Raw genomic sequence first — 69,140 nt, 5'->3', positions numbered from 1 at the left:
GGAAAAGTTTATATGATCCCCTTTCAAACAGCCCCTTAATTACCACTTGCATGCAGGTAGACCACTGTTGTACACCTGTAACTGGGAGGGGTGGAGGTTGTTGTTAAACCATGGGGGCTGGTTGCATTTCAAATTAGGGAGGTGTTAAACAATGTAAGTGTCAATGAATTTACCTGCAGAAAAGCAGAGGTCCATTCACACAGACCCATACCTGAAACTTGGTTACATGGCCTGTGAAAAAGGCAGTAATATGTTTTTTTTTTAACCTCTACCCCTTTAAGATATACAACAAAAAAGCAGGCAAAGAGAAACAGGCATGGTAAATTAGGGTGGGTTTTGGTATGTGTTTGAAAGGGATATGTTATCTGAAGCACAACAACACTGTGGCTTGCGTTGGATATTGCTCAACTGCATCTGCTACTATGCAGTGGAACTTCTCTATTTGGTCGTATGTAGTTCAGCTGGTAGAGCATTGAGTTTGATTCCTGGGACCACCCATATTTAAAATGCTCGCATGACTGTAAGTCGCTTTGGATAAAAGTGTCTGCTAAATGGCAGATATTATATTAGAAGTGTTAGGAGAGAGATTGTCTAACCACAAGGCGGTTAGTAGCTTAAAACGTTGGGGGTTGGATACTGTCGTCGTCGTCTCCCCCCCACATGTTGTTGACGGTTCAACGACACGCTATCTTGTCGGTATGTGATGGTTGCAGATGAAAGACGTGACATACACATTCCTCATCTGGGAATACCTTCAACAGAACCAGCACTTGTTGGTACGTGTGAGTGAGTCATACAGCAGCCTGGGAACCTGACAGTGTTTTGGTGCTGCAGGCTTTTAGCAGCCGTAGGCATTATCAGCCATCAGCATTCTGACATCTCATTCTTTTTTAGAGGTATTGTCTGTCATACCTTCCTTCGAGAAGGATCGTTAGGCCTAATCCCCAATAACCGTGAAATACAGTACAGTACAGTAGAGTACAGTAGAGTACAGTACAGAACCTTGCCCTCATGACACACACAGGCACCTGACAGGTCTCAGAGCAGGTATATGAGGAGTTGGCTTCCATTTGAGACATGGGTGGATTACACAGAGGCTGGTTTCCAAGGAGACAGATATGTTTTAGATAATAAGGTAAACAAACACTGAGCCTCTTTTCCATTTTTTATCCAAAATAATAATAATATCTACTATTAAAGACTGACATTAAACATGTCCATAAGCATTATACAGTACCAATGTTTCTGAAAGCGAAATGGGTAGACACTTTTCCTGAGATTTGAAGTTGTGTTTTCATTGTATGTTGATTTACTATAAGTGCAAAGTAAATACAGCCGCTAGCGAAAGACTACACACCCTTTGCACAGTCTTAACATTTTGCTGCCTTGAAGTTAAATCTAAAAAGGACTACATAATTTTCCCCACTAGTGATCTACACAACCTACCCCATATTTTCAATGTGAAAGAAAAAAAATCTACAACATTTTCCAAATGACTACAAAATAAAAAATGAGGATGTATTGATTGTGTATCTCAAGGTAATACTTGGTGGAAGCACCTTTGTCGGCCATTATAGCTGTTAATCATTTTTAATACCATATACTAACCTTGCACAATTATGGCAACAAATGTTTATTGTTTTTGTCAAAATTGCTCAAGTTCAGTACATTTGGTTGGACAACAATATTCAAACCTAATTTTTTAAACAGATTTAAGTCAAATCAAATCAAATTTATTTATATAGCCCTTCTTACATCAGCTGATATCTTAAAGTGCTGTACAGAAACCCAGCCTAAAACCCCAAACAGCAAGCAATGCAGGTGTAGAAGCACGGTGGCTAGGAAAAACTCCCTAGAAAGGCCAAAACCTAGGAAGAAACCTAGAGGGGAACCAGGCTATGAGGGGTGGCCCGTCCTCTTCTGGCTGTGCCGGGTGGAGATTATAACAGAACATGGCCAAGATGTTCAAATCTTCATAAATGACCAGCATGGTCAAATAATAATAATCACAGTAGTTGTCGAGGGTGCAACAAGTCAGCACCTCAAGAGTAAATGTCAGTTGGCTTTTCATAGCCGATCATTGAGAGTATCTCTACCGCTCCTGCTGTCTTTGGAGAGTTGAAAACAGCAGGTCTGGGACAGGTAGCACGTCCGGTGAACAGGTCAGGGTTCCATAGCCGCAGGCAGAACAGTCAGGACAGAGACTGAACCATTCAGGAACACACAACATTCAGGAACACACAACACTTTCTTGGAAAGCCATTCTGGTGTATCTTTGGGATCAACATTTGTGTAATTGTTTTAGGGTTTTTCTCTAACTTTTTACCTGGGCTTTGCTCCTTTCATATTAATTTTGATTCTGCCAAACTCCCCAGTCCCTGCCGGTGACAAACATACCCATAACATGATGCTGCCACCAAAATACTTGAAAATACAAAGGGATGAATGACACTGCATTCACTCCACATTACTGGCCTGTATGACAAAGTGAAAAGAAGGAACCCTGTGCTAAAAAAATCCACTCCAAATCATCAATTTTGTTTACAACAAGGCCGTTAAATAGTACTGCAAGACAAAAGGACGAAGAAATTCACTTTTTGGCCTAAATTAAAAACTACAGGTTTTGGTCATAGCCAATAAAACACAACAAAGAGTGAAACTCTCTGTTATCTTCAAGTATTGTGGTAGCAGCATCAAGTTATGGGTATGCTTGTCACCAGCAGGGACTGGGAGATTGTCAGAATCAAAATAAATATGAAAGGAGCAAAGCCCAGGTAAAACGTTAGAGAAAAACAGGCCTCAGTCTTCTGAAAACCTAACCCTGGGATGAGTTTTATTTTTCAGCGAGACCAAAGACACACCAGAATGATTTTTCTAAAGGTGTACGGTGTTCTTGAGTGGCCTAGGCTCAGTCCTGACTTAAATGTGCTTGAAATACAGGGACATCCTCCTGTTATATTTCTTAGTCATTTTGAAAAGTTTCTTCATTTTTTTTCTTTCAATTTGAAAATGTGGAGTAGGTTGTGTAGATCGTGAGGTAAAAAATAATGTATTCCCATTTTAGATTTCATTTTAAGGCAGCAAAATGTGAAGACTGTGCAAAGGGGTTTGTAGACTTTCACTAGGCACTGCATCAAGCCAATAACACTTGATATGAAAATGACATTTACAGTTACATGCCTTAAAACTGTAAAAACAGAAACCAAAACGTGAGTGTGGTAGACTAGGGGCGGCAGGTAGACTGGAGGCAGGTAGACTAGGAGAAGGTAAACAAGGGCAGGTAGACAAGGGGCGGTAGACTAGGGGCAGCAGGTAGACTAGGGGCAGGTAGACTAGGGGCGGTAGACTAGAGGCAGGTAGACTAGGGGCGGCAGGTAGACTAAGGGCAGGTAGACTAGGGGCGGCAGGTTGACTAGGGGCAGGTAGACTAGGGGCTGCAGGTAGACTAGGGGCAGGTAGACTAGGAGCAGGTAGACTAGGGGCGGTAGACTAGAGGCAGGTAGACTAGTGGCGGCAGGTAGACTAGGGGCAGGTAGACTAGGGGCAGGTAGACTAGTGGCGGCAGGTAGATTAGGGGCAGGTAGACTAGTGGTGGCAGGTAGACTAGGGGCAGTTAAACTAGTGGCGGCAGGTAGACTAGGGGCAGTTAGACTAGTGGCGGATGGTAGACTAGGGGCAGTTAGACTAGTGGCGGCAGGTAGACTAGGGGCAGGTAGACTAGGGCTGCAGGTAGACTAGGGGCAGGTAGACAAGGGGCAGGTAGACTAGGGGCAGGTAGACTGGGGGCAGGTAGACTGGGGGCAGGTAGACTAGTGGCGGCAGGTAGATGGGGCAGGTAGACTAGTGGCGGCAGGTAGATTAGGGGCAGTTAGACTAGTGGCGGCAGGTAGACTAGGAGCAGGTAGACTAGGGGCTGCGGGTAGACTAGTGGCGGCATGTAGACTAGGGGCAGTTAGACTAGTGGCGGCAGGTAGACTAGGGGCAGTTAGACTAGTGGCGGCAGGGAGACTAGGGGCAGGTAGACTAGGGGCGGTAGACTAGAGGCAGGTAGACTCGGGGCGGCAGGTAGACTAGAGGCAGGTAGACTAGGGGCGGCAGGTAGACTAGGGGCATGTAGACCAGGGGCAGGTAGACTAGTGGCGGCAGGTAGACTAGGGGCAGGTAGACTAGGGGCAGGTAGACTAGTGGCGGCAGGTAGATTAGGGGCAGGTAGACTAGTGGTGGCAGGTAGACTAGGGGCAGTTAAACTAGTGGCGGCAGGTAGACTAGGGGTAGTTAGACTAGTGGCGGCTGGTAGACTAGGGGCAGTTAGACAAGTGGCGGCAGGTAGACTAGGGGCAGGTAGACTAGGGGCTGCAGGTAGACTAGGGGCAGGTAGACTAGGGGCAGGAAGACTAGGGGCAGGTAGACTAGTGGCAGGTAGACTAGTGGCGGCAGGTAGATTAGGGGCAGTTAGACTAGGGGCGGCAGGTAGACTAGGAGCAGGTAGACTAGGGGCTGCAGGTAGACTAGGGGCAGGTAGACTAGGGGCTGCAGGTAGACTAGGGGCAGGTAGACTAGGGTCTGCAGGTAGACTAGGGGCAGGTAGACTAGGGGCAGGTAGACTAGGGGCAGGTAGGCTAGGGGCTGCAGGTAGACTAGGGGCAGGTAGACTAGGGGCTGCAGGTAGGCTAGGGGCAGGTAGACTAGGGGCAGGTAGACTAGGGGCAGGTAGACTAAAGGAGGCAGGTAGACTAGGGGCAGGTAGACTAGGGGCGGCAGGTAGACTAGGGGCAGGTAGACTAGGGGCTGCAGGTAGACTAGAGGCAGTTAGACTAGTTGCGGCAGGAAGACTAGGGGCAGGTAGACTAGGGGCTGCAGGTAGACTAGGGGCAGGCAGACTAAGGGAGGCAGGTAGACTAGGGGCAGGTAGACTAGGGGCTGCAGGTAGACTAGGGGCAGCAGGTAGACTAGGGGCAGCAGGTAGGCTAGGGTCAGCAGGTAGACTAGGGGCAGCAGGTAGACTAGGGGCGGCAGGTGGACTAGGGGCAGGTAGACTAGGGGCTGCAGGTAGATTAGGGGCAGTAGGTAGACTAGGGGCAGCAGGTAGACTAGGGGCAGCAGGTAGACTAGGGGCAGGTAGACTAGGGGCAGCAGGTAGACTAGGGGCAGCAGGTAGACTAGGGGCAGCAGGTAGACTAGGGGCAGGTAGACTAGGGGCAGGTAGACTAGGGGCTGCAGGTAGACTAGGGGGCGGCAGGTAGACTAGGGGGCGGCAGGTAGACTAGGGGCTGCAGGTAGACTAGGGGCGGCAGGTAGACTAGGGGCAGGTAGACTAAAGGAGGCAGGTAGACTAGGGGCAGGTAGACTAGGGGCAGGTAGACTAGGGGCTGCAGGTAGACTAGGGGGCGGCAGGTAGACTAGGGGCTGCAGGTAGACTAGGGGCTGCAGGTAGACTAGGGGCAGGTAGACTAGGGGTAGGTAGACTAAAGGAGGCAGGTAGTCTAAAGGAGGCAGGTAGTCTAAAGGAGGCAGGTAGTCTAGGGGCGGCAGGTAGACTAGGGGCAGGTAGACTAGGGGCAGGTAGACTAGGGGCTGCTGGTAGACTAGGGGGCGGCAGGTAGACTAGGGGCTGCAGGTAGACTAGGGGCAGGTAGACTAGGGGCAGGTAGACTAAGGGTAGGTAGACTAAAGGAGGCAGGTAGTCTAAAGGAGGCAGGTAGACTAGGAGCAGGTAGACTAGGGGCGGCAGGTAGACTAGGGGCAGGTAGACTAGAGTCTGCAGGTAGGCTAGGAGTAGGTAGTCTAAAGGAGGCAGGTAGACTAGGGGCAGGTAGACTAGGGGCGGCAGGTAGACTAGGAGCAGGTAGTCTAAAGGAGGCAGGTAGACTAGGGCATGTAGACTAGGGGTGGCAGGTAGACTAGAGGGGGCAGGTAGACTTGGGGCAGGTAGACTTGAGGCAGCAGGTAGACTAGGGGTAGGTCGACTAGGAGCAGGTAGACAAGAGGAGGCAGGTAGACTATGTGCAGGTAGACTAGAGGGGGCAGGTAGACTAGGAGCAGTTAGACTTGAGGCAGCAGGTAGACTAGGGGTAGGTCGACTAGGAGCAGGTAGACAAGAGGAGGCAGGTAGACTAGGAGCAGGTAGACTAGAGGATGCAGGTAGACTAGGAGCAGGTAGACTAGAGGCGGCAGGTAGACTAGGGGCAGGTAGACTAGGGGCAGGTAGACTAGAGGCAGGTAGACTAGGGGCAGGTAGACTAGGGGCTGCAGGTAGACTAGGGGGCGGCAGGTAGACTAGGGGCTGCAGGTAGACTAGGGGCTGCAGGTAGACTAGGGGCAGGTAGACTAGGGGTAGGTAGACTAAAGGAGGCAGGTAGTCTAAAGGAGGCAGGTAGTCTAGGGGCGGCAGGTAGACTAGGGGCAGGTAGACTAGGGGCAGGTAGACTAGGGGCTGCTGGTAGACTAGGGGGCGGCAGGTAGACAAGGGGCTGCAGGTATACTAGGGGCAGGTAGACTAGGGGCAGGTAGACTAGGGGTAGGTAGACTAAAGGAGGCAGGTAGTCTAAAGGAGGCAGGTAGACTAGGAGCAGGTAGACTAGGGGCGGCAGGTAGACTAGGGTCAGGTAGACTAGAGTCTGCAGGTAGGCTAGGAGTAGGTAGTCTAAAGGAGGCAGGTAGACTAGGGGCAGGTAGACTAGGGGCGGCAGGTAGACTAGGAGCAGGTAGTCTAAAGGAGGCAGGTAGACTAGGGCATGTAGACTAGGGGTGGCAGGTAGACTAGAGGGGGCAGGTAGACTTGGGGCAGGTAGACTTGAGGCAGCAGGTAGACTAGGGGTAGGTCGACTAGGAGCAGGTAGACAAGAGGAGGCAGGTAGACTATGTGCAGGTAGACTAGAGGGGGCAGGTATACTAGGAGCAGTTAGACTTGAGGCAGCAGGTAGACTAGGGGTAGGTCGACTAGGAGCAGGTAGACAAGAGGAGGCAGGTAGACTAGGAGCAGGTAGACTAGAGGATGCAGGTAGACTAGGAGCAGGTAGACTAGAGGCGGCAGGTAGACTAGGGGCAGGTAGACTAGGGGCAGGTAGACTAGAGGCAGGTAGACTAGGGGTAGGTAGACTAAAGGAGGCAGGTAGTCTAAAGGAGGCAGGTAGTCTAGGAGCAGGTAAACTAGGGGCGGCAGGTAGACTAGGGGCAGGTAGACTAGGGGCAGGTAGACTAGGGGCTGCAGGTAGACTAGGGGGCGTCAGGTAGACTAGGGGCTGCAGGTAGACTAGGGGCAGGTAGACTAGGTGCAGGTAGACTAGGGGTAGGTAGACTAAAGGAGGCAGGTAGTCTAAAGGAGGCAGGTAGACTAGGAGCAGGTAGACTAGGGGCGGCAGGTAGACTAGAGTCTGCAGGTAGGCTAGGAGTAGGTAGTCTAAAGGAGGCAGGTAGACTAGGGGCAGGTAGACTAGGGGCGGCAGGTAGACTAGGGGCGGCAGGTAGACTAGGAGCAGGTAGTCTAAAGGAGGCAGGTAGACTAGGGCATGTAGACTAGGGGTGGCAGGTAGACTAGAGGGGGCAGGTAGACTTGGGGCAGGTAGACTAGAGGATGCAGGTAGACTAGGAGCAGGTAGACTAGAGGATGCAGGTAGACTAGTTGCAGGTAGACTAGGGGCAGCAGGTAGACTAGGAGCAGGTAGACTAGAGGATGCAGGTAGACTAGGTGCAGGTAGACTAGAGGAGGGAGGTAGACTAGGTGCAGGTAGACTAGAGGGGGCAGGTAGACTAGGAGCAGTTAGACTTGAGGCAGCAGGTAGACTAGGGGTAGGTCGACTAGGAGCAGGTAGACAAGAGGAGGCAGGTAGACTAGGAGCAGGTAGACTAGAGGATGCAGGTAGACTAGGAGCAGGTAGACTAGAGGCGGCAGGTAGACTAGGGGCAGGTAGACTAGGAGCAGGTAGACTAGAGGAGGCAGGTAGACTAGGAGCGGGTAGACTAGAGGATGCAGGTAGAGTAGGAGCAGGTAGACTAGAGGAGGCAGGTAGACTAGGAGCAGGTAGACTAGAGGATGCAGGTAGACTAGGTGCAGGTAGACAAGAGGGGGCAGGTAGAATAGGAGCAGTTAGACTTGAGGCAGCAGGTAGACTAGGGGCAGGTAGACTAGAGGATGCAGGTAGACTAGGAGCAGGTAGACTAGAGGCGGCAGGTAGACTAGGGGCAGGTAGACTAGGAGCAGGTAGACTAGAGGAGGCAGGTAGACTAGGAGCAGGTAGACTAGAGGATGCAGGTAGACTAGGAGCAGGTAGACTAGGGGCAGCAGGTAGACGAGGGGCAGGTTGACTAGAGGCAGGTAGACTAGGGGCAGGTAGACTAAGGGCAGCAGGTAGACTAGGGGCAGCAGGTAGACTAGAGGCGCAGGTAGACTAGGGGCAGGTAGACTAGGGGCAGAAGGTAGACTAGGGGCAGCAGGTAGACAAGGGGCAGGTTGACTAGGGGCAGGTAGACTAGGGGCGGCAGGTAGACTAGGGGCAGCAGGTAGACTAGAGGCAGGTAGACTAGGGGCAGGTAGACTAGGGGCAGGTAGACTAGGGGCAGCAGGTAGACTAGGGGCATGTAGACTAGGGGCGGTAGACTAGAGGCAGGTAGACTAGGGGCGGTAGACTAGAGGCAGGTAGACTAGGGGCTGCAGGTAGACTAGGGGCTGCAGGTAGACTAGGGGCAAGTAGACTAGTGGCGGCAGGTAGACTAGGGGCAGGTAGACTAGTGGCGGCAGGTAGACTAGGGGCAGTTACACTAGTGGCGGCAGGTAGACTAGGGGCAGTTAGACTAGTGGCGGCAGGTAGACTAGGGGCTGCAGGTAGACTAGGAGCAGGTAGACTAGGGGCAGGTAGACTAGGGGCAGGTAGACTAGGGGCGCAGGTAGACTAGGGGGCAGGTAGACTAAGGGGCAGGTAGACTAGGGGCAGGTAGACTATGGGCAGGTAGACTAGGGGCGGCAGGTAGACTAGGGGCGGCAGGTAGACTAGGGGCGGCAGGTAGACAAGGGGCAGGTAGACTAGTGGCGGCAGTTAGACTAGGGGCTGCAGGTAGACTAGGGGCTGCAGGTAGACTAGGGTCTGCAGGTAGACTAGGGGCAGGTAGACTAGTGGCGGCAGGTAGACTAGGGGCAGTTACACTAGTGGCGGCAGGTAGACTAGGGGCAGTTAGACTAGTGGCGGCAGGTAGACTAGGGGCTGCAGGTAGACTAGGGGCAGGTAGACTAGGGGCAGGTAGACTAGGGGCAGGTAGACTAGGGGCAGGTAGACTAGGAGCAGGTAGACTAGGGGCAAGTAGACTAGGGGAAGGTAGACTAAACGAGGCAGGTAGACTAAAGGAGGCAAGTAGACTAAGGGCAGGTAGACTAGGGGCAGGTAGACAAGGGGCAGGTAGACTAGGGGCTGCAGGTAGACTAGGGGCAGGTAGACTAGGGGCAGGTAGACTAGGGGCAGGTAGACTAGGAGCAGGTAGACTAGGGGTGGCAGGTAGACTAGGGGCTGCAGGTAGACTATGGTCTGCAGGTAGACTAGGGGCAGGTAGACTAGTGGCGGCAGGTAGACTAGGGGCAGGTAGACTAGTGGCGACAGGTAGACTAGGGGCAGGTAGACTAGGGGCGGTAGACTAGAGGCAGTTAGACCAATGGCTGCAGGTAGACTAGGGGCTGCAGGTAGACTAGGGGCAAGTAGACTAGGGGCAGCAGGTAGACTAGGGGCAGGTAGACTAGGGGCGGTAGACTAGAGACAGGTAGACTAGGGGCAGGTAGACTAGAGGCAGGTAGACTAGGGGCTGCAGGTAGACTAGGGGCTGCAGGTAGACTAGGGGCGCAGGTAGACTAGGGGCAGCAGGTAGACTAGGGGCAGGTAGACTAGGGGCGGTAGACTAGAGGCAGGTAGACTAGGGGCGGTAGACTAGAGGCAGGTAGACTAGGGGCTGCAGGTAGACTAGGGGCTGCAGGTAGACTAGGGGCAGGTAGACTAGTGGCGGCAGGTAGACTAGGGGCAGGTAGACTAGTGGCGGCAGGTAGACTAGGGGCAGTTACACTAGTGGCGGCAGGTAGACTAGGGGCAGTTAGACTAGTGGCGGCAGGTAGACTAGGGGCTGCAGGTAGACTAGGGGCAGGTAGACTAGGGGCAGGTAGACTAGGGGCAGGTAGACTAGGGGCTGCAGGTAGACTAGGGGCAGGTAGACTAGGGGCAGGTAGACTAGGGGCAGGTAGACTAGGGGCGGCAGGTAGACTAGGGGCGGCAGGTAGACTAGGGGCGGCAGGTAGACAAGGGGCAGGTAGACTAGTGGCGGCAGTTAGACTAGGGGCTGCAGGTAGACTAGGGGCTGCAGGTAGACTAGGGTCTGCAGGTAGACTAGGGGCAGGTAGACTAGTGTCGGCAGGTAGACTAGGGGCAGGTAGACTAGTGGCGGCAGGTAGACTAGTGGCAGGTAGACTAGTGGCGGCAGGTAGACTAGGGGCAGTTACACTATTGGCGGCAGGTAGACTAGGGGCAGTTAGACTAGTGGCGGCAAGTAGACTAGGGGCTGCAGGTAGACTAGGGGCAGGTAGACTAGGGGCAGGTAGACTAGGGGCAGGTAGACTAGGAGCAGGTAGACTAGGGGCAAGTAGACTAGGGGAAGGTAGACTAAACGAGGCAGGTAGACTAAAGGAGGCAAGTAGACTAAGGGCAGGTAGACTAGGGGCAGGTAGACAAGGGGCAGGTAGACTAGGGGCTGCAGGTAGACTAGGGGCTGCAGGTAGACTAGGGTCTGCAGGTAGACTAGGGGCTGCAGGTAGACTAGGGTCTGCAGGTAGACTAGGGGCAGGTAGACTAGTGGCGGCAGGTAGACTAGGGGCAGGTAGACTAGTGGCGGCAGGTAGACTAGGGGCAGTTACACTAGTGGCGGCAGGTAGACTAGGGGCAGTTAGACTAGTGGCGGCAAGTAGACTAGGGGCTGCAGATAGACAAGGGGCAGGTAGACTAGGGGCAGGTAGACTAGGGGCAGGTAGACTAGGAGCAGGTAGACTAGGAGCAGGTAGACTAGGGGCAGGTAGACTAGGGGCAGGTAGACTAGGAGCAGGTAGACTAGGGGTGGCAGGTAGACTAGGGGCTGCAGGTAGACTAGGGTCTGCAGGTAGACTAGGGGCAGGTAGACTAGTGGCGGCAGGTAGACTAGGGGCAGGTAGACTAGTGGCGACAGGTAGACTAGGGGCAGGTAGACTAGGGGCGGTAGACTAGAGGCAGTTAGACCAATGGCTGCAGGTAGACTAGGGGCTGCAGGTAGACTAGGGGCAAGTAGACTAGGGGCAGCAGGTAGACTAGGGGCAGGTAGACTAGGGGCGGTAGACTAGAGACAGGTAGACTAGGGGCGGTAGACTAGAGGCAGGTAGACTAGGGGCTGCAGGTAGACTAGGGGCTGCAGGTAGACTAGGGGCAGGTAGACTAGGGGCAGCAGGTAGACTAGGGGCAGGTAGACTAGGGGCGGTAGACTAGAGGCAGGTAGACTAGGGGCGGTAGACTAGAGGCAGGTAGACTAGGGGCTGTAGGTAGACTAGGGGCTGCAGGTAGACTAGGGGCAAGTAGACTAGTGGCGGCAGGTAGACTAGGGGCAGGTAGACTAGTGGCGGCAGGTAGACTAGGGGCAGTTACACTAGTGGCGGCAGGTAGACTAGGGGCAGTTAGACTAGTGGCGGCAGGTAGACTAGGGGCTGCAGGTAGACTAGGGGCAGGTAGACTAGGGGCAGGTAGACTAGGGGCACGTAGACTAGGGGCTGCAGGTAGACTAGGGGCAGGTAGACTAGGGGCAGGTAGACTAGGGGCAGGTAGACTAGGGGCGGCAGGTAGACTAGGGGCGGCAGGTAGACTAGGGGCGGCAGGTAGACAAGGGGCAGGTAGACTAGTGGCGGCAGTTAGACTAGGGGCTGCAGGTAGACTAGGGGCTGCAGGTAGACTAGGGTCTGCAGGTAGACTAGGGTCTGCAGGTAGACTAGGGTCTGCAGGTAGACTAGGGGCAGGTAGACTAGTGGCGGCAGGTAGACTAGGGGCAGGTAGACTAGTGGCGGCAGGTAGACTAGGGGCAGTTACACTAGTGGCGGCAGGTAGACTAGGGGCAGTTAGACTAGTGGCGGCAAGTAGACTAGGGGCTGCAGGTAGACTAGGGGCAGGTAGACTAGGGGCAGGTAGACTAGGGGCAGGTAGACTAGGAGCAGGTAGACTAGGAGCAGGTAGACTAGGGGCAAGTAGACTAGGGGAAGGTAGACTAAACGAGGCAGGTAGACTAAAGGAGGCAAGTAGACTAAGGGCAGGTAGACTAGGGGCAGGTAGACAAGGGGCAGGTAGACTAGGGGCTGCAGGTAGACTAGGGGCAGGTAGACTAGGGGCAGGTAGACTAGGGGCAGGTAGACTAGGAGCAGGTAGACTAGGGGCGGCAGGTAGACTAGGGGCGGCAGGTAGACTAGTGGCGGAAGTTAGACTAGGGGCTGCAGGTAGACTAGGGGCAGGTAGACTAGGAGCAGGTAGACTAGGAGCAGGTAGACTGGGGGCAAGTAGACTAGGGGAAGGTAGACTAGAGGAGGCAGGTAGACTAAAGGAGGCAGGTAGACTAAGGGCAGGTAGACTAGGGGCAGGTAGTCTAGGGGCCGGTAGACTAGGGGCAGGTAGACTAGGGGCTGCAGGTAGACTAGGGGCAGGTAGACTTCTGGCAGGTAGACTAGGGGCAGCAGGTAGACTAGGGGCAGCAGGTAGACTAGGGGCAGCAGGTAGACCAGGGGCAGGTAGACTAGGGGCAGGTAGACTAGAGGGGCAGGTAGACTAGGGGCAGGTAGACTAAAGGAGGCAGGTAGACTAAGGGCAGGTAGACTAGGGGCAGGTAGTCTAGGGGCCGGTAGACTAGGGGCAGGTAGACTAGGGGCTGCAGGTAGACTAGGGGCAGGTAAACTTCTGGCAGGTAGACTAGTGGCGGCAGGTAGACTAGGAGCAGGTAGACTAGGGGCAGGTAGACTAGGGGCAGGTAGACTAAAGGAGGCAGGTAGACAAAGGGCAGGTAGACTAGGGGCGGCAGGTAGACTAGGGGCTGCAGGTAGACTAGGGGCAGGTAAACTAGGGGCAGGTAGACTAAAATAGGCAGGTAGACTAGGGGCAGGTAGACTAAAGGAGGCAGGTAGACTAGGGGCTGTTGGTAGACTAGAGGCGGCAGGTAGACTAGGGGCGGCAGGTAGACTAGGGGCTGCAGGTAGACTAGGGGCTGCAGGTAGACTAGGGGCTGCAGGTAGACTAGGGGCAGGTAGACTAGGGGCAGGTAGACTAGGGGTAGGTAGACTAAAGGAGGCAGGTAGTCTAAAGGAGGCAGGTAGACTAGGGGCAGGTAGGCTAGGGGCAGGTAGACTAAGGGCAGGTATACTAAGGGTGGCAGGTAGACTAGGGGCTGCAGGTAGACTAGGGGCTGCAGGTAGACTAGGGGCTGCAGGTAGACTAGGGGCGGCAGGTAGACTAGGGGCTGCAGGTAGACTAGGGGCAGGTAGACTAGGGGCAGGTAGACTAGGGGCAGGTAGACTAGGGGCAGCAGGTAGACTAGGGGCTGCAGGTAGACTAGGGGCTGCAGGTAGACTAGGGGCAGGTAGACTAGTGGCGGCAGGTAGACTAGGGGCAGGTAGACTAGTGGCGGCAGGTAGACTAGGGGCAGTTACACTAGTGGCGGCAGGTAGACTAGGGGCAGTTAGACTAGTGGCGGCAGGTAGACTAGGGGCAGGTAGACTAGGGGCAGGTAGACTAGGAGCAGGTAGACTAGGGGCAAGTAGACTAGGGGAAGGTAGACTAAACGAGGCAGGTAGACTAAAGGAGGCAAGTAGACTAAGGGCAGGTAGACTAGGGGCAGGTAGACAAGGGGCAGGTAGACTAGGGGCTGCAGGTAGACTAGGGGCTGCAGGTAGACTAGGGTCTGCAGGTAGACTAGGGGCTGCAGGTAGACTAGGGTCTGCAGGTAGACTAGGGGCAGGTAGACTAGTGGCGGCAGGTAGACTAGGGGCAGGTAGACTAGTGGCGGCAGGTAGACTAGGGGCAGTTACACTAGTGGCGGCAGGTAGACTAGGGGCAGTTAGACTAGTGGCGGCAAGTAGACTAGGGGCTGCAGGTAGACTAGGGGCAGGTAGACTAGGGGCAGGTAGACTAGGGGCAGGTAGACTAGGAGCAGGTAGACTAGGAGCAGGTAGACTAGGGGCAAGTAGACTAGGGGAAGGTAGACTAAACGAGGCAGGTAGACTAAAGGAGGCAAGTAGACTAAGGGCAGGTAGACTAGGGGCAGGTAGACAAGGGGCAGGTAGACTAGGGGCTGCAGGTAGACTAGGGGCAGGACAGGAGCAGGTAGACTAGGGGCAGGTAGACTAGGAGCAGGTAGACTAGGGGCGGCAGGTAGACTAGGGGCGGCAGGTAGACTAGTGGCGGAAGTTAGACTAGGGGCTGCAGGTAGACTAGGGGCAGGTAGACTAGGAGCAGGTAGACTAGGAGCAGGTAGACTGGGGGCAAGTAGACTAGGGGAAGGTAGACTAGAGGAGGCAGGTAGACTAAAGGAGGCAGGTAGACTAAGGGCAGGTAGACTAGGGGCAGGTAGTCTAGGGGCCGGTAGACTAGGGGCAGGTAGACTAGGGGCTGCAGGTAGACTAGGGGCAGGTAGACTTCTGGCAGGTAGACTAGGGGCAGCAGGTAGACTAGGGGCAGCAGGTAGACTAGGGGCAGGTAGACTAGGGGCAGGTAGACTAGAGGAGGCAGGTAGACTAGGGGCAGGTAGACTAGTGGCGGCAGGTAGACTAGGGGCAGTTAGACTAGTGGCGGCAGGTAGACTAGGAGCAGGTAGACTAGGGGCAGGTAGACTAGGGGCAGGTAGACTAAAGGAGGCAGGTAGACAAAGGGCAGGTAGACTAGGGGCGGCAGGTAGACTAGGGGCTGCAGGTAGACTAGGGGCAGGTAAACTAGGGGCAGGTAGACTAAAGGAGGCAGGTAGACTAGGGGCAGGTAGACTAAAGGAGGCAGGTAGACTAGGGGCTGCAGGTAGACTAGAGGCGGCAGGTAGACTAGGGGCGGCAGGTAGACTAGGGGCTGCAGGTAGACTAGGGGCAGGTAGACTAGGGGCAGGTAGACTAGGGGCAGGTAGACTAGGGGGCAGGTAGACTAGGGGCTGCAGGTAGACTAGGGTCTGCAGGTAGACTAGGGGCAGGTAGACTAGTGGCGGCAGGTAGACTAGGGGCAGGTAGACTAGTGGCGGCAGGTAGACTAGGGGCAGTTACACTAGTGGCGGCAGGTAGACTAGGGGCAGTTAGACTAGTGGCGGCAGGTAGACTAGGGGCAGGTAGACTAGGGGCAGGTAGACTAGGGGCAGGTAGACTAGGAGCAGGTAGACTAGGAGCAGGTAGACTAGGGGCAAGTAGACTAGGGGAAGGTAGACTAAACGATGCAGGTAGACTAAAGGAGGCAAGTAGACTAAGGGCAGGTAGACTAGGGGCAGGTAGACAAGGGGCAGGTAGACTAGGGGCTGCAGGTAGACTAGGGGCAGGTAGACTAGGGGCAGGTAGACTAGGGGCAGGTAGACTAGGAGCAGGTAGACTAGGGGCGGCAGGTAGACTAGGGGCGGCAGGTAGACAAGGGGCAGGTAGACTAGTGGCGGCAGTTAGACTAGGGGCTGCAGGTAGACTAGGGGCAGGTAGACTAGGAGCAGGTAGACTGGGGGCAAGTAGACTAGGGGAAGGTAGACTAGAGGAGGCAGGTAGACTAAAGGAGGCAGGTAGACTAAGGGCAGGTAGACTAGGGGCAGGTAGTCTAGGGGCCGGTAGACTAGGGGCAGGTAGACTAGAGGGCAGGTAGACTAAAGGGAGGCAGGTAGACTAAGGGGCAGGTAGACTAGGGGCAGGCAGGCAGACTAGGGGCGCAGGTAGACTAGGGGCTGCAGGTAGACTAGGGGCAGGTAGACTTCGGCAGGTAGACTAGGGGCAGCAGGTAGACTAGGGGCAGCAGGTAGACCAGGGGCAGGTAGACTAGGGGCAGGTAGACTAGAGGAGGCAGGTAGACTAGGGGCAGGTAGACTAGTGGCGGCAGGTAGACTAGGGGCAGTTAGACTAGTGGCGGCAGGTAGACTAGGAGCAGGTAGACTAGGGGCAGGTAGACTAGGGGCAGGTAGACTAAAGGAGGCAGGTAGACAAAGGGCAGGTAGACTAGGGGCGGCAGGTAGACTAGGGGCTGCAGGTAGACTAGGGGCAGGTAAACTAGGGGCAGGTAGACTAAAATAGGCAGGTAGACTAGGGGCAGGTAGACTAAAGGAGGCAGGTAGACTAGGGGCTGCAGGTAGACTAGAGGCGGCAGGTAGACTAGGGGCGGCAGGTAGACTAGGGGCTGCAGGTAGACTAGGGGCGGCAGGTAGACTAGGGGCAGGTAGACTAGGGGCCAGGTAGACTAGGGGCAGCAGGTAGACTAGGGGCTGCAGGTAGACTAGGGGCTGCAGGTAGACTAGGGGCAGGTAGACTAGGGGCGGCAGGTAGACTAGGGGCAGGTAGACTAGGGCGGCAGGTAGACTAGGGGCAGGTACACTAGGGGCGGCAGGTAGACTAGGGGCAGGTAGACTAGTGGCGGCAGGTAGACTAGGGCAGGTAGACTAGGGGCAGGTAGACTAGGGGCAGGTAGACTAGAGCAGGGGCTGAGCAGGTAGACTAGGGGGCAGTAGACTAGGGGCAGGTAGACTAAACGATGCAGGTAGACTAAAGGAGGCAGGTAGACTAAGGGGCAGGTAGACTAGGGGCAGGTAGACTAAGGGGCAGGTAGACTAGGGGCAGGCAGGTAGACTAGGGGCAGGTAGACTAGGGGCAGGTAGACTAGGGGCAGGTAGACTAGGGGCGGCAGGTAGACTAGGGGCGCAGGTAGACTAGGGGCAGGTAGACTAGGGGCGGCAGGTAGACTAGGGGCGCAGGTAGACTAGGGGCAGGTAGACTAGGGGCAGGTAGACTAGGGGCAGGTAGACTAGGGGCAGGTAGACTAGGGGAGGCAGGTAGACTAAAGGAGGCAGGTAGACTAGGGGCAGGTAGACTAGGGGCAGGTAGACTAGGGGCCGGTAGACTAGGGGCAGGTAGACTAGGGGCTGCAGGTAGACTAGGGGCAGGTAGACTAGGGGCAGGTAGACTAGGGGCAGCAGGTAGACTAGGGGCAGCAGGTAGACTAGGGGCAGCAGGTAGACTAGGGGCAGGTAGACTAGGGGCAGGTAGACTAGAGGAGGCAGGTAGACTAGGGGCAGGTAGACTAGTGGCGGCAGGTAGACTAGGGGCAGTTAGACTAGGGCGGCAGGTAGACTAGGGGCAGGTAGACTAGGGGCAGGTAGACTAGGGGCAGGTAGACTAATGGAGGCAGGTAGACTAGGGGCAGGTAGACTAGGGGCGGCAGGTAGACTAGGGGCTGCAGGTAGACTAGGGGCAGGTAGACTAGGGGCAGGTAGACTAAAGGAGGCAGGTAGACTAGGGGCAGGTAGACTAAAGGAGGCAGGTAGACTAGGGGCAGGTAGACTAGGGGCAGGTAGACTAGGGGGCAGGTAGACTAGGGGCTGCAGGTAGACTAGGGGCTGCAGGTAGACTAGGGGCAGGTAGACTAGGGGCAGGTAGACTAGGGGCAGGTAGACTAGGGGCAGGTAGACTAAAGGAGGCAGGTAGTCTAAAGGAGGCAGGTAGACTAGGGGCAGGTAGACTAGGGGCAGGTAGACTAAGGGCAGGTAGACTAGGGGGCAGGTAGACTAGGGGCTGCAGGTAGACTAGGGCCAGGTAGACTAGGGGCGCAGGTAGACTAGGGGCGGCAGGTAGACTAGGGGCTGCAGGTAGACTAGGGGCAGGTAGACTAGGGGCAGGTAGACTAGGGGCAGGTAGACTAGGGGCAGCAGGTAGACTAGGGGCGCAGGTAGACTAGAGCGCAGGTAGACTAGGGGCAGGTAGACTAGGGGCGGCAGGTAGACTAGGGGCAGGTAGACTAGGGCGGCAGGTAGACTAGGGGCAGGTAGACTAGAGGGGCAGGTAGACTAGGGGCAGGTAGACTAGGGGCAGCAGGTAGACTAGGGGAGGCAGACAGGGCAGGTAGACTAGGGGCAGGTAGACTAGGGGCAGGTAGACTAGGGGGCAGGTAGACTAGGGGCAGGTAGACTAGGGGCAGGTAGACTAAAGGGGCAGGTAGACTAAGGGGGCAGGTAGACTAGGGGCAGGTAGACTAAGGGGGCAGGTAGACTAGGGGCAGGCAGGTAGACTAGGGGCAGGTAGACTAGGGGCTGCAGGTAGACTAGGGGCTGCAGGTAGACTAGGGGCAGGTAGACTAGGGGGCAGGTAGACTAGGGGCAGGTAGACTAGAGGCAGGCAGGCAGACTAGGGCGCAGGTAGACTAGGGGCAGGTAGACTAGGGCGGCAGGTAGACTAGGGGCAGGTAGACTAGTGGGGCAGGTAGACTAGGGGCTGCAGGTAGACTAGGGGCAGGTAGACTAGGGGCAGGTAGACTAGGGGCAGGTAGACTAGGGGCAGGTAGACTAGGGGCGCAGGTAGACTAGGGGCAGGTAGACTAGGGGCCAGGTAGACTAGGGGCAGGTAGACTAAAGGAGGCAGGTAGACTAAGGGGCAGGTAGACTAGGGGCAGGTAGACTAGGGGCAGGTAGACTAGGGGCGCAGGTAGACTAGGGCGCAGGTAGACTAGGGGGCAGGTAGACTAGGGGCAGGTAGACTAGGGCGGCAGGTAGACTAGGGGCGGCAGGTAGACTAGGGGCGGCAGGTAGACTAGGGGCAGGTAGACTAGGGGGCAGGTAGACTAGAGGGCGGCAGGTAGACTAGGGGCAGGTAGACTAGGGGCAGGTAGACTAGGAGCAGGTAGACTAGGGGCAGGTAGACTAGGGGGCAGGTAGACTAGAGGAGGCAGGTAGACTAGAGGCGGCAGGTAGACTAAGGGGCAGGTAGACTAGGGGCAGGTAGACTAGGGGCAGGTAGACTAGGGGCAGGTAGACTAGAGGCGGCAGGTAGACTAGGGGCAGGTAGACTAGGGGGCAGGTAGACTAGGGGCAGCAGGTAGACTAGGGGCAGGTAGACTAGGGGGCAGGTAGACTAAAGGAGGCAGGTAGACTAGGGGCAGGTAGACTAGGGGCTGCAGGTAGACTAGGGGCAGGTAGACTAGGGCGGCAGGTAGACTAGGGGCAGGTAGACTAGGGCGGCAGGTAGACTAGGGGCAGGTAGACTAGGGGCAGGTAGACTAAGGGGCAGGTAGACTAAAGGAGGCAGGTAGACTAAGGGGCAGGTAGACTAGGGGCAGGTAGACTAGGGGCCGCAGGTAGACTAGGGCGGCAGGTAGACTAGGGGCCGCAGGTAGACTAGGGGCAGGTAGACTAGGGGGCAGGTAGACTAGGGGCAGGTAGACTAGGGGCAGGTAGACTAGAGGAGCAGGTAGACTAGGGGCAGGTAGACTAGGGGGCAGGTAGACTAGGGGCAGGTAGACTAGGGCAGGTAGACTAGGGGCAGGTAGACTAGGGCAGGTAGACTAGGGGCAGGTAGACTAGGGCAGCAGGTAGACTAGGGGCAGCAGGTAGACTAGGGCGCAGGTAGACTAGGGGCAGGTAGACTAGGGGCGGCAGGTAGACTAGGGAGCAGGTAGACTAGGGCGGCAGGTAGACTAGGGGCAGGTAGACTAGAGGGCGGCAGGTAGACTAGGGGCAGGTAGACTAGGGGCAGGTAGACTAGGGGCAGGTAGACTAGGGGCAGGTAGACTAGAGGGCAGGTAGACTAGGGGGCAGGTAGACTAGGGGCGCAGGTAGACTAGGGCGCAGGTAGACTAGGGGCAGGTAGACTAGGGAGCAGGTAGACTAGAGGAGGCAGGTAGACTAGGGGCAGGTAGACTAGGGCGGCAGGTAGACTAGGGGCAGGTAGACTAGAGGCGCAGGTAGACTAGGGGCGCAGGTAGACTAGGGAGCAGGTAGACTAGGGGCAGGTAGACTAGGGGCAGGTAGACTAGGGGCAGGTAGACTAGGGAGCAGGTAGACTAGAGGAGGCAGGTAGACTAGAGGCAGGTAGACTAGGGGCAGGTAGACTAGGGGCAGGTAGACTAAGGGCGGCAGGTAGACTAGGGGCAGGTAGACTAGGGAGGCAGGTAGACTAGGGGCAGGTAGACTAGGGGCGCAGGTAGACTAGGGCGCAGGTAGACTAGGGGCAGCAGGTAGACTAGGGGCAGGTAGACTAGGGGCAGGTAGACTAGAGGGGGCAGGTAGACTAGGGGCAGCAGGTAGACTAGGGGCAGCAGGTAGACTAGGGGCAGGTAGACTAGGGGCAGGTAGACTAGGGGCAGGTAGACTAGGGGCAGGTAGACTAGGGGCGCAGGTAGACTAGGGGCAGGTAGACTAGGGGCGGCAGGTAGACTAGGGGCAGGTAGACTAGAGGCGGCAGGTAGACTAGGGGCAGGTAGACTAGGGGCGCAGGTAGACTAGGGGCAGGTAGACTAGGGAGGCAGGTAGACTAAAGGGAGCAGGTAGACTAGGGGCAGGTAGACTAGGGGCAGGTAGACTAGAGGCGCAGGTAGACTAGGGGCAGGTAGACTAGGGGCAGGTAGACTAGAGGGGCAGGTAGACTAGGGGCGCAGGTAGACTAGGGGCGCAGGTAGACTAGGGGCTGCAGGTAGACTAGGGGCAGGTAGACTAAGGGGCAGGTAGACTAGGGGCAGGTAGACTAGAGGCGGCAGGTAGACTAGGGGCAGGTAGACTAGGGGGCAGGTAGACTAGGGGCAGGTAGACTAGAGGCGGCAGGTAGACTAGGGGCAGGTAGACTAGAGGCGCAGGTAGACTAGGAGGCAGGTAGACTAGGGGCAGGTAGACTAGGGCGCAGGTAGACTAGGGCAGGTAGACTAGGAGCAGGTAGACTAGGGGCAGGTAGACTAGGGGCAGGTAGACTAGGGGCAGGCAGACTAAGGAGGCAGGTAGACTAGAGGAGGCAGGTAGACTAGGGGCAGGTAGACTAGGGGCAGGTAGACTAGGGCAGGTAGACTAGGGGCAGCAGGTAGACTAGGGGCAGGTAGACTAGGGGCAGGTAGACTAGGGGCAGGTAGACTAGGGGCAGGGCAGGCAGACTAGGGGCGCAGGTAGACTAGGGCGCAGGTAGACTAGGGGGCAGGTAGACTAGGGGCAGGTAGACTAAGAGCAGAGGCAGGTAGACTAGAGGGCAGGTAGACTAAGGGGCAGGTAGACTAGGGCGCAGGTAGACTAAAGGAGGCAGGTAGACTAAAGGGGCAGGTAGACTAGGGGCAGGTAGACTAGGGGCGCAGGTAGACTAGGGCGCAGGTAGACTAGGGGCGGCAGGTAGACTAGGGGCAGTTAGACTTGAGGGCAGCAGGTAGACTAGGGGCAGGTAGACTAGGAGCAGGTAGACTAGAGGAGGCAGGTAGACTAGGAGCAGGTAGACTAGAGGGAGCAGGTAGGCAAGGAGCAGGTAGACTAGGGGCTGCAGCTAGACTAGGGGCAGGTAGACTAGGGGCAGGTAGACTAGGAGCAGGTAGACTAGGGAGCAGGTAGACTAGGGGGCAGGTAGACTAGGGCGGCAGGTAGACTAGGGGCGGCAGGTAGACTAGGGGCAGGTAGACTAGGGGCAGGTAGACTAGGGGGCAGGTAGACTAGGGGCAGGTAGACTAGGGAGCAGGTAGACTAGGGGGCAGGTAGACTAGGGGCAGGTAGACTAGGGGCAGGTAGACTAGGGGCAGGTAGACTAGGGGCAGGTAGACTAAAGGAGGCAGGTATACTAGAGGGGGCAGGTAGACTAGGAGCAGTTAGACTTGAGGCAGCAGGTAGACTAGGGGCAGGTAGACTAGGAGCAGGTAGACTAGAGGAGGCAGGTAGACTAGGAGCAGGTAGACTAGAGGGAGCAGGTAGACAAGGAGCAGGTAGACTAGAGGCGGCAGGTAGACTAGGAGCAGGTAGACTAGAGGAGGCAGGTAGACTATGAGCAGGTAGACTAGAGTATGCAGGTAAACTAGGGCAGGTAGACTAGGGGCAGGTAGACTAGGGGAAGGTAGACTAAAGGAGGCAGGTATACTAGAGGGGGCAGGTAGACTAGGAGCAGGTAGACTTGAGGCTGCAGGTAGACTAGGGGCAGGTAGACTAGGAGCAGGTAGACTAGAGGAGGCAGGTAGACTAGGAGCAGGTAGACTAGAGGGAGCAGGTAGGCAAGGAGCAGGTAGACTAGAGGCGGCAGGTAGACTAGGAGCAGGTAGACTAGAGGAGGCAGGTAGACTATGAGCAGGTAGACTAGAGTATGCAGGTAAACTAGGGCAGGTAGACTAGGGGCAGCAGGTAGACTAGGGGCAGTTAGACTAGTGGCGGCAGGTAGACTAGGGGCAGTTAGACTAGTGGCGGCAGGTAGACTAGGGGCAGTTAGAATAGGGGCAGGTAGACTAGAGGAGGCTGGTAGACTAAAGGAGGCAGGTAGACTAGGCGCAGGTAGACTAAGGGCAGGTAGACTAGGGGCAGGTAGACTAGGGGCAGGTAGTCTGAAGGAGGCAGGTAGTCTAAATGAGGCAGGTAGACTAGGGGCAGGTAGACTAGGGGTAGGTAGACTAAAGGAGGCAGGTAGTCTAAAGGAGGCAGGTAGACTAGGGGCAGGTAGACTAGGGGCGGCATGTAGACTAGGAGCAGGTAGACTAGTTGCGGAAGGTAGACTAGGGGCAGTTAGACTTGAGGCAGCAGGTAGACTAGGGGCAGGTAGACTAGGAGCAGGTAGACTAGAGGAGGCAGGTAGACTAGGAGCAGGTAGACTAGAGGGAGCAGGTAGGCAAGGAGCAGGTAGACTAGGGGCTGCAGCTAGACTAGGGGCAGGTAGACTAGGTGCAGGTAGACTAGGAGCAGGTAGACTAGGAGCAGGTAGACTAGGGGCAGGTAGACTAGGGGCGGCAGGTAGACTAGGGGCGGCAGGTAGACTAGGGGCAGGTAGACTAGGGGCAGGTAGACTAGGGGCAGGTAGACTAGGGGCAGGTAGACTAGGGGCAGGTAGACTAGGGGCAGGTAGACTAGGGGCAGGTAGACTAGGGGCAGGTAGACTAGGGGCAGGTAGACTAGGGGAAGGTAGACTAAAGGAGGCAGGTATACTAGAGGGGGCAGGTAGACTAGGAGCAGTTAGACTTGAGGCAGCAGGTAGACTAGGGGCAGGTAGACTAGGAGCAGGTAGACTAGAGGAGGCAGGTAGACTAGGAGCAGGTAGACTAGAGGGAGCAGGTAGGCAAGGAGCAGGTAGACTAGAGGCGGCAGGTAGACTAGGAGCAGGTAGACTAGAGGAGGCAGGTAGACTATGAGCAGGTAGACTAGAGTATGCAGGTAAACTAGGGCAGGTAGACTAGGGGCAGGTAGACTAGGGGAAGGTAGACTAAAGGAGGCAGGTATACTAGAGGGGGCAGGTAGACTAGGAGCAGTTAGACTTGAGGCAGCAGGTAGACTAGGGGCAGGTAGACTAGGAGCAGGTAGACTAGAGGAGGCAGGTAGACTAGGAGCAGGTAGACTAGAGGGAGCAGGTAGGCAAGGAGCAGGTAGACTAGAGGCGGCAGGTAGACTAGGAGCAGGTAGACTAGAGGAGGCAGGTAGACTATGAGCAGGTAGACTAGAGTATGCAGGTAAACTAGGGCAGGTAGACTAGGGGCAGCAGGTAGACTAGGGGCAGGTAGACTAGGGGCAGCAGGTAGACTAGAGGGCAGGTAGACTAGGGGCAGCAGGTAGACTAGGGGCAGGTAGACTAGGGGCAGGTAGACTAGGGGCGGCAGGTAGACTAGGGGCAGCAGGTAGACTAGAGGCAGGTAGACTAGGGGCAGGTAGACTAGGGGCAGGTAGACTAGGGGCAGGTAGACTAGTGGCAGCAGGAAAAATAGAGGCAGGTAGACCAGGGGCAGCGTAGACTAGGGGCAGGTAGACTAGGGGCAGGTAGACTAGGGGCAGGTAGACTAGGGGCTGCAGGTAGACTAGGGGCTGCAGGTAGACTAGGGGCAGGTAGACTAGGGGCAGGTAGACTAGAGGAGGCCGGTAGACTAAAGGAGGCAGGTAGACTAGGCGCAGGTAGACTAGGGGCAGGTAGACTAGGGGCAGGTAGACTAGGGGCAGGTAGTCTGAAGGAGGCAGGTAGTCTAAATGAGGCAGGTAGACTAGGGGCAGGTAGACTAGGGGTAGGTAGACTAAAGGAGGCAGGTAGTCTAAAGGAGGCAGGTAGACTAGGGGCAGGTAGACTAGGGGCGGCAGGTAGACTAGGGGCAGGTAGACTAGTTGCGGAAGGTAGACTAGGGGCAGTTAGACTAGTGGCGGCAGGTAGACTAGGGGCAGTTAGACTAGTGGCGGCAGGTAGACTAGGGGCAGTTAGAATAGTGGCGGCAGGTAGACTCTGGGCAGGTAGACTAGGGGCTGCAGCTAGACTAGGGGCAGGTAGACTAGGGGCAGGTAGACTAGGGGCAGGTAGACTAGGAGCAGGTAGACTAGGAGCAGGTAGACTAGGGGAAGGTAGACTAGGGGCAGCAGGTAGACTAGGGGCAGCAGGTAGACTAGGGGCAGGTAGACTAGGGGCAGGTAGACTAGAGGAGAAAGGTAGACTAAGGGCAGGTAGACTAGGGGCGGCAGGTAGACTAGAGGAGGCAGGTAGACTAGGGGCAGGTAGACTAGGGGCAGGTAGACTAGGGGCTGGTAGACTAGGAGCAGGTAGACTAGGAGCAGGTAGACTAGGGGCAGGTAGACTAGGGGCAGGTAGACTAGGGGCAGGTAGACTAGGAGCAGGTAGACTAGGAGCAGGTAGACTAGGGGCAGGTAGACTAGGAGCAGGTAGACTAGAGGGAGCAGGTAGGCAAGGAGCAGGTAGACTAGAGGAGGCAGGTAGACTAGGAGCAGGTAGACTAGAGTATGCAGGTAAACTAGGTGCAGGTAGACTAGAGGAGGCAGGTAGACTAGGTGCAGGTAGACTAGGGCAGGTAGACTAGGGGCAGCAGGTAGACTAGAGGCAGGTAGACTAGGGGCAGCAGGTAGACTAGGGGCAGGTAGACTAGGGGCAGGTAGACTAGGGGCAGGTAGACTAGGGGCGGCAGGTAGACTAGGGGCAGCAGGTAGAATAGAGGCAGGTAGACTAGGGGCAGGTAGACTAGGGGCAGGTAGACTAGGGGCAGGTAGACTAGTGGCGGCAGGTAGACTAGAGGCAGGTAGACCAGGGGCAGCATGTAGACTAGGGGCAGGTAGACTAGGGGCGGTAGACTAGAGGCAGGTAGACTAGGGGCTGCAGGTAGACTAGGGGCTGCAGGTAGACTAGGGGCAGGTAGACTAGGGGCAGGTAGACTAGAGGAGAAAGGTAGACTAAGGGCAGGTAGACAAGGGGCGGCAGGTAGACTAGAGGAGGCAGGTAGACTAAGGGCAGGTAGACTAGGGGCGGCAGGTGGACTAGGGGCGGCAGGTAGACTAGGGGCTGCAGGTAGACTAGGGGCTGCAGGTAGACTAGGGGCAGGTAGACTAAAGGAGGCAGGTAGACTAGGGGCAGGTAGACTAAAGGAGGCAGGTAGACTAGGGACAGGTAGACTAGGGGCAGGCAGACTAGGGGCAGGTAGACTAGGGGCAGGTAGACTAAAGGAGGCAGGTAGTCTAAAGGAGGCAGGTAGTCTAAAGGAGGCAGGTAGACTAGGGGCAGGTAGACTAGGGGCGGTAGGTAGACTAAAGGAGGCAGGTAGTCTAAAGGAGGCAGGTAGACTAGGGGCAGGTAGACTAGGGGCGGCAGGTAGACTAGGGGCAGGTAGACTAGAGGATGCAGGTAGACTAGGAGTAGGTAATCTAAAGGAGGCAGGTAGACTAGGGGCAGGTAGACTAGGGGGGGCAGGTAGACTAGGGGCGGCAGGTAGACTAGGAGCAGGTAGTCTAAAGGAGGCAGGTAGACTAGGGGCAGGTAGACTAGGTGTGGCAGGTAGACTAGAGGGGGCAGGTAGACTAGGGGCAGGTAGACTGGAGGATGCAGGTAGACTAGGAGCAGGTAGACTAGAGGATGCAGGTAGACTAGGTGCAGGTAGACTAGGGGCAGCAGGTAGACTAGGAGCAGGTAGACTAGAGGATGCAGGTAGCCTAGGTGCAGGTAGACTATAGGGGGCAGGTAGACTACGAGCAGTTAGACTTGATGCAGCAGGTAGACTAGGGGCAGGTAGACTAGAGGCGGCAGGTAGACTAGGGGCAGGAAGACTAGGAGCAGGTAGACTAGAGTATGCAGGTAAACTAGGTGCAGGTAGACTAGAGGAGGCAGGTAGACCAGGAGCAGGTAGACTAGGGGCAGGTAGACTAGGGGCAGCAGGTAGACTAGAGGCAGGAAGACTAGGGGCAGCAGGTAGACTAGGGGCAGGTTGACTAGAGGCAGGTAGACTAGGGGCAGCAGGTAGACTAGGGGCAGGTAGACTAGGGGCAGCAGGTAGACTAGGGGCAGGTTGACTAGAGGCAGGTAGACTAGGGTCAGCAGGTAGACTAGGGGCAGCAGGTAGACTAGGGGCAGGTAGACTAGGGGCGGCAGGTAGACTGGGGGCAGCAGGTAGACTAGAGGCAGGTAGACTAGGGGCAGGTAGACTAGGGGCAGGTAGACAAGTGGCGGCAGGTAGACTAGAGGCAGGTAGACTAGGGGCAGCAGGTAGACTAGGGGCAGGTAGACTAGGGGCGGTAGACTAGAGGCAGGTAGACTAGGGGCTGCAGGTAGACTAGGGGCTGCAGGTAGCCAAGGGGCAGGTAGACTAGTGGCGGCAGGTAGACTAGGGGCAGGTAGACTAGTGGCGGCAGGTAGACTAGGGTCAGGTAGACTAGTGGAGGCAGGTAGACTAGGGGAGGTAGACTGGTGGCTGCAGGTAGACTAGGGGCAGTTAGACTAGTGGCGGCAGGTAGACTCTGGGCAGGTAGACTAGTGGCTGCAGGTAGACTAGGGGCAGGTAGACTAGGGGCAGGTAGACTAGGGGCAGGTAGAATAGGGCAGGTAGACTAGGGGCAGGTAGACTAGAGGCAGGTAGACTAGGGGAAGGTAGACTAAAGGAGGCAGGTAGACTAAGGAGGCAGGTAGACTAAGGGCAGGTAGACTAGGGGCAGGTAGACTAGGGGCAGGTAGACTAGGGGCCGGTAGACTAGGGGCAGGTAGACTAGGGGCAGCAGGTAGACAAAGGGCAGGTAGACTAGGGGCAGGTAGACTAGGGGCAGGTAGACTAGGGCTGAAAGGTAGACTAGGGGCAGGTAGACTAGGGCGGCAGGTAGACTAGAAGAGGCAGGTAGACTAGGGGTTGGTAGACTAGGGGCAGGTAGACTAGTGGCGGCAGGTAGACTAGGGGCAGTTAGACTAGTGGCGGCAGGTAGACTAGGAGCAGGTAGACCAGGGGCAGGTAGACTAGGGGCTGCAGGTAGACTAGGGGCTGCAGGTAGACTGGGGTCTGCAGGTAGACTAGGGGTAGGTAGACTAGGGGCAGGTAGACTAGGGGCAGGTAGACCAAAGAAGGCAGGTAGAATAAGGGCAGTTAGACTAGGGGCGGCAGGTAGACTAGGGGCTGCAGTTAGACTAGGGGCAGGTAGACTAGGGGCAGGTAAACTAGGAGCAGGTAGACTAGGAGCAGGTAGACTAGGAGCAGGTAGACTGGGGGCAAGTAGACTAGGGGAAGGTAGACTAAAGGAGGCAGGTAGACTAAGGGCCGGTAGACTAGGGGCAGGTAGACTAGGGGCGGCAGGTAGACTAGGGGCAGGAAGACTAGGGGCAGGTAGACTAGGGGCCGGTAGACTAGGGGCAGGTAGACTAGGGGCAGCAGGTAGACAAGGGGCAGGTAGACTAGGGGCAGGTAGACTAGGGGCAGGTAGACTAGAGGAGAAAGGTAGACTAGGGGCAGGTAGACTAGGGGCGGCAGGTAGACTAGAGGAGGCAGGTAGACTAGGGGTTGGTAGACTAGGGGCAGGTAGACTAGTGGCGGCAGGTAGACTAGGGGCAGTTAGACTAGTGGCGGCAGGTAGACTAGGAGCAGGTAGACCAGGGGCAGGTAGACTAGGGGCTGCAGGTAGACTAGGGGCGGCAGGTAGACTAGGGGCGGCAGGTAGACTGGGGGCCGCAGGTAGACTAGGGGTAGGTAGACTAGGGGCAGGTAGACTAGGGGCAGGTAGACCAAAGAAGGCAGGTAGACTAAGGGCAGGTAGACTAGGGGCGGCAGGTAGACTAGGGGCAGGTAGACTAGGGGCAGCAGGTAGACTAGGGGCAGGTTGACTAGAGGCAGGTAGACTAGGGTCAGCAGGTAGACTAGGGGCAGCAGGTAGACTAGGGGCAGGTAGACTAGGGGCGGCAGGTAGACTAGGGGCAGCAGGTAGACTAGAGGCAGGTAGACTAGGGGCAGGTAGACTAGGGGCAGGTAGACAAGTGGCGGCAGGTAGACTAGAGGCAGGTAGACTAGGGGCAGCAGGTAGACTAGGGGCAGGTAGACTAGGGGCGGTAGACTAGAGGCAGGTAGACTAGGGGCTGCAGGTAGACTAGGGGCTGCAGGTAGACAAGGGGCAGGTAGACTAGTGGCGGCAGGTAGACTAGGGGCAGGTAGACTAGTGGCGGCAGGTAGACTAGGGGCAGGTAGACTAGTGGAGGCAGGTAGACTAGGGGAGGTAGACTGGTGGCGGCAGGTAGACTAGGGGCAGTTAGACTAGTGGCGGCAGGTAGACTCTGGGCAGGTAGACTAGGGGCTGCAGGTAGACTAGGGGCAGGTAGACTAGGGGCAGGTAGACTAGGGGCAGGTAGAATAGGAGCAGGTAGACTAGGAGCAGGTAGACTAGAGGCAGGTAGACTAGGGGAAGGTAGACTAAAGGAGGCAGGTAGACTGAAGGAGGCAGGTAGACTAAGGGCAGGTAGACTAGGGGCAGGTAGACTAGGGGCAGGTAGACTAGGGGCCGGTAGACTAGGGGCAGGTAGACTAGGGGCAGCAGGTAGACAAAGGGCAGGTAGACTAGGGGCAGGTAGACTAGGGGCAGGTAGACTAGAGCTGAAAGGTAGACTAGGGGCAGGTAGACTAGGGGCGGCAGGTAGACTAGAAGAGGCAGGTAGACTAGGGGTTGGTAGACTAGGGGCAGGTAGACTAGTGGCGGCAGGTAGACTAGGGGCAGTTAGACTAGTGGCGGCAGGTAGACTAGGAGCAGGTAGACCAGGGGCAGGTAGACTAGGGGCTGCAGGTAGACTAGGGGCTGCAGGTAGACTGGGGTCTGCAGGTAGACTAGGGGCAGGTAGACTAGGGGCAGGTAGACTAGGGGCAGGTAGACCAAAGAAGGCAGGTAGAATAAGGGCAGGTAGACTAGGGGCGGCAGGTAGACTAGGGGCTGCAGTTAGACTAGGGGCAGGTAGACTAGGGGCAGGTAGACTAGGAGCAGGTAGACTAGGAGCAGGTAGACTAGGAGCAGGTAGACTGGGGGCAAGTAGACTAGGGGAAGGTAGACTAAAGGAGGCAGGTAGACTAAGGGCCGGTAGACTAGGGGCAGGTAGACTAGGGGCGGCAGGTAGACTAGGGGCAGGTAGACTAGGGGCAGGTAGACTAGGGGCCGGTAGACTAGGGGCAGGTAGACTAGGGGCAGCAGGTAGACAAGGGGCAGGTAGACTAGGGGCAGGTAGACTAGGGGCAGGTAGACTAGAGGAGAAAGGTAGACTAGGGGCAGGTAGACTAGGGGCGGCAGGTAGACTAGAGGAGGCAGGTAGACTAGGGGCTGGTAGACTAGGGGCAGGTAGACTAGTGGCGGCAGGTAGACTAGGGGCAGTTAGACTAGTGGCGGCAGGTAGACTAGGAGCAGGTAGACCAGGGGCAGGTAGACTAGGGGCTGCAGGTAGACTAGGGGCGGCAGGTAGACTAGGGGCGGCAGGTAGACTGGGGGCCGCAGGTAGACTAGGGGTAGGTAGACTAGGGGCAGGTAGACTAGGGGCAGGTAGACCAAAGAAGGCAGGTAGACTAAGGGCAGGTAGACTAGGGGCGGCAGATAGACTAGGGGCGGCAGGTAGACTAGGGGCTGCAGGTAGACTAGGGGCAGGTAGACTAGGGGCAGGTAGACTAGAGGAGGCAGGTAGACAAGGGGCAGGTAGGCTAGTGGCGGCAGGTAGACTAGGAGCAGGTAGACCAGGGGCAGGTAGACTAGGGGCAGTTAGACTAGTGGCGGCAGGTAGACTCTGGGCAGGTAGACTAGGGGCTGCAGGTAGACTAGGGGCAGGTAGACTAGGGGCAGGTAGACTAGGGGCAGGTAGAATAGGAGCAGGTAGACTAGGAGCAGGTAGACTAGAGGCAGGTAGACTAGGGGAAGGTAGACTAAAGGAGGCAGGTAGACTGAAGGAGGCAGGTAGACTAAGGGCAGGTAGACTAGGGGCAGGTAGACTAGGGGCAGGTAGACTAGGGGCCGGTAGACTAGGGGCAGGTAGACTAGGGGCAGCAGGTAGACAAAGGGCAGGTAGACTAGGGGCAGGTAGACTAGGGGCAGGTAGACTAGAGCTGAAAGGTAGACTAGGGGCAGGTAGACTAGGGGCGGCAGGTAGACTAGAAGAGGCAGGTAGACTAGGGGTTGGTAGACTAGGGGCAGGTAGACTAGTGGCGGCAGGTAGACTAGGGGCAGTTAGACTAGTGGCGGCAGGTAGACTAGGAGCAGGTAGACCAGGGGCAGGTAGACTAGGGGCTGCAGGTAGACTAGGGGCGTCAGGTAGACTAGTGGCTGCAGGTAGACTGGGGGCTGCAGGTAGACTAGGGGTAGATAGACAAGGGGCAGGTAGAGTATGGGCAGGTAGACCAAAGGAGGCAGGTAGACTAAGGGCAGGTAGACTAGGGGCGGCAGGTGGACTAGGGGTGGCAGGTAGACTAGGGGCTGCAGGTAGACTAGCGGCAGGTAGACTAGGGGCAGGTAGACTAAAGGAGGGAGGTAGACTAGGGGCAGGTAGACTAAAGGAGGCAGGTAGACTAGGGGCAGGTAGACTAGGGGCAGGTAGACTAGGAGCAGGTAGACTAGGAGCAGGTAGACTAGAAGGAGCAGGTAGGCAAGGAGCAGGTAGACTAGAGGCGGCAGGTAGACTAGGAGCAGGTAGACTAGAGGAGTAAGGTAGACTAGGAGCAGGTAGACTAGAGTATGCAGGTAAACTAGGTGCAGGTAGACGAGGGGCTGCAGGTAGACTAGGGGCGGCAGGTAGACTAGGGGCTGCAGGTAGACTGGGGGCTGCAGGTAGACTAGGGGTAGATAGACTAGGGGCAGGTAGAGTATGGGCAGGTAGACCAAAGGAGGCAGGTAGACTAAGGGCAGGTAGACTAGGGGCGGCAGGTGGACTAGGGGCGGCAGGTAGACTAGGGGCTGCAGGTAGACTAGCGGCAGGTAGACTAGGGGCAGGTAGACTAAAGGAGGCAGGTAGACTAGGGGCAGGTAGACTAAAGGAGGCAGGTAGACTAGGGGCAGGTAGACTAGGGGCAGGTAGACTAGGAGCAGGTAGACTAGGAGCAGGTAGACTAGAGGGAGCAGGTAGGCAAGGAGCAGGTAGACTAGAGGCGGCAGGTAGACTAGGAGCAGGTAGACTAGAGGAGGCAGGTAGACTAGGAGCAGGTAGACTAGAGTATGCAGGTAAACTAGGTGCAGGTAGACGAGAAGAGGCAGGTAGATTAGGTGCAGGTAGACTAGGGCAGGTAGACTAGGGGCAGCAGGTAGACTAGGGGCAGGTAGACTAGGGGCAGCAGGTAGACTAGGGGCAGGTAGACTAGGGGCAGCAGGTAGACTAGAGGCAGGTAGACTAGGGGCAGCAGGTAGACTAGGGGCAGGTAGACTAGGGGCAGGTAGACTAGTGGCGGCAGGTAGACTAGGGGCAGCAGGTAGACTAGAGGCAGGTAGACTAGGGGCAGGTAGACTAGGGGCAGGTAGACTAGGGGCAGGTAGACTAGTGGCGGCAGGTAGACTAGAGGCAGGTAGACCAGGGGCAGCATGTAGACTAGGGGCTGCAGGTAGACTAGGGGCAGGTAGACTAGGGGCAGGTAGACTAGAGGAGAAAGGTAGACTAAGGGCAGGTAGACAAGGGGTGGCAGGTAGACTAGAGGAGGCAGGTAGACTAGGGGCAGGTAGACTAGGGGCAGGTAGACTAGTGGCGGCAGGGAGACTAGGGGCAGGTAGACTAGTGGCGGCAGGTAGACTAGGAGCAGGTAGACCAGGGGCAGGTAGACTGGGGGCTGCAGGTATTTTAGGGGCGGCAGGTAGACTAGGGGCTGCAGGTAGACTGGGGGCTGCAGGTAGACTAGGGGTAGATAGACTAGGGGCAGGTAGAGTATGGGCAGGTAGACCAAAGGAGGCAGGTAGACTAAGGGCAGGTAGACTAGGGGCTGCAGGTGGACTAGGGCCGGCAGGTAGACTAGGGGCTGCAGGTAGACTAGGGGCAGGTAGACTAGGGGCAGGTAGACTAAAGGAGGCAGGTAGACTAGGGGCAGGTAGACTAGTGGCAGGTAGACTAGTGGCAGATAGACTAGGGGCAGGTAGACTAGGGGCAGGTAGACTAAAGGAGGCAGGTAGTCTGAAGGAGGCAGGTAGTCTAAAGGAGGCAGGTAGACTAGGGGCAGGTAGACTAGGGGTAGGTAGACTAAAGGAGGCAGGTAGTCTAAAGGAGGCAGGTAGACTCGGGGCAGGTAGACTAGGGGCGGCAGGTAGACTAGGGGCAGGTAGACTAGAGGATGCAGGTAGACTAGGAGTAGGTAGTCTAAAGGAGGCAGGTAGACTAGGGGCAGGTAGACTAGGGGCGGCAGGTAGACTAGGGGCGGCAGGTAGACTAGGAGCAGGTAGTCTAAAGGAGGCAGGTAGACTAGGGGCAGGTAGACTAGGTGTGGCAGGTAGACTAGAGGGGGCAGGTAGACTAGGGGCAGGTAGACTGGAGGATGCAGGTAGACTAGGAGCAGGTAGAGTAGAGGATGCAGGTAGACTAGGTGCAGGTAGACTAGGGGCAGCAGGTAGACTAGGAGCAGGTAGACTAGAGGATGCAGGTAGCCTAAGTGCAGGTAGACTATAGGGGGCAGGTAGACTACGAGCAGTTAGACTTGATGCAGCAGGTAGACTAGGGGCAGGTAGACTGGAGGGAGCAGGTAGACAAGGAGCAGGTAGACTAGAGGCGGCAGGTAGACTAGGGGCAGGAAGACTAGGAGCAGGTAGACTAGAGTATGCAGGTAAACTAGGTGCAGGTAGACTAGAGGAGGCAGGTAGACCGGGTGCAGGTAGACTAGGGGCAGGTAGACTAGAGGCAGGAGGTAGACTAGGGGCAGGTAGACTAGGGGCAGCAGGTAGACTAGGGGCAGGTTGACTAGAGGCAGGTAGACCAGGTAGACTAGGAGCAGGGAGTCTATGAGCAGGTAGACTAGAGGCAGCATGTAGACTAGGGGCAGGTAGACTAGGAGCAGGTAGACTAGAGGAGGCAGGTAGACTAGGAGCAGGTAGACTAGAGGATGCACGTAGACTAGGAGCAGGTAGACTAGAGGAGGCAGGAGGACTAGGAGCAGGTAGACTAGGGGCAGGTAGACTAGAGGCAGCAGGTAGACTAGGGTCAGGTAGACTAGGGGCAGCAGGTAGACTAGGGGCAGGTAGACTAGGGGAAGCAGGTAGACTAGGGGCAGGTAGACTAGAGGCAGGTAGACTAGGGGCAGCAGGTAAACTACGGGCAGGTAGACTAGGGGCAGCAGGTAGACCAGGGGCAGGTAGACTAGGGGCAGCAAGTAGACCAGAGGCAGGTAGACTAGGGGCAGCAGGTAGACTAGCGGCAGGTAGACTAGGGGCAGGTAGACTAGGGGCAGGTAGACTAGTGGCGGCAGGTAGACTAGGGGCAGGTAGACTAGTGGCGGCAGGTAGACTAGGGGCAGTTAGACTAGTGGCGGCAGGTAGACTAGGGGCAGTTTGACTAGTGGCGGCAGGTAGACTCGGGGCAGGTAGACTAGGGGCTGCAGGTAGACTAGTGGCAGATAGACTAGTGGCTGCAGGTAGACTAGGAGCAGGTAGACATGGGGAAGGTAGACTAAAGGAGGCAGGTAGACTATGGGGCAGGTAGACTAGGGGAAGGTAGACTAAAGGAGGCAGGTAGACTAAGGGCAGTTGGACTAGGGGCAGGTAGACTAGGGGCAGGTAGACTAGGGGCAGGTAGACTAGGGGCAGGTAGACTAGGGGCAGGTAGACTGGGGGCAGGTAGACTAGGGGCAGCAGGTAGACTAGGGGCAGGTAGACTAGAGGAGGCAGGTAGACTAGGGGCGGCAGGTAGACTAGGGGCAGGTAGACTAGGGGCAGGTAGACTAGTGGCGGCAGGTAGACATGGAGCAGGTAGACTAGGGGCTGCAGGTAGACTAGGGGCAGGTAGACTAGTGACAGGTAGACTAGGGGCTGCAGGTAGACTAGGGGCAGCAGGTAGACTAGGGGCAGCAGGTAGACTAGGGGCAGGTAGACTAGGGGCAGGTAGACTAGGGGCAGGTAGACAAGGGGCGGCAGGTAGACTAAAGGAGGCAGGTAGACTAGGGGCAGGTAGACTAGGGGAAGGTAGACTAAAGGAGGCAGGTAGACTAAGGGCAGGTAGACTAGGGGCAGGTAGACTAGGGGCAGGTAGACTAGGGGCAGGTAGACTAGGGGCAGGTAGACTAGGGGCAGGTAGACTAGGGGCAGCAGGTAGACTAGGGGCAGGTAGACTAGAGGAGGCAGGTAGACTAGGGGCAGGTAGACTAGTGGCGGCAGGTAGACATGGAGCAGGTAGACTAGGGGCTGCAGGTAGACTAGGGGCAGGTAGACTAGGGGCAGGTAGACTAGCGGCAGGTAGACTAAAGTAGGCAGGTAGACTAAGGACAGGTGAACTAGGGGCAGGTAGACTAGGGGCAGGTAGACTAGGGGCTGCAGGTAGACTAGGGGCAGCAGGTAGACTAGGGGCAGGTGGACTAGGGGCAGCAGAGAGACTAGGGGCAGGTAGACTAGGGGCAGGTAGACTAGGGGCAGGTAGACTAGGGGCAGCAGGTAGACTAGGGGCACCAGGTAGACTAGGGGCGGCAGGTAGACTAGGGGTGGCAGGTAGAATAGAGGAGGCAGGTAGAATAGAGGAGGCAGGTAGAATAGAGGAGGCAGGTAGACTAGGGGCAGGTAGACTAGAGGAGGCAGGTAGACTAGGGGCAGGTAGACTAGTGGCGACAGGTAGACTAATGGCGGCAGGTAGACTAGGGGCAGTTAGACTAGTGGCGGCAGGTAGACTAGGGGCAGGTAGACTAGGGGCAGGTAGACTAGGGGCAGGTAGACTAATGGCGGCAGGTAGACTAATGGCGGCAGGTAGACTAGGAGCAGGTAGACTATGGGCTGCAGGTAGACTAGGGGCGGCAGGTAGACTAGGGGCTGCAGGTAGAGTAGGGGCTGCAAGTAGACTAGGGGCTGCAGGTAGACTAGGGGCTGGTAGACTAGGGGCAGGTAGACTAGGAGGCAGGTAGACTAAAGGAGGCAGGTGGACTAAGGGCAGGTGGACTAGGGGCAGGTGGACTAGGGGCAGGAAGACTAGGGGCAGGTAGACTAGGGGCAGGTAGACTAGGGGCAGGTAGACTAGGGGCAGGTAGACTAGCGGCAGGTAGACTAGTGGCGGCAGGAAGACTAGTGGCGGCAGGTAGACTAGTGGCGGCAGGTAGACTAGTGGCGGCAGGTACACTAGGGGCAGGTAGACTAGGGGCAGGTAGACTAGGGGCAGGTAGACTAGGGGCGGCAGATAGACTAGGGGCAGGTAGACTAGGGGCAGGTAGACTAGTGGCGGCAGGTAGACTAGGGGCAGGTAGACTAGGGGCAGCAGGTAGACCAGGGGCAGGTAGAGTAGGGGCAGCAGGTAGACCAGAGGCAGGTAGACTAGGGGCAGCAGGTAGACTAGCGGCAGGTAGACTAGGGGCAGGTAGACTAGGGGCAGGTAGACTAGTGGCGGCAGGTAGACTAGGGGCAGGTAGACTAGTGGCGGCAGGTAGACTAGGGGCAGTTAGACTAGTGGCGGCAGGTAGACTAGGGGCAGTTAGACTAGTGGCGGCAGGTAGACTCGGGGCAGGTAGACTAGGGGCTGCAGGTAGACTAGTGGCAGATAGACTAGTGGCTGCAGGTAGACTACGAGCAGGTAGACATGGGGAAGGTAGACTAAAGGAGGCAGGTAGACTATGGGGCAGGTAGACTAGGGGAAGGTAGACTAAAGGAGGCAGGTAGACTAAGGGCAGGTAGACTAGGGGCAGGTAGACTAGGGGCAGGTAGACTAGGGGCAGGTAGACTAGGGGCAGGTAGACTAGGGGCAGCAGGTAGACTAGGGGCAGGTAGACTAGAGGAGGCAGGTAGACTAGGGGCGGCAGGTAGACTAGAGGAGGCAGGTAGACTAGGGGCAGGTAGACTAGTGGCGGCAGGTAGACATGGAGCAGGTAGACTAGGGGCTGCAGGTAGACTAGGGGCAGGTAGACTAGGGGCAGGTAGACTAGGGGCAGGTAGACTAAAGTAGGCAGGTAGACTAAGGGCAGGTGGACTAGGGGCAGGTAGACTAGGGGCAGGTAGACTAGGGGCAGGTAGACTAGGGGCAGGTAGACTAGGGGCAGCAGGTAGACTAGGGGCAGGTAGACTAGAGGAGGCAGGTAGACTAGGGGCAGGTAGACTAGTGGCGGCAGGTAGACATGGAGCAGGTAGACTAGGGGCTGCAGGTAGACTAGGGGCAGGTAGACTAGGGGCAGGTAGACTAGCGGCAGGTAGACTAAAGTAGGCAGGTAGACTAAGGGCAGGTGGACTAGGGGCAGGTAGACTAGGGGCAGGTAGACTAGGGGCTGCAGGTAGACTAGGGGCAGCAGGTAGACTAGGGGCAGGTGGACTAGGGGCAGCAGAGAGACTAGGGGCAGGTAGACTAGGGGCAGGTAGACTAGGGGCAGGTAGACTAGGGGCAGCAGGTAGACTAGGGGCACCAGGTAGACTAGGGGCGGCAGGTAGACTAGGGGTGGCAGGTAGAATAGAGGAGGCAGGTAGACTAGAGGAGGCAGGTAGACTAGAGGAGGCAGGTAGACTAGGGGCAGGTAGACTAGAGGATGCAGGTAGACTAGGGGCAGGTAGACTAGGGGCAACAGGTAGACTAGGGGCGGCAGGTAGACTAGGGGCAGTTAGACTAGTGGCGGCAGGTAGACTAGGGGCAGGTAGACTAGGGGCAGGTAGACTAGGGGCAGGTAGACTAAGGGCGGCAGGTAGACTAATGGCGGCAGGTAGACTAGGAGCAGGTAGACTAGGGGCTGCAGGTAGACTAGGGGCGGCAGGTAGACTAGGGGCTGCAGGTAGACTAGGGGCTGCAAGTAGACTAGGGGCTGCAGGTAGACTAGGGGCTGGTAGACTAGGGGCAGGTAGACTAGGGGCAGGTAGACTAGGGGCAGGTGGACTAGGGGCAGGTGGACTAGGGGCAGGTGGACTAGGGGCAGGTAGACTAGGGGCAGGTAGACTAGGGGCAGGTAGACTAAGGGGCAGGTAGACTAGGGGCAGGTAGACTAGCGGCAGGTAGACTAGTGGCGGCAGGAAGACTAGTGGCGGCAGGTAGACTAGTGGCGGCAGGTAGACTAGTGGCGGCAGGTACACTAGGGGCAGGTAGACTAGGGGCAGGTAGACTAGGGGCAGGTAGACTAGGGGCGGCAGATAGACTAGGGGAAGCAGGTAGACTAGGGGCAGGTAGACTAGGGTCAGCAGGTAGACTAGGGGCAGGTAGACTAGGGGCAGCAGGTAGACCAGGGGCAGGTAGAGTAGGGGCAGCAGGTAGACCAGAGGCAGGTAGACTAGGGGCAGCAGGTAGACTAGCGGCAGGTAGACTAGGGGCAGGTAGACTAGGGGCAGGTAGACTAGTGGCGGCAGGTAGACTAGGGGCAGGTAGACTAGTGGCGGCAGGTAGACTAGGGGCAGGTAGACTAGTGGCGGCAGGTAGACTAGGGGCAGTTAGACTAGTGGCGGCAGGTAGACTCGGGGCAGGTAGACTAGGGGCTGCAGGTAGACTAGTGGCAGATAGACTAGTGGCTGCAGGTAGACTACGAGCAGGTAGACATGGGGAAGGTAGACTAAAGGAGGCAGGTAGACTATGGGGCAGGTAGACTAGCGGAAGGTAGACTAAAGGAGGCAGGTAGACTAAGGGCAGGTGGACTAGGGGCAGGTAGACTAGGGGCAGGTAGACTAGGGGCAGGTAGACTAGGGGCAGGTAGACTAGGGGCAGCAGGTAGACTAGGGGCAGGTAGACTAGAGGAGGCAGGTAGACTAGGGGCGGCAGGTAGACTAGAGGAGGCAGGTAGACTAGGGGCAGGTAGACTAGTGGCGGCAGGTAGACATGGAGCAGGTAGACTAGGGGCTGCAGGTAGACTAGGGGCAGGTAGACTAGGGGCAGGTAGACTAGGGGCAGGTAGACTAAAGTAGGCAGGTAGACTAAGGGCAGGTGGACTAGGGGCAGGTAGACTAGGGGCAGGTAGACTAGGGGCAGGTAGACTAGGCGCAGCAGGTAGACTAGGGGCAGGTAGACTAGAGGAGGCAGGTAGACTAGGGGCGGCAGGTAGACTAGAGGAGGCAGGTAGACTAGGGGCAGGTAGACTAGTGGCGGCAGGTAGACATGGAGCAGGTAGACTAGGGGCTGCAGGTAGACTAGGGGCAGGTAGACTAGGGGCAGGTAGACTAGGGGCAGGTAGACTAAAGGAGGCAGGTAGACTAAGGACAGGTGAACTAGGGGCAGGTAGACTAGGGGCAGGTAGACTAGGGGCTGCAGGTAGACTAGGGGCAGCAGGTAGACTAGGGGCAGGTGGACTAGGGGCAGCAGAGAGACTAGGGGCAGGTAGACTAGGGGCAGGTAGACTAGGGGCAGGTAGACTAGGGGCAGCAGGTAGACTAGGGGCAGCAGGTAGACTAGGGGCGGCAGGTAGACTAGGGGCGGCAGGTAGACTAGAGGAGGCAGGTAGAATAGAGGAGGCAGGTAGACTAGAGGAGGCAGGTAGACTAGGGGCAGGTAGACTAGAGGAGGCAGGTAGACTAGGGGCAGGTAGACTAGTGGCGACAGGTAGACTAGTGGCGGCAGGTAGACTAGGGGCAGTTAGACTAGTGGCGGCAGGTAGACTAGGGGCAGGTAGACTAGGGGCAGGTAGACTAGGGGCAGGTAGACTAGGGGCGGCAGATAGACTAGGGGCAGGTAGACTAGTGGCAGGTAGACTAGTGGCAGGTAGACTAGGAGCAGGTAGACTAGGATCAGGTAGACTAGGAGCAGGTAGACTAGGGGCAGGTAGACTAGGGACAGGTAGACTAGGGGCAGGTAGACTAGGGGCAGGTAGACTAGTGGCGGCAGGTAGACTAGGAGCAGGTAGACTAGGGGCAGGTAGACTAGGGTCTGCAGGTAGACTAGGGGCAGGTATACTAGGGCGGAGGTAGACTAGGGGCAGGTAGACTAGTGGCGGCAGGTAGACTAGGGGCAGGTAGACTAGTGGCGGCAGGTAGACTAGGAGCAGGTAGACTAAGGGGCAGGTAGACTAGAGGCGGGCGGTAGACTAGGGGCAGGTAGACTAGGGGCAGGTAGACTAGGGGCCGGTAGACTAGGGGGCAGGTAGACTCGTGGCGGCAGGTAGACTAGGGGCAGGTAGACTAAGGGCAGGTAGACTAGGGGCAGGTAGACTAGTGGCGGCAGGTAGACTAAGGGCAGTTAGACTAGTGGCGGCAGGTAGACTAGGAGCAGGTAGACTAGGGGCAGGTAGACTAGGGGCGGCAGGTAGACTAGGAGCAGGTAGACTAGGGGCAGGTAGACTAGGGGCAGGTAGACTAGGGGCAGGTAGACTAGGGGCAGGTAGACTAGGGGCAGGTAGACTAGGGGCGGCAGGTAGACTAGGGGCAGGTAGACAAGGGGCAGGTAGACTAGGGGCAGGTAGACTAGGAGCAGGTAGACTAGGAGCAGGTAGACTAGGGGCAGGTAGACTAGGGGCAGGTAGACTAGGGGCAGGTAGACTAGAGGGGGCAGGTAGACTAGGGGCAGTTAGACTAGGGGCAGGTAGACTAGGAGCTGCAGGTAGACTAGGGGCAGGTAGACTAGTGGCGGCAGGTAGACTAGGGGCAGTTAGACTAGAGGCGGCAGGTAGACTAGGGGCAGGTAGACTAGGGGCAGGTAGACTAAATGAGGCAGGTAGACTAGGGTTAGGTAGACTGGGGGCAGGTAGACTAGGGGCAGGTAGACTAGGGGCAGTTAGACTAGTGGCGGCAGGTAGACTAGGGGCAGGTAGACTAGGGGCAGGTAGACTAGGGGCAGGTAGACTAGGAGTAGGTAGACTAGGAGCAGGAAGACTAGAGGCAGGTAGACCAGGGGCAGCATGTAGACTAGGGGCAGGTAGACTAGGGGCGGTAGACTAGGGGCAGTTAGACTAGTGGCGGCAGGTAGACTAGGGGCAGGTAGACTAGGGGCAGGTAGACTAGGGGCAGGTAGACTAGGGGCGGCAGGTAGACTAGGGGCAGGTAGACTAGTGGCAGGTAGACTAGTGGCAGGTAGACTAGGAGCAGGTAGACTAGGAGCAGGTAGACTAGGAGCAGGTAGACTAGGGGCAGGTAGACTAGGGACAGGTAGACTAGGGGCAGGTAGACTAGGGGCAGGTAGACTAGTGGCGGCAGGTAGACTAGGAGCAGGTAGACTAGGGGCAGGTAGACTAGGGTCTGCAGGTAGACTAGGGGCAGGTATACTAGGGGAGGGTAGACTAGGGGCAGGTAGACTAGTGGCGGCAGGTTGACTAGGGGGCAGGTAGACTAGTGGCGGCAGGTAGACTAGGAGCAGGTAGACTAAGGGCAGGTAGACTAGTGGCGGCAGGTAGACTAGGGGCGGTAGACTAGGGGCAGGTAGACTAGGGGCGGTAGACTGGGGGCAGGTAGACTCGTGGCGGCAGGTAGACTAGGGGCAGGTAGACTAAGGGCAGGTAGACTAGGTGCAGGTAGACTAGTGGCGGCAGGTAGACTAATGGCAGTTAGACTAGTGGCGGCAGGTAGACTAGGAGCAGGTAGACTAGGGGCAGGTAGACTAGTGGCGGCAGGTAGACTAGGAGCAGGTAGACTAGGGGCAGGTAGACTAGGGGCAGGTAGACTAGGGGCAGGTAGACTAGGGGCAGGTAGACTAGGGGCAGGTAGACTAGGGGCGGCAGGTAGACTAGGGGCAGGTAGACTAGGGGCAGGTAGACTAGGAGCAGGTAGACTAGGAGCAGGTAGACTAGGAGCAGGTAGACTAGGGGCAGGTAGACTAGGGGCAGGTAGACTAGGGGCAGGTAGACTAGAGGGGGCAGGTAGACTAGGGGCAGTTAGACTAGGGGCAGGTAGACTAGGAGCTGCAGGTAGACTAGGGGCAGGTAGACTAGTGGCGGCAGGTAGACTAGGGGCAGTTAGACTAGAGGCGGCAGGTAGACTAGGGGCAGGTAGACTAGGGGCAGGTAGACTAAAGGAGGCAGGTAGACTAGGGTTAGGTAGACTGGGGGCAGGTAGACTAGGGGCAGGTAGACTAGGGGCAGTTAGACTAGTGGCGGCAGGTAGACTAGGGGCAGGTAGACTAGGGGCAGGTAGACTAGGGGCAGGTAGACTAGGAGTAGGTAGACTAGGAGCAGGAAGACTAGAGGCAGGTAGACCAGGGGCAGCATGTAGACTAGGGGCAGGTAGACTAGGGGCGGTAGACTAGAGGCAGGTAGACTAGGGGCTGCAGGTAGACTAGGGGCTGCAGGTAGACTAGGGGCAGGTAGACTAGGGGCAGGTAGACTAGGGGCAGGTAGACTAGAGGAGAAAGGTAGACTAAGGGCAGGTAGACAAGGGGCGGCAGGTAGACTAAAGGAGGCAGGTAGACTAGGGGCAGGTAGGCTAAAGGAGGCAGGTAGACTAGGGGCAGGTAGACTAGGGGCAGGTAGACTAGGGGCAGGTAGACTAGGGGCAGGTAGACTAAGGAGGCAGGTAGACTAAGGAGGCAGGTAGTCTGAAGGAGGCAGGTAGTCTAAAGGAGGCAGGTAGACTAGGGGCAGGTAGACTAGGGGTAGGTAGACTAAAGGAGGCAGGTAGTCTAAAGGAGGCAGGTAGACTAGGGGCAGGTAGACTAGGGGCGGCAGGTAGACTAGGGGCAGGTAGACTAGAGGATGCAGGTAGACTAGGAGCAGGTAGACTAGAGGAGGCAGGTAGACTAGGGGCAGGTAGACTAGGGGCGCAGGTAGACTAGGGGCGGCAGGTAGACTAGGAGCAGGTAGACTAAAGGAGGCAGGTAGACTAGGGGCAGGTAGACTAGGGGTGGCAGGTAGACTAGGGGGCAGGTAGACTAGGGGCAGGTAGACTGGAGGAGCAGGTAGACTAGGGAGCAGGTAGACTAGAGGATGCAGGTAGACTAGGAGCAGGTAGACTAGGGGCAGCAGGTAGACTAGGAGCAGGTAGACTAGAGGATGCAGGTAGCCTAGGGGCAGGTAGACTATAGGGGCAGGTAGAATACGAGCAGTTAGACTTGAGGCAGCAGGTAGACTAGGGGCAGGCAGACTGGAGGGAGCAGGTAGACTAGGGGCAGGTAGACTAGAGGCGGCAGGTAGACTAGGGGCAGGTAGACTAGGGGCAGGTAGACTAGGTATGCAGGTAGACTAGGGGCAGGTAGACTAGAGGAGGCAGGTAGACCAGGGGCAGGTAGACTAGGGGCAGGTAGACTAGGGCAGGCAGGTAGACTAGGGGCAGGTAGACTAGGGGCAGCAGGTAGACTAGGGGGCAGGTAGACTAGAGGCAGGTAGACGGCAGGTAGACTAGGGAGCAGGGAGACTAGGAGCAGGTAGACTAGAGGCAGCAGGTAGACTAGGGGCAGGTAGACTAGGGGCAGGTAGACTAGAGGAGGCAGGTAGACTAGGGGCAGGTAGACTAGGGGCAGGTAGACTAGAGGCAGCAGGTAGACTAGGGGCAGGTAGACTAGGGGCAGCAGGTAGACTAGGGGCAGGTAGACTAGGGAAGCAGGTAGACTAGGGGCAGGTAGACTAGAGGCAGGTAGACTAGGGGCAGCAGGTAGACTAGGGGCAGGTAGACTAGGAGCAGGTAGACTAGGGGGCAGGTAGACTAGGGAGCAGGTAGACTAGAGGGAGCAGGTAGACTAGGGGCAGGTAGACTAGAGGCGGCAGGTAGACTAGGGAGCAGGTAGACTAGAGTATGCAGGTAAACTAGGGGCAGGTAGACTAGAGGAGGCAGGTAGACTAGGGGCAGGTAGACTAGGGGCAGGTAGACTAGGGGCGGCAGGTAGACTAGAGGCAGGTAGACTAGGGGCAGCAGGTAGACTAGGGGCAGGTAGACTAGGGGCGGTAGACTAGAGGCAGGTAGACTAGGGGGCTGCAGGTAGACTAGGGGCTGTAGGTAGACTAGGGGCAGGTAGACTAGGGGCAGGTAGACTAGAGGAGAAAGGTAGACTAAGGGCAGGTAGACAAGGGGCGGCAGGTAGACTAGAGGAGGCATGTAGACTAAGGGCAGGTAGACTAGGGGCGGCAGGTGGACTAGGGGCGGCAGGTAGACTAGGGGCTGCAGGTAGACTAGGGGCTGCAGGTAGACTAGGGGCAGGTAGACTAAAGGAGGCAGGTAGACTAGGGGCAGGTAGACTAAAGGAGGCAGGTAGACTAGGGACAGGTAGACTAGGGGCAGGCAGACTAGGGGCAGGTAGACTAGGGGCAGGTAGACTAAAGGAGGCAGGTAGTCTAAAGGAGGCAGGTAGACTAGGGGCAGGTAGACTAGGGGCGGTAGGTAGACTAAAGGAGGCAGGTAGTCTAAAGGAGGCAGGTAGACTAGGGGCAGGTAGACTAGGGGCGGCAGGTAGACTAGGGGCAGGTAGACTAGAGGATGCAGGTAGACTAGGAGTAGGTAGTCTAAAGGAGGCAGGTAGACTAGGGGCAGGTAGACTAGGGGGGGCAGGTAGACTAGGGGCGGCAGGTAGACTATGAGCAGGTAGACTAGAGTATGCAGGTAAACTAGGGCAGGTAGACTAGGGGCAGGTAGACTAGGGGAAGGTAGACTAAAGGAGGCAGGTATACTAGAGGGGGCAGGTAGACTAGGAGCAGTTAGACTTGAGGCAGCAGGTAGACTAGGGGCAGGTAGACTAGGAGCAGGTAGACTAGAGGAGGCAGGTAGACTATGAGCAGGTAGACTAGAGTATGCAGGTAAACTAGGGCAGGTAGACTAGGGGCAGCAGGTAGACTAGGGGCAGTTAGACTAGTGGCGGCAGGTAGACTAGGGGCAGTTAGACTAGTGGCGGCAGGTAGACTAGGGGCAGGTAGACTAGAGGGAGCAGGTAGGCAAGGAGCAGGTAGACTAGAGGCGGCAGGTAGACTAGGAGCAGGTAGACTAGAGGAGGCAGGTAGACTATGAGCAGGTAGACTAGAGTATGCAGGTAAACTAGGGCAGGTAGACTAGGGGCAGGTAGACTAGGGGAAGGTAGACTAAAGGAGGCAGGTATACTAGAGGGGGCAGGTAGACTAGGAGCAGTTAGACTTGAGGCAGCAGGTAGACTAGGGGCAGGTAGACTAGGAGCAGGTAGACTAGAGGAGGCAGGTAGACTAGGAGCAGGTAGACTAGAGGGAGCAGGTAGGCAAGGAGCAGGTAGACTAGAGGCGGCAGGTAGACTAGGAGCAGGTAGACTAGAGGAGGCAGGTAGACTATGAGCAGGTAGACTAGAGTATGCAGGTAAACTAGGGCAGGTAGACTAGGGGCAGCAGGTAGACTAGGGGCAGGTAGACTAGGGGCAGCAGGTAGACTAGGGGCAGGTAGACTAGGGGCAGCAGGTAGACTAGAGGCAGGTAGACTAGGGGCAGTAGGTAGACTAGGGGCAGGTAGACTAGGGGCAGGTAGTCTAGGGGCGGCAGGTAGACTAGGGGCAGCAGGTAGACTAGAGGCAGGTAGACTAGGGGCAGGTAGACTAGGGGCAGGTAGACTAGGGGCAGGTAGACTAGTGGCAGCATGGAAAAATAGAGGCAGGTAGACCAGGGGCAGCATGTAGACTAGGGGCAGGTAGACTAGGGGCAGGTAGACTAGAGGAGGCAGGTAGACTATGAGCAGGTAGACTAGAGTATGCAGGTAAACTAGGGCAGGTAGACTAGGGGCAGGTAGACTAGGGGAAGGTAGACTAAAGGAGGCAGGTATACTAGAGGGGGCAGGTAGACTAGGAGCAGTTAGACTTGAGGCAGCAGGTAGACTAGGGGCAGGTAGACTAGGAGCAGGTAGACTAGAGGAGGCAGGTAGACTAGGAGCAGGTAGACTAGAGGGAGCAGGTAGGCAAGGAGCAGGTAGACTAGAGGCGGCAGGTAGACTAGGAGCAGGTAGACTAGAGGAGGCAGGTAGACTATGAGCAGGTAGACTAGAGTATGCAGGTAAACTAGGGGCAGGTAGACTAGGGGCAGGTAGACTAGGGGAAGGTAGACTAAAGGAGGCAGGTATACTAGAGGGGGCAGGTAGACTAGGAGCAGTTAGACTTGAGGCAGCAGGTAGACTAGGGGCAGGTAGACTAGGAGCAGGTAGACTAGAGGAGGCAGGTAGACTATGAGCAGGTAGACTAGAGTATGCAGGTAAACTAGGGCAGGTAGACTAGGGGCAGCAGGTAGACTAGGGGCAGTTAGACTAGTGGCGGCAGGTAGACTAGGGGCAGTTAGACTAGTGGCGGCAGGTAGACTAGGGGCAGTTAGAATAGGGGCAGGTAGACTAGAGGAGGCTGGTAGACTAAAGGAGGCAGGTAGACTAGGCGCAGGTAGACTAAGGGCAGGTAGACTAGGGGCAGGTAGACTAGGGGCAGGTAGTCTGAAGGAGGCAGGTAGTCTAAATGAGGCAGGTAGACTAGGGGCAGGTAGACTAGGGGTAGGTAGACTAAAGGAGGCAGGTAGTCTAAAGGAGGCAGGTAGACTAGGGGCAGGTAGACTAGGGGCGGCAGGTAGACTAGGAGCAGGTAGACTAGTTGCGGAAGGTAGACTAGGGGCAGTTAGACTTGAGGCAGCAGGTAGACTAGGGGCAGGTAGACTAGGAGCAGGTAGACTAGAGGAGGCAGGTAGACTAGGAGCAGGTAGACTAGAGGGAGCAGGTAGGCAAGGAGCAGGTAGACTAGGGGCTGCAGGTAGACTAGGGGCTGCAGCTAGACTAGGGGCAGGTAGACTAGGTGCAGGTAGACTAGGAGCAGGTAGACTAGGAGCAGGTAGACTAGGGGCAGGTAGACTAGGGGCGGCAGGTAGACTAGGGGCGGCAGGTAGACTAGGGGCAGGTAGACTAGGGGCAGGTAGACTAGGGGCAGGTAGACTAGGGGCAGGTAGACTAGGGGCAGGTAGACTAGGAGCAGTTAGACTTGAGGCAGCAGGTAGACTAGGGGCAGGTAGACTAGGAGCAGGTAGACTAGAGGAGGCAGGTAGACTAGGAGCAGGTAGACTAGAGGGAGCAGGTAGGCAAGGAGCAGGTAGACTAGAGGCGGCAGGTAGACTAGGAGCAGGTAGACTAGAGGAGGCAGGTAGACTATGAGCAGGTAGACTAGAGTATGCAGGTAAACTAGGGCAGGTAGACTAGGGGCAGGTAGACTAGGGGAAGGTAGACTAAAGGAGGCAGGTATACTAGAGGGGGCAGGTAGACTAGGAGCAGTTAGACTTGAGGCAGCAGGTAGACTAGGGGCAGGTAGACTAGGAGCAGGTAGACTAGAGGAGGCAGGTAGACTAGGAGCAGGTAGACTAGAGGGAGCAGGTAGGCAAGGAGCAGGTAGACTAGAGGCGGCAGGTAGACTAGGAGCAGGTAGACTAGAGGAGGCAGGTAGACTATGAGCAGGTAGACTAGAGTATGCAGGTAAACTAGGGCAGGTAGACTAGGGGCAGCAGGTAGACTAGGGGCAGGTAGACTAGGGGCAGCAGGTAGACTAGGGGCAGGTAGACTAGGGGCAGCAGGTAGACTAGAGGGCAGGTAGACTAGGGGCAGTAGGTAGACTAGGGGCAGGTAGACTAGGGGCAGGTAGTCTAGGGGCGGCAGGTAGACTAGGGGCAGCAGGTAGACTAGAGGCAGGTAGACTAGGGGCAGGTAGACTAGGGGCAGGTAGACTAGGGGCAGGTAGACTAGTGGCAGCATGGAAAAATAGAGGCAGGTAGACCAGGGGCAGCATGTAGACTAGGGGCAGGTAGACTAGGGGCGGTAGACTAGAGGCAGGTAGACTAGGGGCTGCAGGTAGACTAGGGGCTGCAGGTAGACTAGGGGCAGGTAGACTAGGGGCAGGTAGACTAGAGGAGGCCAGTAGACTAAAGGAGGCAGGTAGACTAGGCGCAGGTAGACTAGGGGCAGGTAGACTAGGGGCAGGTAGACTAGGGGCAGGTAGTCTGAAGGAGGCAGGTAGTCTAAATGAGGCAGGTAGACTAGGGGCAGGTAGACTAGGGGTAGGTAGACTAAAGGAGGCAGGTAGTCTAAAGGAGGCAGGTAGACTAGGGGCAGGTAGACTAGGGGCGGCAGGTAGACTAGGAGCAGGTAGACTAGTTGCGGAAGGTAGACTAGGGGCAGTTAGACTAGTGGCGGCAGGTAGACTAGGGGCAGTTAGACTAGTGGCGGCAGGTAGACTAGGGGCAGTTAGAATAGTGGCGGCAGGTAGACTCTGGGCAGGTAGACTAGGGGCTGCAGCTAGACTAGGGGCAGGTAGACTAGGGGCAGGTAGACTAGGGGCAGGTAGACTAGGAGCAGGTAGACTAGGAGCAGGTAGACTAGGGGCAGGTAGACTAGGGGAAGGTAGACTAGGGGCAGCAGGTAGACTAGGGGCAGGTAGACTAGGGGCAGGTAGACTAGAGGAGAAAGGTAGACTAAGGGCAGGTAGACTAGAGGAGAAAGGTAGTGTAAGGGCAGGTAGACTAGGGGCGGCAGGTAGACTAGAGGAGGCAGGTAGACTAGGGGCAGGTAGACTAGGGGCAGGTAGACTAGGGGCTGGTAGACTAGGAGCAGGTAGACTAGGAGCAGGTAGACTAGGGGCAGGTAGACTAGGGGCAGGTAGACTAGGGGCAGGTAGACTAGGAGCAGGTAGACTAGGAGCAGGTAGACTAGGGGCAGGTAGACTAGGAGCAGGTAGACTAGAGGGAGCAGGTAGGCAAGGAGCAGGTAGACTAGAGGAGGCAGGTAGACTAGGAGCAGGTAGACTAGAGTATGCAGGTAAACTAGGTGCAGGTAGACTAGAGGAGGCAGGTAGACTAGGTGCAGGTAGACTAGGGCAGGTAGACTAGGGGCAGCAGGTAGACTAGAGGCAGGTAGACTAGGGGCAGCAGGTAGACTAGGGGCAGGTAGACTAGGGGCGGTAGACTAGAGGCAGGTAGACTGGGGGCTGCAGGTAGACTAGGGGCTGTAGGTAGACTAGGGGCAGGTAGACTAGGGGCAGGTAGACTAGAGGAGAAAGGTAGACTAAGGGCAGGTAGACAAGGGGCGGCAGGTAGACTAGAGGAGGCAGGTAGACTAAGGGCAGGTAGACTAGGGGCGGCAGGTGGACTAGGGGCGGCAGGTAGACTAGGGGCTGCAGGTAGACTAGGGGCAGGTAGACTAAAGGAGGCAGGTAGACTAGGGACAGGTAGACTAGGGGCAGGCAGACTAGGGGCAGGTAGACTAGGGGCAGGTAGACTAAAGGAGGCAGGTAGTCTAAAGGAGGCAGGTAGTCTAAAGGAGGCAGGTAGACTAGGGGCAGGTAGACTAGGGGCGGCAGGTAGACTAAAGGAGGCAGGTAGTCTAAAGGAGGCAGGTAGACTAGGGGCAGGTAGACTAGGGGCGGCAGGTAGACTAGGGGCAGGTAGACTAGAGGATGCAGGTAGACTAGGAGTAGGTAATCTAAAGGAGGCAGGTAGACTAGGGGCAGGTAGACTAGGGGGGGCAGGTAGACTAGGGGCGGCAGGTAGACTATGAGCAGGTAGACTAGAGTATGCAGGTAAACTAGGGCAGGTAGACTAGGGGCAGGTAGACTAGGGGAAGGTAGACTAAAGGAGGCAGGTATACTAGAGGGGGCAGGTAGACTAGGAGCAGTTAGACTTGAGGCAGCAGGTAGACTAGGGGCAGGTAGACTAGGGGCAGGTAGACTAGAGGAGGCAGGTAGACTAGGAGCAGGTAGACTAGAGTATGCAGGTAGACTAGGGCAGGTAGACTAGGGGCAGCAGGTAGACTAGGGGCAGTTAGACTAGTGGCGGCAGGTAGACTAGGGGCAGTTAGACTAGTGGCGGCAGGTAGACTAGGGGCAGTTAGACTAGGGGCAGGTAGACTAGTGGAGGCTGGTAGACTAAAGGAGGCAGGTAGACTAGGGCGCAGGTAGACTAGGGGCAGGTAGACTAGGGGCAGGTAGACTAGGGGCAGGTAGTCTAGGAGGCAGGTAGTCTAATGAGGCAGGTAGACTAGGGGCAGGTAGACTAGGGGCAGGTAGACTAAAGGAGGCAGGTAGTCTAAAGGAGGCAGGTAGACTAGGGGCAGGTAGACTAGGGGCGCAGGTAAACTAGGGAGCAGGTAGACTAGTTGCGGAAGGTAGACTAGGGGCAGTTAGACTTGAGGCAGCAGGTAGACTAGGGGCAGGTAGACTAGGAGCAGGTAGACTAGAGGAGGCAGGTAGACTAGGAGCAGGTAGACTAGAGGGAGCAGGTAGACAAGGAGCAGGTAGACTAGGGGCTGCAGGTAGACTAGGGGCAGCAGCTAGACTAGGGGCAGGTAGACTAGGGGCAGGTAGACTAGGGAGCAGGTAGACTAGGGAGCAGGTAGACTAGGGGCAGGTAGACTAGGGCGGCAGGTAGACTAGGGGCGCAGGTAGACTAGGGGCAGGTAGACTAGGGGCAGGTAGACTAGGGGCAGGTAGACTAGGAGCAGGTAGACTAGGGCAGGTAGACTAAAGGGGCAGGTATACTAGAGGGGCAGGTAGACTAGGAGCAGTTAGACTAGAGGCAGCAGGTAGACTAGGGGCAGGTAGACTAGGAGCAGGTAGACTAGAGGAGGCAGGTAGACTAGGAGCAGGTAGACTAGAGGGAGCAGGTAGGCAAGGGGCAGGTAGACTAGAGGCGGCAGGTAGACTAGGAGCAGGTAGACTAGAGGAGGCAGGTAGACTAGGAGCAGGTAGACTAGAGTATGCAGGTAAACTAGGGCAGGTAGACTAGGGGCAGGTAGACTAGGGGCAGGTAGACTAAAGGAGGCAGGTATACTAGAGGGGGCAGGTAGACTAGGAGCAGTTAGACTTGAGGCAGCAGGTAGACTAGGGGCAGGTAGACTAGGAGCAGGTAGACTAGAGGAGGCAGGTAGACTAGGAGCAGGTAGACTAGAGGGAGCAGGTAGACAAGGAGCAGGTAGACTAGAGGCGGCAGGTAGACTAGGAGCAGGTAGACTAGAGGAGGCAGGTAGACTATGAGCAGGTAGACTAGAGTATGCAGGTAAACTAGGGCAGGTAGACTAGGGGCAGCAGGTAGACTAGGGGCAGGTAGACTAGGGGCAGCAGGTAGACTAGGGGCAGGTAGACTAGGGGCAGCAGGTAGACTAGAGGCAGGTAGACTAGGGCGCAGGTAGACTAGGGGCAGGTAGACTAGGGGCAGGTAGTCTAGGGGCGGCAGGTAGACTAGGGGCAGCAGGTAGACTAGAGGCAGGTAGACTAGGGGCAGGTAGACTAGGGGCAGGTAGACTAGGGGCAGGTAGACTAGTGGCAGCATGGAAAAAAGAGGCAGGTAGACCAGGGGCAGCATGTAGACTAGGGGCAGGTAGACTAGGGGCGGTAGACTAGAGGCAGGTAGACTAGGGGCTGCAGGTAGACTAGGGGCTGCAGGTAGACTAGGGGCAGGTAGACTAGGGGCAGGTAGACTAGAGGAGGCGTAGACTAAAGGAGGCAGGTAGACTAGGCGCAGGTAGACTAGGGGCAGGTAGACTAGGGGCAGGTAGACTAGGGGCAGGTAGTCTGAAGGAGGCAGGTAGTCTAAATGAGGGCAGGTAGACTAGGGGCAGGTAGACTAGGGGCAGGTAGACTAAAGGAGGCAGGTAGACTAAAGGAGGCAGGTAGACTAGGGGCAGGTAGACTAGGGGCGGCAGGTAGACTAGGAGCAGGTAGACTAGTTGCGGAAGGTAGACTAGAAGAGGCAGGTAGACTAGGGGTTGGTAGACTAGGGGCAGGTAGACTAGTGGCGGCAGGTAGACTAGGGGCAGTTAGACTAGTGGCGGCAGGTAGACTAGGAGCAGGTAGACCAGGGGCAGGTAGACTAGGGGCTGCAGGTAGACTAGGGGCTGCAGGTAGACTAGGGTCTGCAGGTAGACTAGGGGCAGGTAGACTAGGGGCAGGTAGACTAGGGGCAGGTAGACCAGAGAAGGCAGGTAGAATAAGGGCAGGTAGACTAGGGGCGGCAGGTAGACTAGGGGCTGCAGTTAGACTAGGGGCAGGTAGACTAGGGGCAGGTAGACTAGGGGCAGGTAGACTAGGAGCAGGTAGACTAGGAGCAGGTAGACTAGGGGGCAAGTAGACTAGGGGAAGGTAGACTAAAGGAGGCAGGTAGACTAAGGGCCGGTAGACTAGGGGCAGGTAGACTAGGGGCGGCAGGTAGACTAGGGGCAGGTAGACTAGGGGCAGGTAGACTAGGGGCCGGTAGACTAGGGGCAGGTAGACTAGGGGCAGCAGGTAGACTAGGGGCAGGTAGACTAGGGGCAGGTAGACTAGGGGCAGGTAGACTAGAGGAGCAGGTAGACTAGGGGCAGGTAGACTAGGGCGGCAGGTAGACTAGAGGAGGCAGGTAGACTAGGGGCTGGTAGACTAGGGGCAGGTAGACTAGTGGCGGCAGGTAGACTAGGGGCAGTTAGACTAGTGGCGGCAGGTAGACTAGGAGCAGGTAGACCAGGGGCAGGTAGACTAGGGGCTGCAGGTAGACTAGGGGCGAGCAGGTAGACTAGGGGGCAGGTAGACTAGGGGGCAGGTAGACTAGGGGCAGGTAGACTAGGGGCAGGTAGACTAGGGGCAGGTAGACCAAAGAAGGCAGGTAGACTAAGGGCAGGTAGACTAGGGGCGGCAGGTAGACTAGGGGCGGCAGGTAGACTAGGGGCTGCAGGTAGACTAGGGGCAGGTAGACTAGGGGCAGGTAGACTAGACGAGGCAGGTAGACTAGGGGCAGGTAGACTAGTGGCGGCAGGTAGACTAGGAGCAGGTAGACCAGGGGCAGGTAGACTAGGGGCAGTTAGACTAGTGGCGGCAGGTAGACTCGGGGCAGGTAGACTAGGGGCTGCAGGTAGACTAGGGGCAGGTAGACTAGGGGCAGGTAGACTAGGGGCAGGTAGACTAGGGAGCAGGTAGACTAGGAGCAGGTAGACTAGAGGCAGGTAGACTAGGGGCAGGTAGACTAAAGGAGGCAGGTAGACTGAAGGAGGCAGGTAGACTAAGGGCAGGTAGACTAGGGGCAGGTAGACTAGGGGCAGGTAGACTAGGGGCCGGTAGACTAGGGGCAGGTAGACTAGGGGCAGCAGGTAGACTAGGGGCAGGTAGACTAGGGGCAGGTAGACTAGGGGCAGGTAGACTAGAGCTGAAAGGTAGACTAGGGGCAGGTAGACTAGGGGCGGCAGGTAGACTAGAAGAGGCAGGTAGACTAGGGGCTGGTAGACTAGGGGCAGGTAGACTAGTGGCGGCAGGTAGACTAGGGGCAGTTAGACTAGTGGCGGCAGGTAGACTAGGAGCAGGTAGACCAGGGGCAGGTAGACTAGGGGCGCAGGTAGACTAGGGGCGCAGGTAGACTAGTGGCTGCAGGTAGACTGGGGGCTGCAGGTAGACTAGGGGCAGATAGACTAGGGGCAGGTAGACTATGGGCAGGTAGACCAAAGGAGGCAGGTAGACTAAGGGCAGGTAGACTAGGGGCGGCAGGTAGACTAGGGGTGGCAGGTAGACTAGGGGCTGCAGGTAGACTAGGGCAGGTAGACTAGGGGCAGGTAGACTAAAGGAGGCAGGTAGACTAGGGGCAGGTAGACTAAAGGGGCAGGTAGACTAGGGGCAGGTAGACTAGGGGCAGGTAGACTAGGAGCAGGTAGACTAGGAGCAGGTAGACTAGGAGCAGGTAGACTAGAAGGAGCAGGTAGACAAGGAGCAGGTAGACTAGAGGCGGCAGGTAGACTAGGGGCAGGTAGACTAGAGGAGCAGGTAGACTAGGAGCAGGTAGACTAGAGTAGCAGGTAAACTAGGTGCAGGTAGACTAGGGGCTGCAGGTAGACTAGGGGCGGCAGGTAGACTAGGGGCCGCAGGTAGACTAGGGGCTGCAGGTAGACTAGGGGCAGGTAGACTAGGGGCAGGTAGACTAGGGGCAGGTAGACCAAAGGAGGCAGGTAGACTAAGGGCAGGTAGACTAGGGGCGGCAGGTAGACTAGGGGCGGCAGGTAGACTAGGGGCTGCAGGTAGACTAGCGGCAGGTAGACTAGGGGCAGGTAGACTAAAGGAGGCAGGTAGACTAGGGGCAGGTAGACTAAAGGAGGCAGGTAGACTAGGGGCAGGTAGACTAGGGGCAGGTAGACTAGGAGCAGGTAGACTAGGGGCAGGTAGACTAGAGGGGCAGGTAGGCAAGGGAGCAGGTAGACTAGAGGCGGCAGGTAGACTAGGAGCAGGTAGACTAGAGGAGGCAGGTAGACTAGGAGCAGGTAGACTAGAGTATGCAGGTAAACTAGGGGCAGGTAGACGAGAAGAGGCAGGTAGACTAGGGGCAGGTAGACTAGGGCAGGTAGACTAGGGGCAGCAGGTAGACTAGGGGCAGGTAGACTAGGGGCAGCAGGTAGACTAGGGGCAGGTAGACTAGGGGCAGCAGGTAGACTAGGGGCAGGTAGACTAGGGTCAGCAGGTAGACTAGGGGCAGGTAGACTAGGGGCAGGTAGACTAGTGGCGGCAGGTAGACTAGGGGCAGCAGGTAGACTAGGGGCAGGTAGACTAGGGGCAGGTAGACTAGGGGCAGGTAGACTAGGGGCAGGTAGACTAGTGGCGGCAGGTAGACTAGAGGCAGGTAGACCAGGGGCAGCATGTAGACTAGGGGCAGGTAGACTAGGGGCAGGTAGACTAGGGGCAGGTAGACTAGGGGCTGCAGGTAGACTAGGGGCCGCAGGTAGACTAGGGGCAGGTAGACTAGGGGCAGGTAGACTAGAGGGCAGGTAGACTAAGGGGCAGGTAGACAAGGGGTGGCAGGTAGACTAGAGGAGGCAGGTAGACTAGGGGCAGGTAGACTAGGGGCAGGTAGACTAGTGGCGGCAGGGAGACTAGGGGCAGGTAGACTAGTGGCGGCAGGTAGACTAGGAGCAGGAAGACCAGGGGCAGGTAGACTGGGGGCTGCAGGTATTTTAGGGGCGGCAGGTAGACTAGGGGCTGCAGGTAGACTGGGGGCTGCAGGTAGACTAGGGGTAGATAGACTAGGGGCAGGTAGAGTATGGGCAGGTAGACCAAAGGAGGCAGGTAGACTAAGGGCATGTAGACTAGGGGCTGCAGGTGGACTAGGGCCGGCAGGTAGACTAGGGGCTGCAGGTAGACTAGGGGCAGGTAGACTAGGGGCAGGTAGACTAAAGGAGGCAGGTAGACTAGGGGCAGGTAGACTAAAGGAGGCAGGTAGACTAGGGGCAGGTAGACTAGTGGCAGGTAGACTAGTGGCAGATAGACTAGGGGCAGGTAGACTAGGGGCAGGTAGACTAAAGGAGGCAGGTAGTCTGAAGGAGGCAGGTAGTCTAAAGGAGGAAGGTAGACTAGGGGCAGTTAGACTAGGGGTAGGTAGACTAAAGGAGGCAGGTAGTCTAAAGGAGGCAGGTAGACTCGGGGCAGGTAGACTAGGGGCGGCAGGTAGACTAGGGGCAGGTAGACTAGAGGATGCAGGTTGACTAGGAGCAGGTAGACTAAAGGGGCAGGTAGACTAGGGGCAGGTAGACTAGGGGCGGCAGGTAGACTAGGGGCGGCAGGTAGACTAGGGAGCAGGTAGACTAAAGGAGGCAGGTAGACTAGGGGCAGGTAGACTAGGTGTGGCAGGTAGACTAGAGGGGGCAGGTAGACTAGGGGCAGGTAGACTGGAGGGCAGGTAGACTAGGAGCAGGTAGACTAGAGGATGCAGGTAGACTAGGGTGCAGGTAGACTAGGGGCAGCAGGTAGACTAGGAGCAGGTAGACTAGAGGATGCAGGTAGCCTAGGGGCAGGTAGACTATGGGGGCAGGTAGACTACGAGCAGTTAGACTTGGCAGCAGGTAGACTAGGGGCAGGTAGACTGGAGGGAGCAGGTAGACTAGGGCAGGTAGACTAGAGGCGGCAGGTAGACTAGGGGCAGGTAGACTAGGGAGCAGGTAGACTAGAGTATGCAGGTAAACTAGGGGCAGGTAGACTAGAGGAGGCAGGTAGACTAGGGGCAGGTAGACTAGGGGCAGGTAGACTAGAGGCAGGAGGTAGACTAGGGGCAGGTTGACTAGAGGCAGGTAGACCAGGTAGACTAGGAGCAGGGAGACTATGAGCAGGTAGACTAGGAGGCAGGTAGACTAGGGGCAGGTAGACTAGGAGCAGGTAGACTAGAGGAGGCAGGTAGACTAGGGAGCAGGTAGACTAGAGGCTGCACGTAGACTAGGGGCAGGTAGACTAGAGGAGGCAGGTAGACTAGGAGCAGGTAGACTAGGGGCAGGTAGACTAGAGGCAGCAGGTAGACTAGGGGCAGGTAGACTAGGGGCAGCAGGTAGACTAGGGGCAGGTAGACTAGGGGAGCAGGTAGACTAGGGGCAGGTAGACTAGAGGGCAGGTAGACTAGGGGCAGCAGGTAGACTAGGGGCAGGTAGACTAGGGGCGGCAGGTAGACCAGGGGCAGGTAGACTAGGGGCAGCAGGTAGACCAGAGGGCAGGTAGACTAGGGGCAGCAGGTAGACTAGCGGCAGGTAGACTAGGGGCAGGTAGACTAGGGGCAGGTAGACTAGGGCGGCAGGTAGACTAGGGGCAGGTAGACTAGTGGCGGCAGGTAGACTAGGGGCAGTTAGACTAGTGGCGGCAGGTAGACTAGGGGCAGGTAGACTAGGGCGGCAGGTAGACTCGGGGCAGGTAGACTAGGGGCTGCAGGTAGACTAGTGGCAGATAGACTAGTGGCGGCAGGTAGACTAGGAGCAGGTAGACATGGGGCAGGTAGACTAAAGGAGGCAGGTAGACTATGGGGCAGGTAGACTAGGGGCAGGTAGACTAAAGGAGGCAGGTAGACTAAGGGGCAGGTGGACTAGGGGCAGGTAGACTAGGGGCAGGTAGACTAGGGGCAGGTAGACTAGGGGCGCAGGTAGACTAGGGGCAGGTAGACTAGGGGGCAGGTAGACTAGGGGCAGCAGGTAGACTAGGGGCAGGTAGACTAGAGGAGGCAGGTAGACTAGGGGCGGCAGGTAGACTAGGGGCGGCAGGTAGACTAGGGGCAGGTAGACTAGGGGCAGGTAGACTAGTGGCGGCAGGTAGACTAGGGAGCAGGTAGACTAGGGGCGCAGGTAGACTAGGGGCAGGTAGACTAGGGACAGGTAGACTAGGGGCGCAGGTAGACTAGGGGCAGCAGGTAGACTAGGGGCGCAGGTAGACTAGGGGCAGGTAGACTAGGGGCAGGTAGACTAGGGGCAGGTAGACTAGGGGCGCAGGTAGACTAGGGGCGGCAGGTAGACTAGGGGCAGGTAGACTAGGGGGCAGGTAGACTAGGGGGCAGGTAGACTAGGGAGCAGGTAGACTAGGGGCAGGTAGACTAGGGGCAGGTAGACTAGGGGGCAGGTAGACTAGGGGGCAGGTAGACTAGGGGCAGGTAGACTAGAGGGCAGGTAGACTAGGGGCAGGTAGACTAGAGGAGGCAGGTAGACTAGGGGCAGGTAGACTAGGGGCGCAGGTAGACTAGGGGCAGGTAGACTAGGGGCGGCAGGTAGACAAGGGGCAGGTAGACTAGGGGGCAGGTAGACTAGGGGCAGGTAGACTAGGGGCAGGTAGACTAGGGGCAGGTAGACTAGGGGGCAGGTAGACTAGGGGGCAGGTAGACTAGGGGCAGGCAGGTAGACTAGGGGCAGGTAGACTAGGGGCAGGTAGACTAGGGGCAGGTAGACTAGGGGCAGGTAGACTAGGGGCAGGTAGACTAGGGGCAGGTAGACTAGGGGCAGGTAGACTAGCGGCAGGTAGACTAGGGGGCAGGTAGACTAGGGGCCAGGTAGACTAGGGGCAGCAGGTAGACTAGGGGCAGGTAGACTAGGGGCAGGTAGACTAGGGGCAGGTAGACTAGGGGCAGGTAGACTAGGGGGCAGGTAGACTAGGGGCAGGTAGACTAGGGGCGGCAGGTAGACTAGGGGCAGGTAGACTAGGGGCGGCAGGTAGACTAGGGGCGCAGGTAGACTAGGGGCAGGTAGACTAGGGGCAGGTAGACTAGGGGCGGGTAGACTAGGGGCAGGTAGACTAGGGGCAGGTAGACTAGGGGCGGCAGGTAGACTAGGGGCAGGTAGACTAGGGGCAGGTAGACTAGGGGCAGGTAGACTAGGGGGCAGGTAGACTAGGGGCGCAGGTAGACTAGGGAGGGCGGGCAGGTAGACTAGGGGCAGGTAGACTAGGGGCGCAGGTAGACTAGGGGCAGGTAGACTAGGGGCAGGTAGACTAGGGGGCAGGTAGACTAGGGGGCAGGTAGACTAGGGGCAGGTAGACTAGGGGGCAGGTAGACTAGGGGCAGGTAGACTAGGGGCAGGTAGACTAGGGGGCAGGTAGACTAGGGGCAGGTAGACTAGGGGGCAGGTAGACTAGGGGCAGGTAGACTAGGGGCAGGTAGACTAGGGGCGCAGGTAGACTAGGAGCAGGTAGACTAGGAGCAGGTAGACTAGGAGCAGGTAGACTAGGGGCAGGTAGACTAGGGGCAGGTAGACTAGGGGCAGGTAGACTAGGGGCAGGTAGACTAGTGGCGGCAGGTAGACTAGGGGCAGGTAGACTAGGGGCAGGTAGACTAGGGGCAGGTAGACTAGAGGGGGCAGGTAGACTAGGGGCAGGTAGACTAGGGGCGGCAGGTAGACTAGGAGCAGGTAGACTAGGGGCTGCAGGTAGACTAGGGGCAGGTAGACTAGAGAGGGCAGGTAGACTAGGGGCAGTTAGACTAGGGGCAGGTAGACTAGGGTCTGCAGGTAGACTAGGGGCAGGTAGACTAGGGGCAGGTAGACTAGGGGCAGCAGGTAGACTAGAGGCAGGTAGACTAGGGGCGGCAGGTAGACTAGGGGCAGGTAGACTAGGGGCGGCAGGTAGACTAGGGGCAGGTAGACTAGGGTCGGCAGGTAGACTAGGGGCAGGTAGACTAGGGAGCAGGTAGACTAGGGGCAGGTAGACTAGGGGCGGCAGGTAGACTAGGGAGCAGGTAGACTAGGGGCAGGCAGGTAGACTAGGGGCAGGTAGACTAGGGGCAGGTAGACTAGGGCGCAGGTAGACTAGGGGCAGGTAGACTAGGGGGCAGGTAGACTAGGGGCAGGTAGACTAGGGGCAGGTAGACTAGGGGCAGGTAGACTAGGGGCAGGTAGACTAGTGGCGGCAGGTAGACTAGGGAGCAGGTAGACTAGGGGCAGGTAGACTAGGGGCGGCAGGTAGACTAGGGAGCAGGTAGACTAGGGGCGCAGGTAGACTAGGGAGCAGGTAGACTAGGGGCAGGTAGACTAGGGGCAGGTAGACTAGGGGCGCAGGTAGACTAGGGGCAGGTAGACTAGGGGCGGCAGGTAGACTAGGGAGCAGGTAGACTAGGGGCGGCAGGTAGACTAGGGGCAGGTAGACTAGGGGGCAGGTAGACTAGGGGGCAGGTAGACTAGGGGCAGGTAGACTAGGGGCGCAGGTAGACTAGGGGCAGGTAGACTAGGGGCAGGTAGACTAGGGGGCAGGTAGACTAGGGGCAGGTAGACTAGGGGCAGGTAGACTAGGGGCAGGTAGACTAGGGGCAGGTAGACTAGGGGCGGCAGGTAGACTAGGGGCAGTTAGACTAGTGGCGGCAGGTAGACTAGGGGCAGGTAGACTAGGGCAGGCAGCAGGTAGACTAGGGGCGGCAGGTAGACTAGGGGCAGGTAGACTAGGGGCGCAGGTAGACTAGGGGCAGGTAGACTAGGGGCAGGTAGACTAGGGGCAGGTAGACTAGGGGCAGGTAGACTAGGGGCAGGTAGACTAGGGGCAGGTAGACTAGGGGCAGACTAGGGGCAGGTAGACTAGGGGCAGGTAGACTAGGGGCGCAGGTAGACTAGGGGCAGGTAGACTAGGGGCAGGTAGACTAGGGGCGCAGGTAGACTAGGGGCAGGTAGACTAGGGGCGGCAGGTAGACTAGGGGCAGGTAGACTAGGGGCAGGTAGACTAGGGGCGGCAGGTAGACTAGGAGCAGGTAGACTAGTGGCGGCAGGTAGCCTAGAAGCAGGTCGACTTGGGGCAGGTAGACTAGGGGCTGCAGGTAGACTAGAGGCAGTTAGACTAGTGGCGGCAGGTAGACTAGGAGCAGGTAGACTAGGGGCAGGTAGACTAGGGGCTGCAGGTAGACTAGGAGCAGGTAGACTAGGGGCTGCAGGTAGACTAGGAGCAGGTAGACTAGGGGCAGGTAGACTAGGGGCAGGTAGACTAGTGGCGGCAGGTAGACTAGGGGCAGTTAGACTAGGGGCAGGTTGACTAGGGGCGGCAGGTAGACTAGGGGCAGTTAGACTAGTGGCGGCAGGTAGACTAGGAGCAGGTAGACTAGGGGCAGGTTGACTAGGGGCGGCAGGTAGACTAGGAGCAGGTAGACTAGGGGCTGCAGGTAGACTAGGGGCAGGTAGACTAGGAGCAGGTAGACTAGGGGCAGGTAGACTAGAGGGGGCAGGTAGACTAGAGGGGCAGGTAGACTTGGGGCAGTTAGACTAGGGGCAGGTAGACTAGGGTCTGCAGGTAGACTAGGGGCAGGTAGACTAGGGGCAGGTAGACTAGGGGCAGGTAGACTAGGGGCAGCAGGTAGACTAGAGGCAGGTAGACTAGGGGCAAGTAGACTGGGGGCAGGTAGACTAGGGGTGGTAGACTAGTGGCGGCAGGTAGACTAGGGGCAGGTAGACTAGGGGCGGCAGGTAGACTAGGGGCAGGTAGACTAGGGGCAGGTAGACTAGGAGGCAGGTAGACTAGGGGCGCAGGTAGACTAGGGGCAGGTAGACTAGGGGCAGGTAGACTAGGGCAGGTAGACTAGGGGCAGGTAGACTAGGGGCAGGTAGACTAGGGGCAGGTAGACTAGGGGCAGGTAGACTAGGGGCAGGTAGACTAGGGGGCAGGTAGACTAGGGGCAGGTAGACTAGGGGGCAGGTAGACTAGGGGCAGGTAGACTAGGGGCAGGTAGACTAGGGGCAGCAGGTAGACTAGGGGCAGGTAGACTAGGGGCGGCAGGTAGACTAGGGGCAGGTAGACTAGGGGCAGCAGGTAGACTAGGGGCAGGTAGACTAGGGGCAGGTAGGAGCAGGTAGACTAGGGGCTGCAGGTAGACTAGGGGCAGGCAGGTAGACTAGGGGGCAGGTAGACTAGGGGCAGGTAGACTAGGGGCAGCAGGTAGACTAGGGGCAGGTAGACTAGGGGCAGGTAGACTAGGGGCAGGTAGACTAGGGGCGGCAGGTAGACTAGGGGCAGGTAGACTAGGGGCGGCAGGTAGACTAGGGGCAGGTAGACTAGGGGCAGGTAGACTAGGGGCAGGTAGACTAGGGGCAGGTAGACTAGGGGCAGGTAGACTAGGGGCAGGTAGACTAGGGGCAGGTAGACTAGGGGCAGGTAGACTAGGGGCAGGTAGACTAGGGGCAGGTAGACTAGTGGCGGCAGGTAGACTAGGGGCAGGTAGACTAGGGGCAGGTAGACTAGGGGCAGGTAGACTAGGGGCAGGTAGACTAGGGGCAGGTAGACTAGGGGCTGCAGGTAGACTAGGGGCAGGTAGACTAGGGGCGGCAGGTAGACTAGGGGCAGGTAGACTAGGGGCAGGTAGACTAGGGGCGGCAGGTAGACTAGGGGCAGGTAGACTAGGGGCAGGTAGACTAGGGGCAGGTAGACTAGGGGCAGCAGGTAGACTAGAGGCAGGTAGACTAGGGGCAGGTAGACTAGGGGCAGGTAGACTATGGGTGGTAGACTAGGGGCAGGTAGCCTAGGGGCAGGTAGACTAGGGGCTGCAGGTAGACTAGGAGCAGGTAGACTAGGGGCTGCAGGTAGACTAGGAGCAGGTAGACTAGGGGCAGGTAGACTAGTGGCGGCAGGTAGACTAGGGGCAGTTAGACTAGGGGCAGGTTGACTAGGGGCGGCAGGTAGACTAGGGGCAGTTAGACTAGTGGCGGCAGGTAGACTAGGAGCAGGTAGACTAGGGGCAGGTTGACTAGGGGCGGCAGGTAGACTAGGAGCAGGCAGGTAGACTAGGGGCGCAGGTAGACTAGGAGCAGGTAGACTAGGGGCAGGTAGACTAGAGGGGGCAGGTAGACTAGAGGGGGCAGGTAGACTTGGGGCAGTTAGACTAGGGGCAGGTAGACTAGGGGCTGCAGGTAGACTAGGGGCAGGTAGACTAGGGGCAGGTAGACTAGGGGCAGGTAGACTAGGGGCAGCAGGTAGACTAGAGGCAGGTAGACTAGGGGCAAGTAGACTGGGGGCAGGTAGACTAGGGGAGGTAGACTAGTGGCGGCAGGTAGACTAGGGGCAGGTAGACTAGGGGCGGCAGGTAGACTAGGGGCAGGTAGACTAGGGGCAGGTAGACTAGGGGCAGCAGGTAGACTAGAGGCAGGTAGACTAGGGGCAGGTAGACTAGGGGCAGGTAGACTAGATGCAGGTAGACTAGGGGCAGTTAGACTAGTGGCGGCAGGTAGACTAGGGGCAGGTAGACTAGGGGCAGGTAGACTAGGGGCAGGTAGACTAGGGGCAGGTAGACTAGGGCAGGTAGACTTGTGGCGGCAGGTAGACTAGGGGCAGTTAGACTAGGGGCAGGTAGACTAGGGGCAGGTAGACTAGGGGCAGGTAGACTAGTGGCGGCAGGTAGACTAGGAGCAGGTAGACTAGGGGCAGGTTGACTAGGGGCGGCAGGTAGACTAGGGAGCAGGTAGACTAGGGGCTGCAGGTAGACTAGGGAGCAGGTAGACTAGGGGCAGCAGGTAGACTAGGGGCAGGTAGACTAGGGGCAGGTAGACTAGGGGCTGCAGGTAGACTAGGGGCAGGTAGACTAGGGGCAGGTAGACTAGGGGCAGGTAGACTAGGGGGCAGGTAGACTAGGGGCAGGTAGACTAGGGGCAGGTAGACTAGGGGCAGGTAGACTAGGGGCAGGTAGACTAGGGCAGGTAGACTAGGGGCAGGTAGACTAGGGGCGCAGGTAGACTAGGGGCAGGTAGACTAGGGCGCAGGTAGACTAGGGGCAGGTAGACTAGGGGGCAGGTAGACTAGGGGCAGGTAGACTAGGGGCCAGGTAGACTAGGGGCAGGTAGACTAGGGGCAGGTAGACTAGGGGCAGGTAGACTAGGGGCGGCAGGTAGACTAGGGGCAGTTAGACTAGGGGCGGCAGGTAGACTAGGGGCAGGTAGACTAGGGGCAGGTAGACTAGGGGCAGGTAGACTAGGGGCGGCAGGTAGACTAGGGGCAGGTAGACTAGGGGGCAGGTAGACTAGGGGCAGGTAGACTAGGGGCAGGTAGACTAGGGGCTGCAGGTAGACTAGGGGCAGGTAGACTAGGGGCAGGTAGACTAGGGGCAGGTAGACTAGGGCAGGTAGACTAGGGGCAGGTAGACTAGGGGCAGGTAGACTAGGGGCAGGTAGACTAGGGGCGGCAGGTAGACTAGGGGCAGGTAGACTAGGGGCAGGTAGACTAGGGGGCAGGTAGACTAGGGGCAGGTAGACTAGGGGCAGGTAGACTAGGGGCAGGTAGACTAGGGGCAGGTAGACTAGGGGCAGGTAGACTAGGGGCGGCAGGTAGACTAGGGGCGGCAGGTAGACTAGGGGCAGGTAGACTAGGGGCAGGTAGACTAGGAGCAGGTAGACTAGGGGGCAGGTAGACTAGGGGCAGGTAGACTAGGGGCAGGTAGACTAGGGGCAGGTAGACTAGGGGCAGGTAGACTAGGGGCAGGTAGACTAGGGGCAGGTAGACTAGTGGCGGCAGGTAGACTAGGAGCAGGTAGACTAGGGGCAGGTAGACTAGGGGCAGGTAGACTAGGGGCAGGTAGACTAGGGCGGCAGGTAGACTAGGGGCAGCAGGTAGACTAGGGGCAGGTAGACTAGGAGCAGGTAGACTAGGGGCAGGTAGACTAGGGGCAGGTAGACTAGGGGCAGGTAGACTAGGGGCAGGTAGACTAGGGGCAGGTAGACTAGGGGCAGGTAGACTAGGGGGCAGGTAGACTAGGGGCAGGTAGACTAGGGGGCAGGTAGACTAGGGGCAGGTAGACTAGGGCGGCAGGTAGACTAGGAGCAGGTAGACTAGGGGCTGCAGGTAGACTAGGGGCAGGTAGACTAGAGGGGCAGGTAGACTAGGGGCAGTTAGACTAGGGGCAGGTAGACTAGGGCAGGTAGACTAGGGGCAGGTAGACTAGGGGCAGGTAGACTAGGGGCAGCAGGTAGACTAGGGGGCAGGTAGACTAGGGCAGGTAGACTAGGGGCAGGTAGACTAGGGGGCAGGTAGACTAGGGCACGCAGGTAGACTAGGGGCGGCAGGTAGACTAGGGGCAGGTAGACTAGGGAGCAGGTAGACTAGGGGCAGGTAGACTAGGGGCGCAGGTAGACTAGGGGCAGGTAGACTAGGGGCGGCAGGTAGACTAGGGGCAGTTAGACTAGGGGCAGGTAGACTAGGGGCAGGTAGACTAGGGAGCAGGTAGACTAGTGGCGGCAGGTAGACTAGGGGCAGACTAGGGCAGGTAGACTTGGGGCAGGTAGACTAGGGGCTGCAGGTAGACTAGAGGCAGTTAGACTAGTGGCGGCAGGTAGACTAGGAGCAGGTAGACTAGGGGCAGGTAGACTAGGGGCTGCAGGTAGACTAGGAGCAGGTAGACTAGGGGCTGCAGGTAGACTAGGAGCAGGTAGACTAGGGGCAGGTAGACTAGGCGGCAGGTAGACTAGGGGCAGGAGACTAGGGGCAGGTAGACTAGTGGCGGCAGGTAGACTAGGGGCAGGTGACTAGGGCAGGTAGACTATGGGCAGGTTGACTAGGGGCGGCAGGTAGACTAGGGGCAGTTAGACTAGTGGCGGCAGGTAGACTAGGAGCAGGTAGACTAGGGGCAGGTTGACTAGGGGCGGCAGGTAGACTAGGAGCAGGTAGACTAGGGGCTGCAGGTAGACTAGGGGCAGGTAGACTAGGAACAGGTAGACTAGGGGCAGGTAGACTAGAGGGGGCAGGTAGACTAGAGGGTGCAGGTAGACTTGGGGCAGTTAGACTAGGGGCAGGTAGACTAGGGTCTGCAGGTAGACTAGGGGCAGGTAGACTAGGGGCAGGTAGACTAGGGGCAGGTAGACTAGGGGCAGCAGGTAGACTAGAGGCAGGTAGACTAGGGGCAAGTAGACTGGGGGCAGGTAGACTAGGGGTGGTAGACTAGTGGCGGCAGGTAGACTAGGGGCAGTTAGACTAGTGTCGGCAGGTAGACTAGGGGCAGGTAGACTAGGGGCAGGTAGACTAGGGGCAGCAGGTAGACTAGAGGCAGGTAGACTAGGGGCAGGTAGACTAGGGGCAGGTAGACTAGATGCAGGTAGGCTAGGGGCAGTTAGACTAGTGTCGGCAGGTAGACTAGGGGCAGGTAGACTAGGGGCAGGTAGACTAGGGGCAGGTAGACTAGGGGCGGTAGACTAGGGGCGGTAGACTTGTGGCGGCAGGTAGACTAGGGGCAGTTAGACTAGGGGCAGGTAGACTAGGGGCAGGTAGACTAGGGGTAGGTAGACTAGTGGCGGCAGGTAGACTAGGAGCAGGTAGACTAGGGGCAGGTTGACTAGGGGCGGCAGGTAGACTAGGAGCAGGTAGACTAGGGGCTGCAGGTAGACTAGGAGCAGGTAGACTAGGGGCAGGTAGACTAGAGAGGGCAGGTAGACTAGGGGCAGTTAGACTAGGAGCAGGTAGACTAGGGTCTGCAGGTAGACTAGGGGCAGGTAGACTAGGGGCAGGTAGACTAGGGGCAGGTAGACTAGGGGCGGTAGACTAGTGGCGGCAGGTAGACTAGGGGCAGTTAGACTAGTGTCGGCAGGTAGACTAGGGGCAGGTAGACTAGGAGCAGGTAGACTAGGGGCAGGTAGACTAGGGGCGGAAGGTAGACTAGGAGCAGGTAGACTAGGGGCTGCAGGTAGACTAGGGGCAGGTAGACTAGGAGCAGGTAGACTAGGGGCAGGTAGACTGGGAGCAGGTAGACTAGGGGCGGGTAGACTAGGGGCAGGTAGACTAGGGGCAGGTAGACTAGGGGCAGGTAGACTAGGTGCAGGTAGACTAGGGGCAGGTAGACTAGTGGCGGCAGGTAGACTAGGGGCAGTTAGACTAGTGGCGGCAGGTAGACTAGGGGCAGGTAGTCTAGGGGCAGGTAGACTGGGGCAGGTAGACTAGGGGCTGCAGGTAGACTAGGGGCAGTTAGACTAGTGGCGGCAGGTAGACTAGGAGCAGGTAGCCTAGGGGCAGGTAGACTAGGGTCTGCAGGTAGACTAGGGGCAGGTAGTCTAGGGGCAGGTAGACTGGGGGCAGGTAGACTAGGGGCAGCAGGTAGACTAGAGGCAGGTAGACTAGGGGCAGGTAGACTAGGGGCAGGTAGACTAGTGGCGGCAGGTAGACTAGGGGCAGGTAGACTAGGGGCAGGTAGACTAGGGGCAGCCGGTAGACTAGAGGCAGGTAGACTAGGGGCAGGTAGACTAGGGGCAGGTAGACTAGAGGCAGGTAGACTAGGGGCAGGTAGACTAGGGGCAGTTAGACTAGTGTCGGCAGGTAGACTAGGGGCAGGTAGACTAGGGGCAGGTAGACTAGGGGCAGGTAGACTAGAGGCAGGTACACTAGGGGCAGGTAGACTAGGGGCGGTAGACTTGTGGCGGCAGGTAGACTAGGGCCAGTTAGACTAGGGGCATTTAGACTAGGGGCAGGTAGACTAGGGGCAGGTAGACTTGTGGCGGCAGGTAGACTAGGAGCAGGTAGACTAGGGGCAGGTAGACTATTGGTGGCAGGTAGACTTGGGGCAGTTAGACTAGTGGCGGCAGGTAGACTAGGAGCAGGTAGACTAGGGGCAGGTAGACTAGTGGCGGCAGGTAGACAAGGAGCAGGTAGACTAGGGGCAGGTAGACTAGAGGAGGCAGGTAGACTAGGGGCAGGTAGACTAGTGGCGGCAGGTAGACTAGGAGCAGGTAGACTAGGGGCATGTAGACTAGGGGCGGCAGGTAGACTAGGAGAAGGTAGACTAGGGGCAGTTAGACTAGTGGCGGCAGGTAGACTAGGAGCAGGTAGACTAGGGGCCAGGTAGACTAGGGGCAGGTAGACTAGAGGGGCGGTAGACTAGGGGCAGTTAGACTAGGGGCAGGTAGACTAGGGTCTGCAGGTAGACTAGGGGCAGGTAGACTAGGGGCAGGTAGACTAGGGGCAGCAGGTAGACTAGAGGCAGGTAGACTAGGGGCAGGTAGACTAGGGGCAGGTAGACTAGGGGCGGTAGACTAGTGGCGGCAGGTAGACTAGGGGCAGTTACACTAGTGTCGGCAGGTAGACTAGGGGCAGGTAGACTAGGAGCAGGTAGACTAGGGGCAGGTAGACTAGGGGCGGCAGGTAGACTAGGAGCAGGTAGACTAGGGGCTGCAGGTAGACTAGGGGCAGGTAGACTAGGAGCAGGTAGACTAGGGGCAGGTAGACTAGAAGCAGGTAGACTAGGGGCAGGTAGACTAGGGGCAGGTAGACTAGGGGCAGGTAGCCTAGGGGCAGGTAGACTAGGGACTGCAGGTAGACTAGGGGCAGTTAGACTAGTGGCGGCAGGTAGACTAGGAGCAGGTAGACTAGGGGCAGGTAGACTAGGGGCTGCAGGTAGACTAGGAGCAGGTAGACTAGGGGCTGCAGGTAGACTAGGAGCAGGTAGACTAGGGGCAGGTAGACTAGTGGCGGCAGGTAGACTAGGGGCAGTTAGACTAGGGGCAGGTTGACTAGGGGCGGCAGGTAGACTAGGAGCAGGTAGACTAGTGGCGGCAGGTAGCCTAGAAGCAGGTCGACTTGGGGCAGGTAGACTAGGGGCTGCAGGTAGACTAGAGGCAGTTAGACTAGTGGCGGCAGGTAGACTAGGAGCAGGTAGACTAGGGGCAGGTAGACTAGGGGCTGCAGGTAGACTAGGAGCAGGTAGACTAGGGGCTGCAGGTAGACTAGGAGCAGGTAGACTAGGGGCAGGTAGACTAGGGGCAGGTAGACTAGTGGCGGCAGGTAGACTAGGGGCAGTTAGACTAGGGGCGGCAGGTAGACTAGGAGCAGGTAGACTAGGGGCGGCAGGTAGACTAGGAGCAGGTAGACTAGGGGCAGGTAGACTAGGGCAGGTAGACTAGGGGCAGTTAGACTAGGGGCAGGTAGACTAGGGGCGCAGGTAGACTAGGGGCAGGTAGACTAGGGGCAGGTAGACTAGGGGCAGGTAGACTAGGGGCAGGTAGACTAGGGGCGGCAGGTAGACTAGGGGCAGGTAGACTAGGGGCAGGTAGACTAGGGGCAGGTAGACTAGGGGCGGCAGGTAGACTAGGGGCAGTTAGACTAGGGGCGGCAGGTAGACTAGGGGCAGCAGGTAGACTAGGGGCAGGTAGACTAGGGGCGGCAGGTAGACTAGGAGCAGGTAGACTAGGGGCCAGGTAGACTAGGGGCAGGTAGACTAGGGGCAGGTAGACTAGGGGCAGGTAGACTAGTGGCGGCAGGTAGACTAGGGGCAGTTAGACTAGTGGCGGCAGGTAGACTAGGGGCAGGTAGACTAGGGGCAGGTAGACTAGGGGCGGCAGGTAGACTAGGGGCAGGTAGACTAGGGGCAGGTAGACTAGGGGCAGGTAGACTAGGGGCAGCAGGTAGACTAGAGGCAGGTAGACTAGTGGCGGCAGGTAGACTAGGGGCAGGTAGACTAGGGGGCAGGTAGACTAGGGGCGCAGGTAGACTAGGGGCAGGTAGACTAGGGGCGGCAGGTAGACTAGGAGCAGGTAGACTAGGGGCGCAGGTAGACTAGGGGCAGGTAGACTAGGGGCAGTTAGACTAGGGGCGGCAGGTAGACTAGGGGCAGTTAGACTAGGGGCAGGTAGACTAGGGGCTGCAGGTAGACTAGGGAGCAGGTAGACTAGGGGCCAGGTAGACTAGGGCGCAGGTAGACTAGGGGCAGGTAGACTAGGGGCGCAGGTAGACTAGGGGCAGGTAGACTAGGGGCCAGGTAGACTAGGGGCAGGTAGACTAGGGGCAGGTAGACTAGGGGCAGGTAGACTAGGGGCAGGTAGACTAGGGGCAGGTAGACTAGGGGCAGGTAGACTAGGGGCAGGTAGACTAGGGGCAGGTAGACTAGGGCGGCAGGTAGACTAGTGGCGGCAGGTAGACTAGGGGCAGTTAGACTAGTGGCGGCAGGTAGACTAGGGGCAGGTAGACTAGGGGGCAGGTAGACTAGGGGCAGGTAGACTAGGGGCTGCAGGTAGACTAGGGGCAGTTAGACTAGTGGCGGCAGGTAGACTAGGAGCAGGTAGCCTAGGGGCAGGTAGACTAGGGTCTGCAGGTAGACTAGGGGCAGCAGGTAGACTAGAGGCAGGTAGACTAGGGGCAGGTAGACTAGGGGCAGGTAGACTATGGGTGGTAGACTAGTGGCGGCAGGTAGACTAGGGGCAGGTAGACTAGGGGCAGGTAGACTAGGGGCAGCCGGTAGACTAGAGGCAGGTAGACTAGGGGCAGGTAGACTAGGGGCAGGTAGACTAGAGGCAGGTAGACTAGGGGCAGGTAGACTAGGGGCAGTTAGACTAGTGTCGGCAGGTAGACTAGGGGCAGGTAGACTAGGGGCAGGTAGACTAGGGGCAGGTAGACTAGAGGCAGGTACACTAGGGGCAGGTAGACTAGGGGCGGTAGACTTGTGGCGGCAGGTAGACTAGGGCCAGTTAGACTAGGGGCATTTAGACTAGGGGCAGGTAGACTAGGGGCAGGTAGACTTGTGGCGGCAGGTAGACTAGGAGCAGGTAGACTAGGGGCAGGTAGACTATTGGTGGCAGGTAGACTTGGGGCAGTTAGACTAGTGGCGGCAGGTAGACTAGGAGCAGGTAGACTAGGGGCAGGTAGACTAGTGGCGGCAGGTAGACTAGGAGCAGGTAGACTAGGGGCAGGT

Source organism: Salmo salar, chromosome ssa14 (genome assembly GCF_905237065.1).
Source record: "Salmo salar chromosome ssa14, Ssal_v3.1, whole genome shotgun sequence".
Taxonomy (NCBI): Eukaryota; Metazoa; Chordata; class Actinopteri; order Salmoniformes; family Salmonidae; genus Salmo; species Salmo salar.
Note: the sequence above shows the minus strand (reverse complement) of the source record.